The sequence below is a fragment of the Hippopotamus amphibius genome, chromosome 12, assembly GCF_030028045.1.
Source record: "Hippopotamus amphibius kiboko isolate mHipAmp2 chromosome 12, mHipAmp2.hap2, whole genome shotgun sequence".
NCBI lineage: Eukaryota > Metazoa > Chordata > Mammalia > Artiodactyla > Hippopotamidae > Hippopotamus > Hippopotamus amphibius.
Window position 1 is genome coordinate 77,930,796 of NC_080197.1, and position 72,089 is coordinate 78,002,884.

Consider the following 72,089-nt stretch of genomic DNA (forward strand, 5'->3'; position numbering starts at 1 on the left):
GTAAAAACGCAGTTTTGAACAATCTGTGAGGGTCTACCATTCCTTTCTGGACCCCAGAATATTTGGATTGGAAGAAACCTCTAGGGGCCAAATCTTTAATAGCCCTGTATCATCCAGGCAGGTCTTCCCCAAGATCCTACCCAGAGGTATCAATTTTTAGTCTAGTTTTCAGAGTGAGCATTAATCTGGAGGCCAGAGCTCCCGGAAAAAATGAAAATGAACAAATTGAATGAAAGAGATCATAGTGATTTTTCCTGTCTATTTCCTTTCCATTTCAATTTTTTTAGAACTCAGGGCAGGTTAGGACTTGATGCAAAGGCTCATGACCAGAGACTCGCAGAGACCCTCAGAAACTGCCCCGGAGAGTGGGATAGGATGAAAGAGGAAAATGCACAAATATCCTACAAAGTGATGTAAGAACTTAATTTTTTCAGGGCACTGATTTTTGAGACGTGGTTGCTGGGCAGATATTGTTCAAGTCTATGCCAATGATAGGACTCATCTTAAACCATTTCGTATTTAATCCGCAGGGCTTTGAAAAGAAGGAAATTACGTGCATCCCTGTTCTAGTTTCAGGATTATTCAGGATCGAGGCTAATGCTGAGGATATTCTATCAAACAAAAATATTACACGTGCGAGACAAGCATCCTCCCAAATGCCGAATGGAGATGGAAACGTTTGGGTTGGATGATGCTAAGATCCCTTTTCTGCTCTGAGAGTTTCTTATTCTGCAATTCGAGGCCTTCCACAAGATCAATAAGGTGTGCTTAGTGTCAGGGGCATCCAGCCCATGAGATCCATGAGTCAGCAGGGTAAGACCCTCCTTGTTGCTTTAGGTGCACAGATGAGTCAAAGAAAGTGATCTGGACCAGAGATCTGATCACTCCCGATTCTCAGCTACTTCCTGCCCCTTGCATTCTTTAAATGGTTTACCTTATATCTTTGTCAGGTCTTACATGTGGCTCTCCTTTTAGTCTGCTCCAGTAAATGAAAAGTTCCTCAAAGGCACAAAGTGTATCTTCTGCTTCCTGTATCTCTTGGCTGACATATCTGAGCCCAGCATCTCCTTACAGCATCAAATCATGGACTGTGAGAGCTGGCAGCCACCCTGGAGATGACCTGGTCCACTTACCTCATCAGATGAGAAACAGAGGCCCCCAAAGGGTTGTGACTTGCTTAATACCATTCAGCTCATCAGAACCAGAACTTCCATCAGCCCCTGAGTCTCTTGACTGTCCTAGACATTGACATAGCATGTCCCATAGTCGCAGGGAGGCAGGGCACCTCCCGCTGGGAACAGCTAGCCACGAGCAAGAAACTGCTTCAAACCTCTCTGTATGTGAATATTGCCTTCTACTCCGTAATATGTACATGTTTGTTTTAACATTAAAACGTCAGATTTTTTTTTCTCATAAGGAGAATTGGTACTGAAGTTATGAATGAGAAAGAGTCGTTTGTCTTCCTTGGCATAAAGCTGTAAGTCTCAGAGTCAAAACAAAGTTGTAACTTCTGTGCTTGGGGCTGAGGAACTGTGAATACTTTTCTGAGTGTGGTTCTGGGTCCCTGAGGACAGAGGTCAGAAGGAGGGTAAACCAGAGAGGGGAGAGCCAAGATCCTATCTTTTTAAAAAATTGATTGTTTTAACCACCTTATTGAGCTACAATTCACATACCATACAATTCCTTCATTTAAATTGCATAATTCAGTGGTTTTTGGTATAAAGGTGCTTTGTCTTGTGTGAACAGCTATAAACACACATCCCCACACAGGGCCTGCAGGAGTAGAAGGAAAGGCGATACGTAGTTTTTAAAGGCAGCCTATGCTCCGTCCTGCCTCCTCACAATCTGTAGGGCATTAGTAATCCGCGGAAGCACCCCTTCACTGCTCCCCAACTGAACGGAAGCTCTATCTGTAGACATTCACTTGATTTGCTGGGCAGAAGCAATGGACCCCAGTGATGAACTTGCAGGAGAGAGCAGTTCTAGAGTTGGTAGGGAAGGAAGCAAAGTGCCTGGCGGAGGGTGGTAGGTGATAAATCAGGAAGCAGCATTGCTTTTTAAAAAAGAACATAAATTTGTCCTAGGGGAGTACTTGAATTCTAATTGCAATTGGGTGATTGGGGCTGGCGGCAGAAACGGGAGGCTGGAAACCACACAGAGCCGTGATCAGGAGCACAGGTGCTGAAGCCAGGCACTAAGGTTTGGATCGTTGTCCTTGATCAGGTTAAATAATATCTCTGTGTCTTGGTTCCCGTTCATGTAAAAGGGGTTAAAGAGAATACCTACTTCATAGGGTTGCTGTGAGAATTCTATTTGTTAATTACACAAAGAGCTTATAAAAGTGTCAGGCCCTAATTTCATGTTATACCAGGCCTTGTTCCATCTGTACACCTTCTCTGCAAACACACACACACACACACACACACACACACACACACACACACTCCTTAGGAACTCTGACCAGCTGATTCCTTTGCATGGAATCCTCTTTGCCCAGATATCATTCAGTTTGTTACCTTCTCAAAAACATTACCTTCTCAATGAAGACCATCCTGAGGACGCTCAACATCACTTACCCTTATCTATGTTTTTTCTATAGCTCTTATCAGCTTACAACATACTGTACAATGTGCTTATTTATTACATTACCGTGTGTGTCCATCCCCCACCCCACAGCCCCAAGCCTGCGCCTGCCCTTCCCCAGAATGTAAATTCCACAGGGGTAGGGATTTTCCTCTATGTTGTTCACTGATATAGCCTAAGAAGCTAGAGACCGTGCCTGGAACATGGAGGGAGCTTTCTAACTATTTGTTGAATGAAGAACTGAAGAGCAACTCACATTAGATAACTTGCTGTGGTTTCCTGACCTTCCAGGATGTGATTCTTAGGAACAGGTGAAAGTCCCCAGGTCTGCAGTGACCCAAGTGCAGGCAGGACACCCTCCAGCTGCCCTTTCCACCACTCAAAGCTTGTACTTGCCTCCCTCTCTCCTAATTTTAAACATGATGTCTTATGGATGTGCTTTCCTGCTTTTCACCTCGAAGCTTCTCACATTCTTTTCTAAGGCATTTCTGTTATCTCTTTCCAGATCATTCCTATGAAGTCCTTTATGACAATGTGATGACCAAAACCCTGAAGTGGCATTCCTGGAAGGAAAGCCCCAGCCAGGAATGCCGCGGCCCCAGCGCCTTTTCCGAATCCTCCATCCTCTAATTAGGATGGCCACACATCTCAGCTGCTGCTTGTGACTGCCGCTGTGAGCTGCATGTTGATGTCCGTCACTGTGCCTACATCATTTCCCCCGAGCAGCAAAAACTAATCATCAGTGGTATTTGCAAGAGTCTTTCTGTTCAGTGTGAGTGAACTATTTGGCACTTCGTTTTTTTTTTCAGTTGATTTTAATTCCTAGTCCTGTTTCCTAATTAGGAAGATTCACAGGATTCATTCTGATCTTTTAAAAAATAAAATTCCTTCCCAGGGATGCTTATCTTGGTTTTGGCGAATGTTTCATCTGCTTATTTCACCTGTTAATTCCTGCTGGGGTTGTTAACTTTCAGACTCCAGCAGCAGGGCTGATCCTGGGGCTGCTTCACTTTGGCTCTTTTTCAGGCTGAGGCTGGGTCTTTATATTCAGGGCCGATGGGCACAAACGCAGCTTTTCCTCCCTCATTCCTGGACCTCTCGTGGCCCCTCGTCTCTCCCTGTGCCTCTTCCCGTCTCCTGCGTCCCCCTTTCTGGCAAATCCAGCCCGTCCCCCATATACATTCCTAGTTACCCCTTCTCCATTTCTGGACGTCCACTGGCCATTAAAAATAAAAACAATTATGAAGATAACATTCAAATAATAGATAATACTATATCCTGCATCTCACCAGTTACTTGGTTCTTTTTGCTCTTCCTGTTGCCTTAGGGGAGATTGATTTTCCCCCCCACAGGTTGACCCTGTCACTCCCTTCCTTCACCTGCCTGTTTTCCCCATCTGATTATTCCCTTGTTTTCCAGAGATAAGACAGGTCTCCTCTGCTCCTGCCCCCCCACCCCCCCACCCCTTTCCCCGTGGGTATTTCCTCCCTGCTCTCCTGGCATTCCAAGATGTAATCAACTCAACCAGGTGGCAGGGAGGCTGCCATCACTTGGGATCCCTGGGCTGGGTTTTGCGTAGTTTAAGACATCGCCACCCAGAATGCACATTGGATATATGAAAGATAAAGGAGAATGTCTTCTATTTGTCTGGCTTTCCTGAGAAAACTAGTGACCATGGTCAGGATGCATAGTTTTTACGGCTGTGGCACTTAGCTCAGAACCATGATGCACAGGGAAGCCTTCCCAGCCCCAGACCGTGTCCCAGAGAGTCATCTCTTGGAAGACCACGAGAGGCTGAGCCCCATGTCTGAACCCTCCCTGGAAAAAGTTATGGGAAAGTGCATGACGTTGTTTCCTATGAGAAAATTCTAGAAAGTCCCACATCCAGTCCACTTCCTCAGCAAAATAAGAGGCGGATTATCGTCCGTTGGAAACCCAAATACCTAAGCGGCCCAGGAAAGTAATTTAAATGAGGATAAGAGACACAGGTCTGGTAACTCAGGTAGAACTGAGAGCCCGTTCCCTGTCCAAAGGGGTCATTATGACAGTTACTGGCACAGGAGGATGGTGTGTGAGGGAAGCTGCACAGCTGTATTATTTAATGTGAAATTTCCCAGTTTTAAAATGATAGGCACTTATCAAAACTTTTCAAATACCTTATGTGTTAAAGCTCATTAGCTTTTTTTGTGACCCCAGGACTAAATGATCTAAGGTCCCTTCCCACATTTGCTCTCAAATAGTGGTCATAAATCCAGAATAATAAGAAAAAAGATTATTACTCAATTTTGCACAGCTCTTTTCTGTTTATGAAATGTGTTCTCTTCATATTAGGGATATGGCAGTATATTTTAAAAATGTACCCACCTGCGATATATCCAAGTCAGTTGTGTTTTCTCCACCCCACTCTCTGACCACCAGTTCAGGCAAACCCAAGCCTTCAAGGAAATGAAATATAGCTCCAACCCCACAAAAGGTCAAGAACTCCGTCCTAATCTTTCCAGTTAAATGTGCTTTGTAAAAGTCCACTCCACCTTCGAAGAGCTAGTTCCTAAATTATTTAAATTGCCACTGTTTACTTTGCAAAACTTATTAAAGACAACCACCAACAACAATGGATCAATTCCATGACATAAATAAATTTTATTCCTAAGTAAAAGATTAACAAATTGAACCCAGCAGTTTTTTCAAAGAATAATGAGTATATGACTAAGAGTTTTTTTCAAGAAGGTGAGGATGGGTTGAAGATTAGAAAACCTATTCATATAGTGCATTATATTAATGAGTCAGAATAAAAAAGGAACATCATGACAAAGCTCAAGAGAAAGCTGATAAATTTAACACCCTTTCACAATTAAAGGCTTATAGTAAACTAGGAATAGAAAGAAATTTCTTTAAAGATGATAGTGTATTTAAAGAATTCCAGGGACTCCCCTGGTGGTCCAGTGGTAAAGAATCGGCCTTTCAATGCAGGGGATATGGGTTTGATCCCTGGTCGGAGAACTAAGATCCCACGTGCCTTGGGGCAACTAAGCCCATGTGCCACAACTACTAAGCCCACATGCACACCACAAATAGAGAGCCTGTGTGCTGCAAACTACAGAGCCCATGCTCCCTGAAGCCTGCGTGCCACAATTAGAGAGGAGAAAACCCGCAGGCCACAATGAGAGAGAAGCCCACACACTGCAGTGAAGAGCCTGTACGCCACAACCAAAGATCCCGCATGCCACAACAAAGATCCTGCGTGCCCCAACGAAGACCCAATGCAGCCAAAAGTAAATTAAAAAAAAAAAAAAAAGAATATCTAGCATCAACTAGGGGCAAATGCTTGCCATACCTAAATAAAAACTGAATGCTGGTTATCCTGTCCTGTGTTCTTCAAAAATTTCTGAAATTTTGGCCAATGCAATGTGAAGAGTGAAAACTGCATTACTGATAGGTGATGTGATTATTAATATAGACATTTCAGAGAGATCAGCTGAGATCAGCTATTAAAACAAATAAGACATTTTCGGTGTGGTAGAATACAGGATAAATGCACATAGCGTTTCATGGCTTGTATGCATAATACACACATACACAATTGAAATAATCCATTGTGATAGATATTTAATAAGTAGTTTTCAAATTTTTACTATTCCAAAATATATAGCAATAAACATTCTTGTACAGACCTTTTATTTACCTTTGTCCATTTACCTCCTTCAAATTAGTTCCTAGAAATATAATTGTTCAATAAAAGATTATGGAAATTTCAAATTCTGATGCATATTGCCAAACCACACTCAAGAATAGTATGTAAATTTGCAATCTCTAATTTATTCTGGTAAATAGACTGGGATAGAGATCTTCGCTTCACCTTTTTTTTTTTTCACTTTAATTTTTGCCAAATGGTAAACCAGTTGCCCTAGTACCACTTACTGAATAATCCATTTTCTCCCTACTACTTTGAAATAGATTTACTATACATATTGAAATGAAGGATATCTACATCATAGTAACTGAAAAAATCAGACTCTAAATCTGCAGGTATTCTTTGATCAAGTAAAAAAATTTTAATGTGTGGAAGCATAGAAAAGCTCAGAAGGATCTTAAACTGTTCCTTTTTCATTTCCTATGGGTAGATGGTACTTCTTTGCCTAGAAGATTCTTCCCCTCTTGTAGCTCCCTTTACCCAGGCAACTTCAATAGGAGGGCATCCTTGAAGTCTTGGCTTAAACCTCTTGGTGGGGAGATTGACATAGGGAGGAGGCAGGCACCCTGTCCTAAGTATGCATCCTCTCAAAGAACCGTGTACTTGCCATACTACCTATAGACCATCCTGCACCTTTTAATTTTATCCAAATTACTTCTTACATTTTTCTCTAGACTCTAAGCTTCATGAGGGCTGCAAATGAGTCCCTCTTGTTCAATGCAGCACCGAGCACAGTGTCAGTGTCCGGCAAACAACCGCCACCCATTGAGCACTTACTGTATACCAAATACGGTGCCTTCAATGATCACACTACACTTTTAGATAGATACTATTATCACCTCCATCCTGAGTACGAGAAAACCCAGTCAGAAGCTTGTCCCACAGGCTATTAATGTCCAGGCCTGTCTACACTCCCTATACGGTGATCAATACATATCGGAGGTGATCAATAAATATCGAGGCTTAAGGATCACTTGGAGGGAACTTTGCAGAAGGGATGCAGCCCTGTAGTGTGGCTGGACTGGAATGCCTTTAACAAGCGAACTAACACCCGTACCCTCGCAGGCCCCGCCCACTCCGGGCCGAGGCCGGAAGGGAGCGGCAGGGGCGGGGCGAGCTTCCGGGGGGAGGGGCGGGGCCAGCGCTGGTTGGCCGGCCTCGGCCGGAAGTCGGGAGCTTCGAGGGAGTCCGAAGACGCCGGCTTGTGACAGGGAGGGGGAGCAGGAGGGCTGCGTGGAGGTTACCTCTGCGTCCCTTCGCTCCCCGGACCCTCGGAAAAAAACCAGCACCCCGGCCCCGCGGTCAGCCCCTTCCCTCAGGCTCTCTCCGCTCGATTTCACCACCGTTATGTGGGAAGCGAATCCGGTGAGTAGCCGGGCGGGACGGGGCGGACCGATGGGCGGGGTTGACGGGAGAGGGCGGGCGGGGTTCCCGGGAACTGCGCCCCCCCGAGCGTGCGGGCCGGCTGATGAGTTCCGGGGCCGCGAAGGCCCCGGCCCTGGCGGTTCAGGGAGCCGCCTTGCGAGCCGCGGAGACGGCCCGGTGGGTCCCCAGCGGCGTGCGGCTGTCCAGTCCCAGTGACTGATGTGGACTGACAGTGGTTTCTCCCCCCTTCTCCCTCCACCGTCTTTTTAAACTTAGCGTTTTGCTCTCTGGCTGGAGTTGCTGGCCTTCAAACCTGTGACTCTTCCTTAGGCTCAGGTGTCAGGTGTACCTCCTCCCCCCCCCCCCCCCCCCCCCAAAAAGCGAGAGGACTCGCCTCCCGGGTCCAGAATGGGCCTAAGGGGAACCGCCGGGGCTCCTTTTCCCTTCCTCGTGGACAGCCATTGAAAACTGGGGGGTCGAGCGTGTGTTCTAAGCCTCTAGGTGGTGAAGTTCTTAGATTTTGTTTTTTCCAGTGGACAGAACTGTTGACCTGGAGCTTTCCCACTGCAAGTCATGTGTCTCCCTCCTGTATTTGCATTGGGTCTGCATGTATTTTGGTTTACCTTGCTTTTGTACATTCATGTATTTAATATGCAGCCTTCAAAGAGTGGAATCCGTTTGCCGAGAGGATTCCATTGATCTCCTGTTTGAGGTGAAATCGCCTAGTAACACGGCAAATAGACACTATTTACGCCCTAGAGTTGACGTGGAAAATGGCAGAATCACGTATCAGAAAATTGTTGGCCTAAATATGTGCAACGACCCCGCGTGCTGAGATAACTTAGTAAATTTACTTTAATAGCCCTGTTTCCATATTGGCAGTAACTCCTTTGCTGTAATCAGTACTCCCCCCGGCCCCCATTCCTGGAATGTATTTCCAGCTAAGTTAGAGAGTTTGTCAGTAAATTCCCTTCTGTTTTTAAGTTTTTACCCAGTAGAAACTAGTCCGTTGGTCTGGATTTTTTGGGTGCGTATTGTGGTTTCATCCCAGGCTATTGTGTAATGAAGGTCATCCTCCAAGAGCCCCCCTTTTTTTTTTTGGTTCAAACATATAATTCTCTAATGTACGGCCACACCAGAGGAAAATAACTGCAGGTTTTGATTTTAGCAAAAATAATTTCAAATTGTGAGAAGGTGCTCTCTGCTTACATATTAAGTTTCACTGTCATCAATAAGTTTCATTTTCTGTTATTATACATGTGTATATGTGTGTTTGTGGTGTATTCAGTTTTTATTGGCAGTATTTCTCTTCCTGGTTTCTCCATAATAAACCCTTTAGTCACCCAAGTACACATCTTTCCCAAAGTCACATGTCTTAAATCCTTCATCATGTTATAAGCTCCACATGGGCAGAGATTTTTGTCTGTTTTGTTTACCACGATATCCACAGACTAGGGAACAGAGCCTGGCCTATAGTAGGCGCTCAGTAAATATCCTCTGAATTGACAGAAGTGATTGCAACAATACTAGAAAGAGTCCTTCGCTCCCACTGTTCATTCTCCCGCCATCCCATATACATGTGAATTGGCTGTTGGATCACTCGTGTACTTGTGGGGATTGTAAAGGCATGAATGAATATCTCATAGTCAACATTGTATCACTTCTTGGGAAGGAATGTTAGGTTTTCTCTGAAATGACCCTAATGATTTTTGCTTGATTTCATAGAGCAGGCTGACTTTTGTTGATAGGGGTGAACCTTCCACCTACAAGCACACATTCATCTTTTGACCCTTATCACATTGCTCTAATATGTCTTCATGCTCTGGTGCTTTTCTTACAGATGCTGTTTTTCTTCCTCTGAGCGTATAAATGCTGTTGATAAGGACAGTTTCATTTTGTAAAAATACAGTCAACATTCTGCATGTGCATTTCCTCTTGTAACTTGTTAGTTTCATTTAATAGAAGAGGCATCTGGATAGTCTGTCCAGCTGTGCTCATGGAATGAAAATTAATTTTAATGTTTCTCTAAGCCAAACACGACTGGGAAGGTTTAAAAAAAAATGCACAATGCATCCTAAAGATAAATACAGATGACTTTTGTATTACCCACCAATTTAAATTACTGTTTACCATTTCTTTCCATTGAATGATATAATAAATTCTACTTTGTGGAGGAAGGCCATAGTGAACTGCTTTAATTGAAGACTTCTGCTAGTTTCTCCCTGTATTTTTTTGGTAGCATTCATGACTTTGATATGCCACCAGTGATCTGCATATATACCTCCTCTTGCAAATATGCCTTCTGTGTGATACTGTATTCCACTCACAAGTGATTTGAGAAAATACTGCACTGACTCTGGCCATGGTAATGCTCAAAAGCAGCTGCCCCTTCCACGTGGAAAGTCTCCGTGACATGGTTTGAGTGTGGAAAATCATCTCTGAAATCGCGACATTTCCTTGGGTGAGGAAAACCCAAAATAAGATAACCAAGGAGCTATAATTAAACTCTATGTCAGTATACCATTTTATTTTCTTTTTCAAGATGGTTGTGAGGTCACTGATGATTCTATTCAAGGCTTTCACCAGCCAGGCTTCTTGAGGTCCCTGCTGAGGCTGAGCAGGTTGACAGAACAGCAGGCACTGAGTTCTGGTGTGAGCTCCTGGCACTTCTCCCCGCACCGGGCGGGAGGTACCCCTTGACTAATGTCCCCCAGTTTAGGAAAGTGGAAGAACCGTAGAAAGGAGTTGGAGGGGATGCCATCACCACCTGGACTCTGCATACCCTAACCTCACCCTGCCTTTTTCTGTCTCTTTGCCATCGTCTTATTCCTCTTTGCTGGAAATAGAGTAAGTATCAGCATTACATAGGAGGGAGTTTCAGCTTCTCTCTGATGACAGGAAGTGAAAAATGACAAACATTTGTTATAATAACAAATCACCTGCTGCAGTAATAGCACCTTACTTTGTAAAGAGTGATAAACCCTTCAGAATTCCTTTTCGCTTATTAATTCATATGGTTAGAACAATCTATTGAGTTAGCTAAAGGAGGAGGAAATGACTTTCCCAAGGTCACACAGGTGGGTGAGCCGCAGAGTTGTATTAACACCTGTGTCCCCTCTGCCTCCATCCTGCTGCTCGGTGGGAGCAGGGGTAACCTTTATAAATCGGTGCGGCTCTTTACCTGCTGAGCCTCCTTTTGCTCTATTTTATATTCGCCACTGCTTCCACACTCCCTTGGCACTGTGATTCTCTCCTTTCTCTGTCCAGCTTCTTGAGAGTACAGTCTTACCCTTTTTTGTCCTTCTTACTCAAACATCAGCTCCCCCCGCCCCGCCTCTGCCCCAACACCTGGCTGGCTAGGAGGACACTGAGAACTTTCAGATCACCACGCACAGCGGCCACCTGCACACCTCAGCCTCTTCTGTCTCCTTGCAACATTAATGCTACTGGAGGTGTTTCTCAAAACTCTCTATTTTTGGATTTCCTGGGACTGTATTCCTTTGGATTTCTTCTCCTTTCTATGATTTATCCTTGAATCATAATCTTGGCTTAGCTGTACTGCCTTCTACCCCTGAAATGTTCCACCTTCACCTTTTCCTTCTCTTGACACATCCTTTTTTGGTGAGCCCGAAGGCTTCAGATGTCACTCTAATGACTGTGCCTGCCCGATGTACAACTTTAGTTCTGACCCCCTTTCTGAACTGGGTGATGGACAGCTCTACTGGTTGTCCCTCTGAGAGTTCAAAGTCAGTGTGTCTAAACCCAACTGCCTGTCATTGAGTCATTATTTCACTCAGTCAGCAGATACTGAATAAGCAAAACACCATTCCAGGCACTAGGGAGGGACAGTGCAAACCTGGACCAAGCCAGAGTCTACCCTCATGGGCCTGGAGATACAGTTTCAGTGGAGACGGTGTTACCAGAGGGTGTCTGGGAGACCGGGAAGGTTTATTGAAGTAAGTTACCCTTAAGCTAGGTGTTGGAGTTACAGAAGTGGTCTTGTAGGAAGGACAAAGGAAGCAAAATGCCCAAAGCCCATGAAAGTGAGAGAGAAAATGTCCAGTACAGCTTGGGTGAAGGAGTGATGTGGAGAAAGTGCATGTCTGATGGTTGTCTCAGTGAGGACATCATGAGAGGATGAGGTTGGAGGGCTGTGGAGGGCAGCCACTGCCACTGACATCTGTGGGGTATCTCATCTTAGTAGGCAGTGCATTCTGTAGACATAGTTTCGGGCTGGAGGGGGACAGAGGTAGGATGTGTTCCTGGCGGTGAAGGTTCTAGAGGATGTAGTGTCTGTGAAGATGTGTTCCTAGGGTCAGCATACGCTCAGGGGTTCGTAACTGACAGCTTTGTTCTCTTGGCACTCTTTGTGGTTGTTCTAGCAGTGGGTTAGCTGAGCTTCCAGGGGAGTGTGATGTGCCAGTGTTTGGTGGTAGGGGCAGTGCTCAACAGACTATGGGGCCATCCGGTACCTTTGTGAGGTGGGCATTCAGGAATTATTGTCCTCTTGTTTAGTGATGGGACTAAGGCTCACAGTTGGGTGCACTTTCTGAATGAGGACAGCCAGGTTTTAAACCCCAGACTTTCTGGCTCCAGAACAGTCACTCTTCCCAGTCCAACTAAGCATATGGGATTTAAAGTGAGTAGAAAAGAACCTGTGGGGAGTGTCACGGGGAGTCAGAGGTAAAGGAAGGATTCCCGAGCTGCAGAAAACCTTGATGTTTTGTGACACGGACTCCCTTGTGTTTGGAACTTTTCTGGTGATGCAGCCCGTGAGCCAGAGCACAGAAATAACGCGGCCTTTCCTGGGTTGGCCTGGCAGGTGCCGCACGAGGCTGAGGGATGTATTGAATAGTTTTTGGTATCAGGGTCAGGGACACAGGCTGGAGCGCGTGTGTGTGGTTGAGGCCTGAAGGGTGGGGTGAGATGTTTGCCAGGTGTGACCTGCCCAGCCTGATGCTCAGTAGGATGCTGAGGCCTTTGGCTCATGCAGCTCCCTCTGTTAGAGAGTTAGACCTGCTTTGGAAATAATGTCTGAGGGCACTCATTTATTTACTTAGTACCTACTATGAGCCAGTCAGTTCTAAATCCCAGGGTTTACAGTGGTACGCAGAACAGAACAGGCTCAGCCCTCATGGGTTTGCAGTCTGTGCAAGGAGGCAGACATTAAGCCGATAATTATACAATAACATTGAACTCCTCTTGTAGTAGAAACTCTGAAAGAAAGAGTACAACAAAATGAGTAATAGGAGGAGCTAGTGCTGGACTCACAGATCAAGTCAGGCCACCCAGTGAAAGTTACTTCTACAGAATCTGAAGGATTGAGCAATGGTTAGCCAGGCACAGGCTGTGTGGGAGGTGAGGAGGGCTGTGCAAACAGCAGAAATAGCCTGAGCAAAGGCCCCGAGGCATAAAGGAGCTTGTGAGAGAAGCTATGCGTGGCTGGAGTGCGGTGAGCCAGCAGCGGGACCGGCAGGTAGGCAGGAACAGGCCATGAGTGGCTTTGTGGCACATGCTTAGGGTTTGGACTTTATCCTGGGAGGAGGGGGGGCCACCAAAGGGTTTTACACAGGAAGTGACATGAACGTATTTGTTTTTAAAAAGATCATTCTGGCTGCTATGTGGAAAATGAGTTATTTACTAGAGTGTGTGTGAGGCGGAATAATGGCCTGCCCAAGATATCCATGTCCTAGTCACTGGAAACTGTGGCTACGTCAGTTACAGAGCAAAGGGGAGCTAGGTTGCTGATCAGCCTACTACTGCTGTGGAGGTTATTTGGGTTATCCAGGTGGATCCAGTGGAATCACAAGGGTCCTTAAAAGTGGATGGAGACAGAAGTGAGTCAGAGGGGATGTGAGGATGGAAGGATAATCAAAGACAAACAGCATTGCTGGCTTTGGAGACGAAGTAAGGGAGCCATGAAGCAAGGAATGCAGTTAGCTTCTAGAAGCTGGAAAAGCAGGATATAGATTCCACCCCCTCCCCTCCCCCGACAGCCTCCAGACAGGAATCAGGCCCACCTAGGTTTTAGCCTGGGGAGTCTCACGTCAGACTTCAACAGAACTGTAAGATAAGAAATAGTGTTCTTTTAAGCCACTAGTTTGTTCCAGCAGCAATTGAAAACTTACACAGGGGGCATCAGAAGTGCTGTTGGAAGACACTGAGGAAGCTATAGTATAGTCCAGGCTGGGGGTGAGGGGGACATGGACTAAGTGAGGGGAGAGAGGAGTGGCTCAACCAGGCTGCACTTTGAGTGATGGAGGCTGGGTGTCTGGCACAGGCAGCCACGCAGAAGGGCCATTTTCACTGAGATGGGGAGATTGGGGAAGGGGAGGATGTGGAGGGAACCAGGAATTTGGTTTGGGGTCTGTGATAGGTTTGATGTGCCTGTGAGGCATTCAGGTAATAAAGAGGCAGGATAAGTGAGCTGAGCTCGGAGGAGAAGGCTGGGCTAGAAATTGCCATTTTTTGGCCTCAGCCTATGTAGAAAGATGGCTTTTAAAATCATGGGTGTAAGTGAGGTCCCTAGGACAGTGTTTCTCAAATTTTCAGCACCCATGTAGATCACCAATTTTAAATTATAAAACAATATTTTAAAAATGAATAGTGTTTTTGTTGTTAAAAAGATGATATTTTTGCAGCCTCTTACAAAGTATGTGACTTGATAGGTAGCTTGAGATGTAGGTTAGACCTAGACATTTGGATTTTTTTACCCTATATTTCTATTAAATTAGGAAATCCCATGCTGTAATTATAGATTGTCAAAATTTGCAATCAGTGTTTGCTGACCCTGTTAGATGTTTTAGAATACCAAGATAAAACACACACTGAGAAATTATGGGACTTCAGGGACTATTCGTAGTCCCTGAAGGCTGTTCCCAGTGCTCTGTGAGTTGCCAAATTGACACCCTTATAATATTAAATAACTGTAGAAGTGGATGTCCAACCAGCTGGAATGTTTAGAAGGTGAGAGCAGATGGATTCTGTGACTACTTCAGTCTCTGGAAAGTACCTGTTCATGTTTGCTTGTAACGTTGGCTGTGTTCTTTATATATCCACAGTAATAAAGTCAGTCTCACTCTCTGATGAGCAGAGAAAACCATCAGATTCCGGGAGGAAATCACAGCCTAGCAGTTGAGCCATTTGCAGCATAGTTTGGTGACTTCGAGAAATCTGGTATCTTATTCTCAGCATTAAAATTTGGGGTAGTTTGGCCTTGAAATAGTAGGTTTAGGTTATTTATGATGCTGACTGTATTTCAGCAGGCTATCCAATTCAGCCAGGTCTCTGGAAATCAAGAATGACCATTGGTATTATCAGCATCATGAAGAAGCGTTTTTTATCTCATCCCTCCTTTCAGAAACTCTTGTCTTCACTTTTGTCCTCGGACTCCAGTAAACCCGGGTGGGAAGAGTAATCTAGCAAACACTGCCATTTCGTTCCTCAGCATCTGAGAGTACGTGCTCTGAGTCATTGAGATTTGCTGGTACTCAGTTTTCACTGTTTCCTTTCACACTCAGTTACCATCAGGGCCGCACTGTTGCCTTCTGACTATCCCAGATGTTTCAGACATCTTTTAGGAACCCAGCTGCCCCATTCCTTGCTGTTCATATAGCTCGCTCTCTCAGTTTTGAATGGATTGTATCTTTTTCAGCCCATGTCAGAGCTCACAAAAGTATCATCGCCTGAATGAAAACTGACTTTCCTTGTACCATGAGCTTCCACCCATAAGCAGAACAAAAAGTTGTGGAGTACTTCTGCCCCGTTACATACCACATATACTGCAAGAACAGATTCGTATTTTTGCTCAAGTTGTTTGTTCAATTTTAAAACTAAATACATGTTGAAACACTCAAGTGATAATAATTGCTTTTCTAAATCATGTGCCATTGATAAGATGTGACTTCCAACAGAGTCATTTAATAAAGAAATTTTGTCAATAGCTTGTTTTTTGGGGGGTTTTTTTGTTTTACTTTTTTGGTCACAATAAATTGGGCATTAAGTTTGGATTGACAGCTTCTCAGCAATATCAAGACTTTTACCTGTTTTAAGTGGATAATACCTCTTTAGTCTTGGTCTCTTCTCTATCCTTATCAACAAAGCAAATTGATTTGGGGCTCTGTTTGAAAATTATGTGAAAATTTATTTGGTTTTACACCATTGTTTTTGCTGAACACTAGCTGATATGAACTGGTTAACACAGACTGAACATAATGAGATGTTATAGTGAGTTGGTAACTTTAAAGAAAACAAAAGGATTTTTGTGAAAATTGTTATTAATTTTATACTTCAACTTTGCAAATTGTATGTGATCAAATTTCTTTCATTACTTTCTTTCTCTGAAAAATGCCTTTGAACTACTTCCTAATTCTTGAGGACCGTGTTTTAAAGATGCTGAGAAAGACAAAAACGGGCTGAGACTAAGCTCCAGGAACCCTAGAAGTTATAGGCTGAACAGAAGTGAAGTTGCAAAGGATTGATAATTTGTGGCCAGAAATCTAAGATGATCTGGAGAGTGTGATTTAATGGAAACTGAGAAAAAAAGTAATTCAGGACAATGGGTAAACTGTGAAATGTTACTGAGAGGTCAAATAAGATAAGATTTGATATAAGTACATAGGATTTAGTAATATGAAGCTCATTGGAGATCCTAGCAAGTACTTCCGTGTGTGTGTGTGTGTGTGTGTGTGTGTGTGTGTGTGTGTCTGTGTATGTGAGAGAGAGAGAGGGAGGGAGGGAGAGAGAGATGATGGTGGGAGATCCTGGCCCAGAAGCTAGAAAAGCTAAATTAGAGTGGGTTTTAGTGTGCATGGAAGCTGAAGAAATAAACATAATGTGTGTAGACACACAAAGAGTTATAATTAATAAGCCACCAAGGGAGATAAAGTGGAATTCCAAAAGTACTCAACCCAAAAGAAGATAGAAAAAGATGGAAAAGGGAGCAAAGAACAGATGGGACAAAGCAAGATGATAAACTTAAACCTAACCGTTATCAATAATCATACCAAAATAAATGCTCTAAACACCCCAATTAGAAGACAGATTGTTAGATTGGATTAAAAAGCGAGACCCAACTTTAAGTTGTCTACAGGCAACACACGTTGAATATAAAGACACAAGTAGGATAAAACTAAATGGAAAGAGATATACAGTGCTAACACTAGTTGAGAGAAAGCTTGAGTGGTATATTAACAGTAAAGTTCATTTCAGAGATAATGATATTATTAGCAATAAAGAATGTCATTTCCTAATGAGAAAGAGGTCGGTTAATCAGTAACAATGCTAAACATTTATACACCTAATAATAGAGTGTCAAGATACATGAAGGAAAACTAATAGAACTGTAAGGAGAAATAGGCAAATCCCATTATAGTTGGAGATTTTAATATTCCTGTCTCAATAATTGATAGAATTAGTAGATAGAAAGGAGCAAGGATAAAGAAGACTTGCCCATTATCAGCCAACCAGACCTAATTGATAGTTGTAGACCATGACACCCCAACAACAGCTGAGTACACATTTTTTTCAACTACACAAAGAGAACACTTAACAAGATAGACCATATTCTGGGCCGTAAAAGGAGTCTCAATACATTTAAAAGAATTCAGGTAATACAAAGTACACTATCTGATTTAAAATGGAATTAAGTTAGAATTCAATAAAAGAAAGATCTGTAAAATTCTCAAGTATAGGTAAATAAATAGCACACCTTAAAATAACCCATTGATCAAAAAAATAAAAAGGGAAAATAGAATATGTGAGAACATATCAAATTTTCGGTATGCTGCTAAAACAGTACTTCGAGGGAAATTTATAGCTATACTGATGCTTATATCAAAAAAGAAGAAATGTAACAAATCAATGACCACAGCGTCCTCCTTAAGAAATGAGAAAAAGAAGAGCAAATTAAACTCAAACAGGAATGAAGAAAGAGAGTTTAGAGTGAAAAATCACTAAAATGAAAACCAATAGAGAAAATCAATGCAACTGAAAGAAAAAAGAAAAAGAGGGAATGCAAATTACCAATATTGAGAAAGAGAGAGAGAATATTACTACATAGTCTACAAAGATCAGAGGATAATAAGGGAATGTTGTGACAGCTGAGATGAAATGGACTTACCCTCTTTAGGACACAAACTACCAAAGCTTCCTCAAGACGAATTTAAATTTAAAGAAAAAGCCTACCCACAAAGAAAACTGTAGGTATCAGCAGTGTGATTTATGGTGAGTTCCTTCTCTTGGGAGATCTGGAACTTCAGCAGCTGAGGGCCTTCACGCAGGTGGTATATGCTTATGTGACCAACTCCAAATAAAAATCCTGGACACCTAGGCTCAGGTGAGCACCCCTGATTGGCAACACTTTGCACTTGTCACACATGATTGCTGGGAGAATTGTGTGTCCTATGTGACTCCAGTGGGAGGGGACACCTGGAAGCTTGTGCATGGTTTCCTCTGGATTTCATCCCATCCACTTTACCCCCTGTGTTTTTTTCACTCTGTATACTTTTACTGTAATAAATTGTAATCATGAATAGAACAGTTTCTGAGTCCTGTGAGTTCTTCTCTTGTGAACCAGAGGGTGATCTTGGGGACCCCTGATATAAGGGACATCTGCAAAATACCCATATCTAATATCAGACTTAGTAGTCAAAGACCAAATGCTTCCCCACTAAGATCAGGATCAAGGAAATGATGTCTGTTCTTTATTCAGCATAGTACTGGATGTTATAACCAGTGCAATAAGGCATGAAAAAGAATAACAGGCATCTGTATGCTAGAAGAAAGAAGTAAAGCTGTCTGTCTGTCTGTCTGTCTGTCTATCTAATTTTCTAATAGAAAATCTGATTAAATGTCCAGAAATCTCCTAGAACTAATAAGTGAGTTTAGTAAGGTTGCTGGATATAGGAACCATATGCAAAATTCATTGTATCACTATATACTAGCAACATTCAATCAGAAATTGAAATTGAAAATGCAATGCCATTTACAATAGTATCAAAAATGTGAAATACACAGTCATGAATCTTGCATAAATGATGTGCAGGACTGTACACTAAAAACTATAAAACATTATTGAAGACAGTTAAGACCTAAATAAGTCAAGAGATATACCTCATTCATAGGTTGGAATACTCAATATTATTGAGATGCCAGTTCTTCCAAATAGGTCACTATTCAATCCCAGTCAAAATTGAAAGGACCCAGACTAGCCAAAGAAGTTCTGAAAAAGAACAAATTTGGAGCACTAACACTGTCTAATTTAAAGATTCAGTGTAAAACTACAATACTCAAAACAGTGTAGCACTGGTATCAAGATAGAGAAAATGATTATTAGAACAGAATGGAGGGCCCAGAAGTAGGCCCAGAAACATATAGACAACTGATTTTTTTTTTTTTAATAAAAGTAAGACTTAGTGTAGAAAGGACAGTTCACTCAGTGTTTGATCAGAGCTTATGTTTAAGCCCCTGTGCCAGTGAGGCTCCCCTTGCCTCCATGTCGATGGGTCTCTGTGCAGCCTTGAAAGTGTCACACGACCTGCTCTGACCACTTGCTCCTGGGTGGATTCAGCCTAGAGCTCATGCAGAGCCTTCCCAACTCCCACTGTTGACTCCAGTCCCAGGAGGGCTCTTTTTGGCTGTCCCCGGTTGTCTATATTAAATTTCTGCCTACCCTACCATTCTGCTTGTATCAGAGCTTTGGGCTGCTTTTTAATTGTTTTTCATCAAAGGTTTCCACTTTTTTCCATAATGCTCTTAGGCGTGAGGTTCTCTACTCTCCATGTAGAGTCAGTCCCCTCAGGCAGACTCCTGGATCTCTTTGTCCTTAGGGTGTGCCTTTCCCCCTCACAGTAGAACTCCTGAACCCCGTGTCACTGCGCCTGGAGCTGGAGGTGGGAGCCCACACTTCCCAGAGTGACACTCTGCTCTGAGTGGGCACTTGGGCAGGAGGGGTGGTGGCAGCCCCTGGTCCCCTTGACTTACTCCTCCTGCCATGAAATCTCTATCCTAGGAACCACGCTCTACCTGGGTGGGAGAAATCAGGGCCCAGTATTCACTGCCAGCTGGGCCTGGACTGGAGCTTCCACCAAATAAGTGGGGACCAGGTAGGGAAAAGGAGATAGGTCCTCTGTGTTGCCTGTTCGGAGTAGACCTTCTGCACATGGGGGCAGCCTGCACCTTCTGGGGTGAAATAGCCCCAGACTGGGAGCTGGAGGAAAAGGGAGTCCCTGTCTTCTCTGCAACACAGAGCAGGTGGGGTGAGGGTGATGGAGCAGACCTTGGCTCAAATGCCAGACTCTTGCCTGTTCTGAGATTTAGTAGATTTTATTGAATCAATATTTCTCTTTTTGCTATATGCTCTTAAGACAGTTTCCAGAGATTTTAAATGTTGTTGTTCTTTTAAATATGTTCACCAGTTAAAATGCAGTTTTGGTGGAGAGAGGGTCCACTACACTCCTCACTGTCATTCCAAAAGTTCCACCCTAATTTTTAAGCTTTCAATATCCAGTTTTGAACCTTCTTCCTATAAGACAGAAGGAAGTTTTCATTACCAGCTATTATGGTGTTATGTCTGTACTAACAAAATAAATTATTTTGTTTATTTTAATAAGCTCATCAGAAAGGTTTTAAGCAATCTGGAAGGTGGCGTTATTTTTCTCCCATAGACTAAGATTTTGACGTTAAACTCATCTTCCACCCAGCCTTTCAATTTGATGATCCAGATTGATTGCTCCCAGACTCCATAAATATTCTGGTTGGAAGAGCTAGCATTGTAGACAGGTTCCACCAGCATACCCATCGCACTTGAAAATTTACAAAACGCTTTTCCACTTTATACTAGCTTTTTTTCCCCTTCTTAACCTGATGTGCAGAAAGTATCATTGTCTGCCAATTAAAAACCAGAAAAGCAAGGCAGAGTATGGTGTCATGGCTAATCTAATTCACTCCACCAATATTTCTTCACTGCCCTTTCTCTAGTGGGCAACTGACATACACTTGTTTTGTTGCCTGTAAATGTGTTCTAACTAGATCCATTACTGCTGTGGTTGCAGTATTTTAAAGTTACTCATGAAGCTCAACTTAACTCTTTGAGCCTAATTATACAAGGTAGCCATTCCTTTGAAGGATGAACTTGTAGAAAACCTAAGAGTTAGTCTTATGAACTGAGTCTTTGGAAAGAAAGCCATAGCATCTTTGAAGTGGAAGCAGTCACATTCAGTTTTGGCTCCAGAGGAGAGAAGGACCAACTGTCCGTGTAGGAAAAGGAGGCACGGGGCCAGCAGCTTAGGGAAGAGCTGACGCTCTGAAGGCCTCGGGTGTTTCTAGAATCTTCTTTGAACTGCCAGCTCCGTGATTCTAGACAACATAGTTGTGTCTTCTCTGCTTTGGTTTTTTCCCTAATGTTAATTGGAGAATAATAACTTCTGTGCCTTGGGATGTGGAGGAAAAAATTGATGTAAACTGACTAGGAATTTTATAAAATTTGAAGCGCTTTAGGTAGGGCAGTTGTACCTGTCTGTGGTGCTGCCCTCTCCGCCTGGGGATGAATATGAGATGAGTCTGTCCTGCCGCTGCCCCTCCCTGCCCCCACGAGCTGCTTATGACAGGACGCTCTGCAAGGACTTCTGTGAAGCACGTCAGACTTTTTCTGTGTTTGCACATATACAGATCTACACACATACGTATACAGACACATACACAAACATTCATGTGGGTAAATATAGATGTATTTTTTATTAAAATTGTAGCATACTCTTTCCATTTATCGTAACCTTTGTAGTCAACACTATATATTATAAACATCTTTCCATGCCACTAAATGAAATGTGAATATTTATTTGGCCACACCGAGCAGCTTGCAGGATCTTAGTTCCCCAACCAGGGATGGAACCCAGGCCCTGGCAGTGAGAGTGCCGAGTCCTAACCACTGGACCGCCAGGGAATTCCCCAAATATGAATATTTAAAACAAAAATCAGATGTATTTGGTCTTAGCTGGTTGTGATAGCGTGGCTCCTTTTGACCAAACACATGAACATATGCTAAGACAGAAATTTGTTGGCAGTAAACTGAGACTCTGGAGTGCTCATAGGTGCTGATACAGTTACTGAAGTGGTTGTATGGGCATCGATGTATCCATCTGAGTGTCTGATTATCTTATTTGTTAAGCATGATATTCAACATTTTTAAAAATAAAGAGCAAAATTTTTAATCAGATCATGGACAGTGTAAACAAAAAATTAAATTTGTGGTTTATTTCATAATCCCAAACTGAATCTTTCATTTTTCGTTCTAAACAGTCCGCTATGGAATTTTTCTTATAAGTGATTAACCCCAAACCCCCCAATCGTTCCTTTAGCAGTTGCTGCTAAAAAACTGGAACTTTATGTCCAAGAAAGATGTGCAAATGTGATGTTTAACATTTTACAATGTTTATCTTCAGAGCCAATATGGGAGGTAGAGTACTGTTCGTCAGCATCATTGTGGGAATGTAGCTCTTTGTGAGAAGAAAGACAATGTGTAAAGAGAACATTGGTTATTAAGAAGGCGATTTCTTCCTCTCCCTCTTTCCGGCATTTCAGGAGATGTTTCACAAAGCGGAAGAATTCTTATCCAAGACGACAGACAGCGAGGTGGATGAGATGGACACGTCAGACACTCAGTGGGGCTGGTTTTACCTGGCAGAATGCGGCAAGTGGCACATGTTTCAGGTAGCGCACCCCGGGTGGGGCAGGCGGGCTTTAGACTCACGGAGCATCATCGTGCCGGTGTGAAAACTGAGTACAAGCAGCACCTGAAAGAAATGAAACCTCAGGGAAATCAGAGCAGAACTAAAAGAAAAATCAGAAAGTCTTCCGGTCCTTTTCCTTTCCTCAGGTTTTCACGATGTTTATTTAGCAGAAACTGTGTTTTCTGTGTGTCCGGAGGGTGAGCGTGACTGAGGGGTGCATGGTCTCCGCGTGTGTGAGCAAGGCCAGGCCTGGCTTGGTGGACAAAGGGACAGGGGAGCGACCAAGCCCGTCTTAAACGCCTCTGTGCTCCCAGTGTTAGGTTAGGGGGTGTGGAGGTGTGTTCTGCTCCAGCCTCACAGCAGCCCAAAAGCAGATGCTAACACTGTCTTACAGCCAAAGACAGGGAAACCTAGAACTCAGTTAATGTAACTGGTCCCAAGGCACACAGCTAGTTAAGTGTTGAGCTGAGACCTGAACCCATACTCAAAAGCTTGTGGTTTTTTTTGGTTTGTTTGGTTTTGTTTTGTTTTTTTTCTTACATGGCTACTTAAAGAAGATTTGATTTGAGCCACTTAGGATGTATGATTTTGGCAATAATTTGGAAACATTGTAATACTTTGGGAAAAGGCCTTATAACCAGTTGTTGAAGTTTCTTTGCTGGAAATCCTTAAGCCATTTTCCACATGCTGTCTTAGCTGTGATTCTCCCCGTGTATTGGGAACTAGAACAGGTGATTAGTAAGTTTCCTCTGTCCCTCCATTCTCTGTCTCTGTCCCCCAGTACCACCCCTGTGGCCAAGCCATTCCTGTGAACAGCTGGTAAATGAACTTTCTGGTTTGTCTTAAAGCCGGATACCAACATTCAGTGTTCAGTTAGCAGTGAAGATATCGAAAAAAGCTTCAAAGCAAACCCTTGTGGCTCCATTTCTTTTACTACTTCCAAATTCAGCTACAAGATAGACTTTTCAGGTATGTTTTTTTCCCTAATAGTTGTGTGTTCTTAGTATGTTGATATGGTGAAACCTACAGTTCTGAAAATCAGGATTAGTTGATATATTTGCAAACAGCAAAGTAAATCCTTTTCGTAACACATACAAATACCTCTACAAAAATTCAAGATTTAAAATCTTTTTGAGCAACATTGCCTTTTATAAAGGTTCTTTATATGCTTATAGATACTAATGTGTATGGAGATGGTCATGTATTTTGAGTTCATGTAATGCTTCTCTTCTAAGGAACACAAAACCCCTCTAAGCCATTGTTTTACTGATTATCCGTTCAGTCTTTTGAAATAGGGTCATTCAGATATTTTAAGAATCAGAGAGGTTACGTGCAAAGTCATAGGTAGCTGGTTTTATTTTTAAGACCAAAGTTCAGCTGAATGACCCATCTCTTGGTGTGTTTCCTAGAAAACTACTCTTCAGTGGACATTGCCTTCTGCCACTTTCTGAGTTCGTTGACTCTTTCACAGATTAGCCAGCTAATCTGGAAATCAGCCCCACTTTGGATTTCATCCATGATACATGGGCGTGTTTTTAGGAATCCCATGAAAAACCTGTTGGACTCACCCTGCAGTTTCAAGCTGCCCACCTCAGCTGCTTACTGCTTAGAGGCAAACAAGACCTAGAGGGGGAGGCTTTCTTAACAAAAGTGCTTCTGGGCTGCCACACAGCTCGGTCCTCTAGATGTTCTTTCCCATGTTGTGTGAGTAGAGTCCTTATGAGAGAATTAGTGCTGTGCTGTGGTGAGGCAGGGTGTTGAAACCCTAAGAGATTCCCTTGGAGGAGCCAAGGCCCAGACACGCTGAAGGAGATCTGTCCACTAAGATGTTGACACAACTCAATCTCTAATGACTGTTGTGCCCCCAGAGTTGGGTTTTTTTTTTTAAATCAAGAGTTAAAGGCATTAGATCCTTAATCCTGACTAAGCATAACATTTTTTATGCCATTAGGGAAATAGGCTGCCTTTAAGGGGGCCTTACATTTGTCTTAGAGGCTGTCGGTAGACACTTAGTCTTGTGTACACCTGTCAGTTTTGAAGCCACACGGAGACATCACCACGTGCAGACATCAAGCTTCACATAGAGGATGGAGTTTGTCAAAGCTTTTGGTAGGTGGTCCAGCAAGCCACATTTTCTGAAAGAATATTTCCTAGTAAACTATATTTTTTGGAAGCTTTATCTCAGACCGTGCAGTTTGTTTTAAAAAGTCTTTATAAAAAAATAGGAGTCATATACAATAATGCAAGCTCCCACCCTCTATGTAATGATGCTGTTCTAGAGGTATAGGTATTAGCATTTACTGTGTACCATTAGCAGAATTAGCCCCAACTGTTCTGCCACAAGCCAGCTCAGTTTCTCTATAAAAATGGTGAGAAGTAAACTCACAACGAGGTAGTGTAAAAAGAACGCATCACAGGCTTCACTCCATGTGCTGGGACCTTTCTTTCTCCTTCACACAGTGGTCAGGCCAGTGTGTGCAGAGTCTAGGAGAATATGGAACACACTTCACACAGCATGGCCTGGATGGGTGAAGCCCTTCATTTTGGAGTGGGATGATGCCAGTTAGACAAGGTCAACTGAGGAGAATCTCACATTAAGACTTAGCACCTAACTTTGTGGGAATGAAGAGGTGGACCTAGTAACTATTGCCACAGCTGAGGAACAGAGGAAAGAAGAAAATGATACTTTAGTTAGTGCATTAGTCTTATATCACTAGACTCTCTCGTATAAGTCTATGTTGAGTCTAGCTAGGTTTTCTATTTTTTTTTTTTTTTTGGTTTAGATGTATAATTTAAAGAGAAGGCAAGACATGTACACATTTTTGAAACTCTGAATTGTACAAGTTTTATCATGGTAATGTATCTTTTTTATCATTTCCGAAATTTTTGGAGAAATCAAAGTAACAATTTTTCACTTATGAAGCCAACCAGAAGATTCAGTACTGTAGTTTCTTTCTCTTTCTAGAACTCTTAATTTTCCTAAGTTGAGAACTCTCCTGTGTTCAGGTCAGTTTAACGCAGGTACAATGCAGAAAGGTACCGAGCCATGGATGAGGTTAGCTTCCTCCTGTGTGAGCTTAGATCAAGCAATGGCGCTGCTTTGACGCCATGGTAAACAGACGTATAGTCACGTATCCCTCGTGTGCTGTGCTCGGCAGCTACTCCCAAAGCTCCATGAGTCCTGACCGTCTTGTAGTGTGGCTACAAGTCTTTGTGACAGTTTACAGCACCATGGGTTTCTATGACTTATCTAACATCTTTGTCTTTTTGCACAGCAATGAAGCAGATGAATCTCACCACTGGAAAACAGCGCTTAATAAAAAGAGCCCCCTTTTCTATCAGTGCTTTCAGGTATTGTGGAGAGAATGGGGTGGAAAGAAAGAGTGGGCTTTTTCTTTCTCTCTTCTTCCTTAGTATTTGACAGAAGAACAGATAGACTGAAAATGTTTTGGTAGGTTTTTTAATAATCTTAACATTGATCTTTTCTCTACTGAATTTCACATTCATTGGTGCAAGAGCAGTATTGGTGTTTTCTGCTGGCATTTCCTTTCCTGTCCTCCCTTCCATTTCCCCTTATATATTTGTCGTTTTCAATTCTTTAAAGCACTTTGCAGAGTAGTTACAAAATGGTTTATGCTCTCTGCTGTGAAGCTTTAAAATAACCTACTGAGAGGTAAGTTTGTATTAGCTTGGAAAGACTCTCACGGGACCAGACCATCCAGTTATTTGGGCCATAAATCCTAGGCCATTACCCACTTTGTCCTCACCTCCACTGAACCCCACTGGGCAACTCCTAGAAGTAATTTCAAATCTGTAGTCATTAAAGGGGACCTGAGAAGATGGGAGTGCTTGGGACAAGGGCACAGCTGCCTGCTGTCTGTCTCCTGCTGTCTGTAGCTGGGAAAGAGAGGTATAAATGCCAGAAGAGAATAAATATTTGTTATTCACAAGAATGGAGTTGAAGGGAAAAATACTAGAGCATGTCTCCTGTTTTCCAGAATGATTCCTCAATCAATTATTGAGATTCCTGTTGTTCAAAGAATTTAAAATGAAACAAAAAAATGCTAACGTGAATTGTAGGAGATGCCCATTTGCCCCTTCCAAGGAGGTATTTTGAAAGGATTAAAGATAAAGTTTCTATCAGTTTGCTTCTTGAGACTTTTGGCTTACATTTTAGGATCATGATATAAAAGTTATTCAAATACTTATATAAAGAATGCTCTAGTGCTTCTCTGGAAGGGAGAGAATCTTACTTCCTTACCAGCTACAGCATATCCTCATTCTTAAGCACAAGGAATTTAATAAAGGAATTCCTTATCTTCAAAGCGTATGTAATCTGGGAGAAAAAGAGACATAATAATGGCAAGTGTTATTGTAATTGTATGTTATTATATCTGGTATCCTTTGGTGGGGAGAAGCACATAATGGGGTCAAGCACTTTGTTCTCTCACAGACTATACAAGCCATAGAACAAAGATAGGAGAGGGAGAGAATTAACCAGAATGGAGGACAAAAAGCAAGATAATAAAAGAGGAAGAACAGTTAGGTAGGATACAGAAGAGTGATGAAGATGAGGCGGTATTGATAAAGAAATGTTTATTTATTGCAGGAATTTATCAAGCATTTATGACATACAAAGCAAATAGTACATTTCCTATTGGCAAGGAAATTACAATTAATTAAGGCTACAAACATTAAACAAATAAACAAAAACTTTTCCATATCTGAAAGATACTTCAGGCAAAGTAAAAAAAACAACAAAAAAAACAAAAACAAAGAAAACCTGGGAAAGGTATTGTTACTCAGTATCACAGTCAAAGAGTTCATCTCTGTAGTACACGAAGTACTTTTAGAAATCTCTAAATAGAAGACCAACAGCCCCTTAGAAGAATGAGCAAAGAATTTGAACAGTTCATGGAACCTCACTCATAATAAGAAATACAAATTATACTAGATTACTTCTTACTATCAGATTGACAGAAATTCTGAAGTTTGATAGCACACGTCTTTGGAGAGGCTGTTGTCAAGTAGGCGTTCTCTACATTTCTGGTGGGAGTGTCAGTGAGTATAGCCTTCGAGGAGAGCACTTCGGCAGTAGCTGTCAAAATCCGGAATAAATATATTCTTTGACCCAGAAATGCCACTTCAAAGATGTTATCCTAAAAATTGACAAGTGGCTATGTACAATGACAAAGGGGCATACTTGTTCTTTACAGCATCCTTAACAGTAGCAAAGAGGTGAAAAAGGCTAAATGTCACCAGTAGGGGACGTGTGTCCATGCCACGGGATGCTGTGCATTTGTGCAGTAGAGCACGCGCCTTCACCCTCCAGTTTCCACTGAGTGGCTGCCCTGTGCCGGGCTCAGTGCTAGCACGCTCTCTATATACTGATATGGACGGATCTCTAAGAACATAGTGAAAAAAAAAAATAGAGCAACTGCAAAAGACACATGAGCGTGCCACCACTTGTGTGTGTGTGTTAACTTAAAGAGTTCTGGAAGAATACCCAAGAGGCTAACAACAGTGATTACTTGGAGTGGAGGTGAGAGGTGAGAACTCAGACCAAGGACTGGAGTGGGAGGGAAACCAACCACTGTTCACCTTTTTGTACCTATGTGTCTTTAAATCACATGATCATGTGATCTTCCCAAAGTTAAAATGAGTTAAAAAAATAAGCTGAAGATAGGCCTGAAGTGTATGAATTTCTTCCGTCACCTCTCGTCACCAGAAAGGATTCACGTATCAGTTACAGCCTTTTGCCATCAGGCTCCCCAAGGTGATTGTCGTTTTCTGTGTTTACATCCAATGGCTTGAACACGGTGCAGAGGTGTCCAGAGCTTTACTGGCTGCTGCGTTGAGTGAGGGAATAGTGGGCGCTAAAGAGAGAGGGTTTAGGCTTGAGTTAGATCTTGAAGGACGGTGAACATATGGCCGAGGGTGTTGGATGGCATTTAAGAGGCAGTATAAATTTGTTGAAGAGGTTTTTTTTTTAAATCAAGAATTTGATTTTCTTCTTAGAAATTCTTTTTCTTCGCCTAAAATCTTCCTACGTTTAAAGGAAATTATGGAAAAGTCAGAAAAACAAGACCGAATTAAACAACTGTTTTTGAAATTTTAATGTTATATAGACGTTTCCCATCAGGTTTCTAAAACCAATTCAGCCCCTAAAAAGTTGTACACAGGCAGATATTCAATGAACTGTTTTAAAATAAAGAAACCAAGGACTACACTTAATTGCACTTGTCACAGTACCTCAGCATGAAAGTTTAGTTTGGGAGAAAACATCTAAATCATAGACAGTGGTTCTAATCAGCTTCTAACATTTGGTTTTGTCTTTTCTACGCGCAGTTACATCTGTGAGAATGAGGCCATCCCCATGCCGCCCCACTGGGAGAACGTGAATACCGAGCTGCCCTATCAGGTGAGAGCAGCACTGAGGACTGCAGGCGGGCGAGGCTGGAAAGGACCCCAGTAAAACTGTGCAAACTTCTCTTTGCAGCTCATTCCTTTGCACAATCAGACACATGAATACAATGAAGTTGCTAGTCTCTTTGGGAAAACAATGGATCGCAACAGAATTAAAAGAATTCAGAGAATTCAAAACCTAGACTTGTGGGAGTTCTTTTGCAGGTGAGACAGTTTCTCCTCTGAACCCCCTCCTTGGCCTCAGAGACAGCGAAACACAAACATTTCATCGTGTTTGTTGTCAGTGGCGCCATGTGAGCTGTGTAGACGCCCTGTGCTTTTCTCTCGTCCTGCGTGTTTTGACCTGGTTTCTCAGCCCTCTTCCTCATCCTCAGGGAGAGCTGCTGTGTAAGCCAGTGCCAGCATCCCCTGCAACACTGTTTGACAGTCTCTCCCGCACGCCTTCCAAGGTTTCCAGCTGGGCATCGTGGCTGGATCAGCATTATTTGGGGTCCGGGGAGCTGTTTCGTTTTGTTGGCTCAGACTTCCTTGCCTGTTAGTTGCTTGTTTTTAGTTTTGAAGGACATTGTAAAACGTACCTTCAAATTCCCTGCTGAGCCCAGAGTTTATGTTGTAGATTTAAAGTCTCCATTCATTACTCAGTTGAGGTTAGAAATGACCCATTGGATTGCTCAGTGTGCACTTAACCTACAAATAAGCCCATTACAGGAAACTTACAGGTATTGTCCACATTAGCCTGTTGTGCTATATTTTCTTTAATAACCAGCACTACTGAAAATAAGTGGTTTTCAGAAAGGTTTTTATTAAATTTGTGTTCGAGGTTTGATTTCTAATTTTTTTAATACAGGCAGACATTTAACATTTAGTCAGGAAAATTTCAAATAATAGAGTCTGATGTTATGACCCCATGTATCTATCATCCTGATTTAACATTTATCTATTTACCACCATAATCTGTCCCCTTTTCTGCAATGTTATTGTTGTTGTGAAGTATTTTAAAGCAATTTCCAGGCCTTAACTCATTTTGTTTTCATATACTTGGAAATCGGGCTGACTTTTGTTTGGTGATAATATGTAGAATTCTTTCATGCTTCTGGTAGGTCAGTTCCTAAGGCCTGAGTAAACTCCAGGGTTTATTCTCATAATAGTTTATATTATAAAATAAGGATTTTCAGCTTATATTCTTTGTAATTTTGAGTCTTCGGGCCCAGCCCACTTTTATTTCTGACATTACTCAGTTTAACTGAGTTTAGGTTTTATTCAGTTCTTGCTTAGATGATTCGTTTGTAGAGGAAGATGGAGACCTCTGTATTCTCTGATATTCTTCTCTCAGTGAATAAAGTAAGTTTTCCTAAAATATTCTGATGAAAACTTAGTTCCTTATTCTTAATCAGGCCTCTGAAGTGGAATTCCTATCAGTCCTCCTCATAATTTGAGACCTCAATTAAGTCCTAGTGGTAGAAATGTTCCAGTGAATTCCCGACACATCATGTAATACTGAGAACCTCACTGGAGATGTTTTCACTCTGTCGATGCCACTCATGATGTTATGTGAGGTCTGCCTGTAGAAATCTGTGATGGGAAGTGAACCTGCCACCTGCTGTGACAGCAGAAAATACTGAGTCTCATTTTTTAAGGACAGCCTCATTCTGACTTCTGCCTGAAGGACAAAAGTAACCATGTCCACCCCATTTTCACGTAACCTGTGACTCACTATACAGGCAGGAGGCCCATGCGAATTCAGCAGATGTCAGTGTGCATGTCGTCCAGGCCTTCCTTCCTGCTTCTTCCAGCAATATGTTCCAGCACCAACTTTGTGCTGGGCACTGTTCTAGGCACTTGGCATGTAAGAGTGCAGAGGACCAGAGCTTGGACAAGGGGCCAGGTGTTGTACCGCTGAACACAGGGGTGGGCACAGAGTGAGGGTCTCTCTTACCCTTGGTGAAAGAAGTGGAGTGTATGAGGGGTGAGGAGTGTCACAGAGCATTTCTTAAGCCAGTGTCATCTGAGCTGGAGAGGGGAGGCCCCCAGGTCTGGGAGCAGCATGGGCCAGAGACTGACAAGAGGGAATGCAGAACCTTGAGAGGAGTTCACACAGGACAGAAGATAGGATGAATGATAAGAGAAGATGCTAGAAAAGTACTCAAGAGGTAGAGAATGCAGGAGTTTGTGGGAGACCCACTGGGTGGTCATGTGATTTTCTCCATCAGCCTTACTTGAGTTGGACTGACCCGAAGTTGGGGTCAGAGAGTTGGCGCAGGCCATGCCACATGGGGTCTTGTAAGCAAACTAAGAGGTTTGGATTTTTTCCCTGGGACAGTGGAAAGCCATTGCAGGACTTTAAGCAAGAGAGTAATGGAGATGATTTGCATTTTAGAAAAATAATGTATCAGGCTGTACTGTGGAGAAGGGGTTTAAAACAGTGTTTCTCAGGAGTGAATTTGCCCATCAGGGGATGTTTGGCAGTGACTGGAGCCATTTTTGATTGTCCTGGGATAGGATGGGGAGATAGCACTGCACCTGCAGGGTGGAGAGCAGGGCCGCTAAGCATCCTGTGATGCACAAGACAGCCCCCCAACAGAAAGGACCCCCCCTGACCAAAACGTCAACAGTGCCAAGGGTGAGAAACTGGTTTAAAAGGATCACAGAAGCAGGGTGACCAATTTAGGAAATTGTTTCAGTAATTAAAAGCGTGACACATTGGATGACCTGAACCAAAGTGCTCTCTGTAGCACTGCAGTGAAGAGGACCGTTTTGAGATATTAAAGGTGTAGGATGACGTTACCTGGTACTCGATTTAATGCACATGTTGGGGTGGGGAGGAGAGATGGGAAAGCTAACTCTGAACGTTCAGGCTTATTTGTTGAGATCAACTGAGGGAAGTGGGTGGGAACAGGGCTTGGTCTGGGGACGATGGGGAGCGGGTAGCAGCTGACACATGGGTCAGGAACTCAAGACAGCAGTGTGGACAAAGATAAAGGTTTTGGAATTACTAGAAAATGTAGGATCATAGAAGCCACAGGAATTGATAAGATGACCAGGGGGTTTATGTCAATTAAGAAAAGAAGAGGGTAAGTACCAAACTCTGGAAGGGATAGACAGAGGAAGAGAAAGCCCAGGGAGGAAGCTGAGAAGTAACCACAGAAAGTGGAAGAAAACCCATAGAATGTGGAGTCACAGATGCCAAAGGAAGAACGTGGTTGACACAAGTATGTGTCATCCTCAGGGTCACATACGGCAGAGATGCCATGAAAGATAATATTGAACACGTCCTTTGGATTTTGCAGCAAAAGGTCATTGGTACCCTAGGCGAGAGTAATGTTGGTAGACACTGTACTGTGTGTACAGCAAACGCCGACCACTCTTTCAAGACGCTCGGCAGTGAAGAGAGTGAGAGATGTGAGAAGATGGTGATGTGGAGGTGGAGAGGGTGCTTTGTTTTGTTATGTTTTTTGAATTTGAAGATGGAATTGACCTGAGGATGTTTACATTATTATAGGAAAGAACCTATGGAGAGGGAGAGTTTAAAAGACAGCAGAGAGAGGGAGGAGTAATGGGGTGGGATTCAGATAATCCCAGGTCAGAAGGAGAGAGGGTGGTCCAGATAGGCTTACAGATGAGGAGAAGGGAATTTGGAAACGAGGTAGGTCAGGGAGTTCCTTCCTGATGCTTTGTTTCCTTGGGGAAGGAAGAAGTGAGGTCACCTGCAGAGAATGGGGTGCTAGGGAGGGGGATGTGAGAGGGAGAGAGGAAAAGGGGAGACTGGAGACGGCCACTGTGGAACACAGGGGAACCACAGGGTCTCCGTCAGTGTTGAGGGCTTAGCTGACGTTGGAACATGTGGATTTGGGGTGGGAACCATGGTGATATTGTTGGATTGATTCCAGCAGCCCCAGTTCTACAACAATGAGGGAGATGGTCGGATGGGTCCAGGATCTGGAAGGATAAGGCAGCAGGAAATAAGAGCAGGGAAGGCTGCTCTTTGTTAAGAATGCTGACTTAGGTGGGAGGTTCTCCACCCCAGCTGCCTGTCAGAATCACCTGGGAAAGCTCTTTAACCTGTGCGGACATCTGTTACCCACCACTGAATCAGAGCCTCTGCGTTCTGATAGTTTTATCTTTAAAATGTTCTACAAGTGATTCCAGTGTTCAGCCAGGAAGGAGAACCCCTGGTCTAAACTGGACGAACCTATTTCAGTCCAGAGCACGAAGCCCCTCCTGCTGCGGTTGGAGTGTGAGGCACACCCAGCCTAGCCCGGCTGGCCCCCTAGTTCCTGGGCAGGGGTTAGGGTTAGGGTGGAGAGCCTAATTTAGTTTCAATCCTGTGGCTTTCCATGAAGGTTTAACTGGAGCCCAAGAGGCCCTGGGACCCAATGTTAGCCTTTCCTGAACAAGGTCGTAGTGTGTGAGTCTCTGCATGTCCTGGGTGCCTTAGCGATGGGCTCTAGAATAAACCATGCACACCATGGGGGGATGCAGAGCTGTGACCACTTCATCCCATGTGCCTCCAGCTGGTACAGATGCTGCGTCCTATCCAATGACCGAGCAGAGATTCGATGCCCACACTCCCAGCTCTTTAACAAACCAACACTTCATTTACAACATGTAAGAGAGATTTGAGTGAATTTTCAAACCAAAGTTCTTTCTAATCTGCGCCTGAAGAGTAGTGATGAGTGTATATCCTGATTCTAGGGTGGATTCTAGAATGTCATTACAGATTGAGACGCTCGACATTTGAAGGACGTATGTTGAACAAATGTTTACTTAGAAAAAAATAGAATGGCTTCACTGATGCTCAGCTAAGAGGACTGCCATAGCGGTAGGTGGATGAGCCCCTGAGACAGTGTAACTTGATTTCTACGAGTGGCTGAGAAAGGTCCTTGCCATGGAGGCGAGATGGAGAGATGGCTGCCAGTGACTGTACGAAGGGAAAAGTAATAGCTGGTTAGAAGTCTTATCAAAGGGCAGCGTGAATGGCATGCGTGCTTTCTTCTTGAGCCCCTTCCACACTTCATCAGGAATTTGGATGAGAATGTAGGAGCCTTGCTTATCACGCTTGCGGAAGATTTGAAGTTAGAACAGGGAGCTTACTTGTAGTGTGAAGGTATCAGGAGTCAGAAAGACCTTGGGAGATTGAAACAGTGAGTCAAAACAAATATGATTATCTTCTCTTAAAAAGATTTTTTTCTTAGTTAGAAAAGCAACAAATGTGCATTGTGAAAAAAACAAGTCCGTACACGAAGGTCTAAACAGAAAGTTGGCATAATTTGTGAAACCGTGAAGTAAATGGTTGTTAGAGGCACATCCTCCTAACGTCATGCTTGATGGTCTGAAAAGACTGTCTCCAGTAGATGAAAGCGTATGCATTTGAATTCTGATACATGCTGTCTGAGAAAGACCGTATACATTTTCATTCTCTCATCATTTAAGTGCAAGTGTCCTTTCCTAAGCAGCATGCCCTTTATAAATTCTCTCCTTTTAAAATTACTATATCAAGACAAAGCTTAACTGAAATGAACCTACTGCATTAGGTTTATGAATTGGTTGCACAAATCTAGCAAGCCTAGAGAAGCCTGCTTTGAGAAAGCTCCAGGAGTTTTAATTAACTGCAAGCTTCCATCAGCAAGCAGCGTGATGCCTGGTGCAGAGGGAGCCCCGCCAGGCGCTGTCCCACGACACGTGGGCTCTTACTGTTTCTTCCCCGCATTTATGGACTAGAAGGTGTCCAGCAGATTCCCATCCAATGAAGTCTGTCTAGGATGGAGAAAGGTCTGGAACTGTGCCGTCGGAGGGGTAGTTGAGGGAATGGTGTCTGTTCACCTGGAGAAGAAAGCCTATCTGTGTTCCTAGTTATTCCTGCATGTTTGGAGTTGTTTTGTGCAAGAGTGTTTGGTTTTTCTGTGTTCAGAAGGGAGTAACTAAGACCGATAGTGGAAAGACCAGGAAGGCAGATGGATAAAGACCAGGAAGGCAGATTCTGGTTCACTGTCTGGGGTGGGGGCGGGGGACTTTCTCACAATTACAGCCGATGGCAAATAGATTGGCTGCTGTGCAGAGCGGGGAGCGCCTGACACAGGGTGAGCGGAGCAGGCGCCGGCTAGCCGTCACTGAGGAGATAATGGGGGTGGGTTGTTTTTAAACTTTGAGACATCTTTTAAATGAAATGTCAATGTTTTTAAATGAAAATACAGCCAATAGTTTACAGACCTCCTTATACCTACCAATCAGATTTAACATTTTACTATTTGTGACATTTTCTTCATCTCTGTATCTGGGTTTTTTTATTTTTTAAGATACACAGCATTAGAGATCGAGGTGGACTGTTTCCCCATCTCCATCCTGTCCTTCTTTCCCCCTCAGGTTGCTGTGATACCTCCTTATCCACATTATTATATTTTACTGCCTGTGTTTGTAAACCTGTACACTACACATTATTATTTTGAGTTATAGGTCTCTTTTTGCATCACTCTTTTTACATTAAATCTTATTTTTCAAGAGTTATCTATGTTAATACATGTAGATCTAGTTCATAATTTTAATTTTCATACATAATTATTCATCTTGCTATGAAAGAATTTTAGGCTGTTTTCAGTTTGTTTTTGACTATTACAGTAGGTCCTGCATTGAATATCTTTTTATGTTTTGGAAGAGGTTTGTCCATTGGAAAGAGGTTTGAACTGGATGGCTTCAGTCCCTTCTAGCCCAAAGATTCAAAATTCAGTTCAGTTTAACCAACATGTCCTACTCTGGGGATGTTGATTAAGGCATGGTCCCTGCTCAAGGAATTCACTGTTTAAAGATTCTGTGAACTATGTATTATTTATTGTTTGTAGTGTCCTTTTTAGGCATCTGTAAGGCTTGGCTGGTTTAGGCAGTCAGTCACCTTACTATGATGGGGCATCGTCTGGGAGATCTGTAGTTTTTGGTATAATTTTCAACCTTAAGTGTCAGTATGAACTAATAATTTTTGATGAGGTGATTTATGTGTCCAAGAGCATTTGAGATGATTTTTTTTTCCAGAGCTATTTGTCCACTTATGTATGTTAAAAGAACTGTGTTCTGTTTCACCCTTTCTATTGAGCTTTGCTCCTTGAAAAATTAATAATGCCACTTATAGTAGATATCTGTGTGTCTTGTGTCTGTGTATTGTGTTTTTAGGAAAAAGGCTCAGCTCAAGAAAAAAAGAGGTGTGCCTCAGATAAATGAGCAGATGCTATTCCATGGTACCAGCAGTGAATTTGTGGAAGCAATTTGCATTCATAACTTTGATTGGAGAATCAACGGTATACACGGTGCTCTCTTTGGAAAAGGTAACTATCAGAATCCAGTTGGAGTGCTGGGAGAGAATCTCCGCTCTTGAAAGAGGAGTGATTGTTTGTAAGTCAGGGGCTTGAGAGTCATTAAGTTAAAAGGTACTGTACCTGGTTCCTGGCACACCTTCAGAGATTCTGAGACACGGAAAAGTCACTTCCTGCTTCTGCAAGATGGAAGAAGACTTTTTACAGCTCTACCGGATTAGGTAATCCCCCATGTCCCAGTCATTCAGATGGAGCATTATATACAGATTAGCTGCTTTTTGCATTACGACATTTAATTTCCATGTATGAGTCCTTTCTGTGGATAAGCCTGTACACTGAACTGTTTTATATCAAGTACCTAGAGCATTATAAAATAAATCAATTGATGTGTACATTGTACGTAGTTCTATTTTTTTGTTTTGTTTTTTAGAAAATGATAGGAATATTAATGAGCATTAGGAAATAATGGGGGAAAATCCTCACCTTTTTTCTAATGTTGTGAAAGTCCAGGTTCTCCAGTTTGTGCTCACAACTCAAGCAAATTAAGGGCAGGGGGTGGGGGGGCAGGTAGAGGTGGACATTTCTTTGCCTGGTCCTTATTTTGTACCTTATCTCCAGCAAGAGAGAACTGGCTACCACTCAGGATTAAGAGGTGCTGCATTTTTAACAGTAAATTAATTTTAAGAATAGCGACTGAAAAGCCCATCCCATTTATTTAACTGTAAGAGGATCAGAAAGGTGTTACATAAATCCCTTTCAGATTTGGGTAATAGGAGACTTTGCAGTTCATTTCCAGTATGTTTTAAGGTAAGTCTTCCCTTAATGATATCAGCCTCCTAGGCCTGCCATTTTGGAAGAGTCAGATACTTCACAGAGGTTTCATCTTTAGACAGCGGACCAGTGAGCTTGTTCTTTTGGAACATTCAGGTGTAAATAGCATCTCCCTCGCTCCGGAAATCTTTTCCTGGACTCGGAGTTCTATCATCTCTAGAAATATCATTGAACGGTTACCCAGTATCATGGCAACGTGGTTTCTTGGGGTTTGAAATCGTCCCTGCAGACCTGTGGTTCACTGTGCTCTCCAGTGGATGCTTAGATGGCGGGTGGTGGGTCGGGAGACGGTAGAAGGAGATAGACGTGGGAGGGAGGTCCGAGCACTTACAAGGCAGGTCCTGCCGCTTGTGATCACAGAAACCGTTTCTCTCTCTCTTACATACTGTATTTCTTTATACGATTCTTTTTGAAAACACAAGTCTGGTAGCTACATTTTGGTGGGGATGGTGTTCGTGGCGGGGACTGGTCTGTACTAACATCCCTATCCCAATGGCAGCCTGCATCATAGCTGTGCATAATAGACGGATTTCCATTCTTTTCTTTAAAGCCTACAGGCCAGGAAATTCCACGTCTGTTTTTGTTATACTATTCCATGTGTCTGTCCCCCTAACAATCACAGTGTTTTTGCTTGTGTTTCACACATTCCTTGGAGTAACCTTGGCTCTTTGGGCTCTTTTTCGTTTAAGGAACCTATTTTGCTCGCGATGCTGCTTACTCCAGCCGCTTCTGCAAAGATGACATAAAGCATGGAAACACCTTCCAGATTCATGGTGTAAGCCTGCAACAGCGACATCTGTTTAGAACACATAAATCTATGTTTCTCGCCCGAGTGCTGATTGGAGATTACATAAACGGAGACTCCAAATACATGCGCCCTCCTTCCAAAGATGGGAGCTACGTGAATCTGTATGACAGCTGCGTGGATGACACCTGGAATCCCAGGGTCTTCGTGGTGTTCGACGCCAACCAGATCTACCCTGAGTACTTGATAGACTTTCATTGATTTCACTTCCGAGTTTCCACAATCAAGAAAGTTTTATTCTTTTTCGCAGGGAGTTCTGCTTGCCGGTCATCTAGCTGCTCAGTGTTAATTATCTGACCCTTTGGAAGCAGATATGAAAGAAAGTGGCCTCCCTATAAAAAGACATACTGACTCCAGGGTTGGTTTGTTGTTGTTTTGTTTTTGTCCGTTCCTCATGTCTGTCACTGATGTTTGTTAAAGATTGATACCATTGCTGTTTTAACACCTGGGGTGAAAGACAGCGCTCAAAATGGAAATCAGCCAAGTCACTCCATCTTTCAAGTTTACATGTGTGTCTTCAGGGTAAATGTTTCTGGCTCAAATAGACTTATTCATATATATGTTCAAAAAATAAAAATATAGACCTAAACGTGTCCCTTCAGAGGAACTGAGCCTTTGTAAACGAATTCTGAAATGATTGTCCACTGATCAATGTGTTGTTTTCTCAGTCTTCTGAAAGGGGGGATTTAAAAGCTTGAGGCATCCTGAGCACCTTGAGAGAAATCAGAAACAAGGGAATCATTGGCAGTGCTGCTAAACAAGCCAGAAGGAGGGGATCAGGACAGGGTGCCCTGTTCCCGATGCCTTCGGACGGCAGGCTGCACACGCAGCCTCACTCCTCTCCTTCTCTTCTGCCTCCTGCGGCTGAGCTGCCCTTAATCAGCCTGCACTTCATTTCCCAGCGCTCCCAAATTCTTGTACCAAGACTTACTGCACCTTCAAAATGAAACTTTTATTTATTATTTAAAACACATACTTTCCCTTTGTTTCAGGGTCCCTGCCATGAATACTTCTAAGAGGCTTTTTTATCTGCTTCCCCCACAGACACAGCCATTCAGCAATGATTTATAAAATTCACACTGCTAAATTATATCTCCCCATTTTGAATCATTTGCAGAAAGCCTGGGATGCTTGGAACAAATCTGGTTTATTCTTTTGAGTAGCAATTGACAATCTGCTAACCCTCTTGAAAAGTTAGGCACAATTCATAATCGTGTTCAGTGGAAGCTTGTTTATGTGCTCCATCTGTTTGGCTCTTCTATTTTAAGGAGGAATAAGTAACGTGGGAACAGTTTCCTGCCCCTAAAGCTATTTTAGCAGAGGGTGGACAACAGTTCGGCGGAGATTTATACAGGAGTTCAGATGTCAGGTGGGGAATTGGCCATATGATTGTTGAGTTCTTCCAACCTTGATTTTCTATTATTCTACCTGAGAAAAAAGAATGCTGGTCTCTTTTCTGGGAAACCTTTTTCAAACTCAGTTTAATACTCAATTCCATCTCCATGATCTTCACCCAGTTTGGGCTGAAAGATAGTGAACATAATTTAACTTCTCAAGAAGAATCCAGTAAATGTCCATGCTTGGGACACTCCGTTCCATCGCTTGAACTGGGAAGGCATCTAGAAATAACACAAGTAAGGAGGAGGGAGCAAGATCAGGTATGTAGTTCTTCAGCTGCCATGTACCGCCAGATCTAGCCCAGAATGCACGTGATTATGCCGCTGAAAGGGAGCGGTACTCATTGAGTACCTAGTACTCAGGAAATTGCACGTCCAAGACTTAGAAGCCAAGTGACAAAAAAGATTTCCTGACTCTGATGTTCAGACTAACGGCTGGTTTAGAAGTACTGGTAGTGCTTAGAAAGGACATATTTTATTTAGAAGCGTGCAGAGGTCATCAGGGAAAGAGAGGAGGGAAAGGCACCAGGCTGCCTCGTGGGAGGTACACACCGCTACTCTAGACTCGCTCACAAAACACAACCTTAGAGGCATCAAGTCAGATTTTGAAAATCTTTTTCTTCTACTCATTTCTTATTTATGTACAAAATAATGTTAAAATTGTCCCCACTTCAACGTGATTATCTTTTTTTTTTTCCAATTTAATGTGATTGCCTCTGGCAGCAGTTCAGTGGGGTTACTGTTGCAGCTCTAGGCACTGGATCTAATCTTCAGGAGACTAAGAGCCGTTGAAACATGCAAGGCAAGCTGTGTGAACTTTGCTAGCTGGTGCATCTGTAGGAGGCAGAGAGCCCTGCAATAGACATTGTAAGTCACAACTGTGCTGTTATTCATGTCTGAGACCATACTCCAACTCCCCTTTTATAAGAAAGAGCTGATTTCGATGACCTTTTTAAACGTGATAGTGTGGAGTTCATTGATGTTAGCATTCTGTTTTGATCCGTAGGTTGCGTTGAGAATCATATCAGCGTGTAATAAGACCAGATACCACCGTTTGCCATCTTTTCCTCTTGTCATCACATAGTGTGTGTGGGGGGAGTGAGGAGGGGGGCAGTGAGGGTGGGAAGAGAAACCATTCGAGAGTCATGAATAAATGATTTTTAAAATTCTACAGTGAATACACTTCCACCAATAGTGACTTTTCTTTTCCACTTTGGTAATATCAGCCTCAGGTTTAAAAAAAAATGTTTTTATAAGACACAGTCTCCTAAATCTTGTGGTGACAAACAAGAAGGTTTTGTATTAGTGCCGCTTTTGATTTCTAGACTGTTCCAGGGGAGGGTCAAGACCTGGGGGCTGTTTGGGATGTATGAATATATTGTTTTTACATGGAGTGATTAAAGCTTTCCATGACAGGTCCTGTACATTATGTGTTTCTGTGATGTCTGTGTCTCATCTCCACCTTGCCTTATTTAAACCTAAGTTTTCAGCGCAAACTTAATGGACTCTCAAGGTGTTTCTTGCCTGTAAGTCTTCTGTAACTGACTTGCAGGTGGGGGGAGTCTCTTGTTTTCAGTTTGAATCATCATGAGCAAGAGTGAATCACATAACCCGTGGGGAAAGGCATTTACTGTGTGCAATTGAAAATTCCGAAACAGACCAAGGCCTGGCACCTTTACTCCTGGAGGCCCCTGGCCCAGAGGAGACTTCTGGAGGGTGTCTGCCGTCACCCGAAAAGCGTGCTTCCCGAGTCCACCAACCTCCAGCCACTCCCGGTATGTCCTTTTGAAGCGAGTTAGACATTTCACTTAATCTTTTAAGCTTCTGTTGGCCAAAAAGGAAGGTATCAAAAGATGCTTTAATTGTAGAGCCGGGAGAAATGCAAAACAGAATGACTAAGACTTACCTACCCGCAACACAAGTCAAGTTTTCTGTTGGCTAAAACCAGGCTGTCTACCTGCTGGACTAGTATCGAGGCTCGTTATGATGAAAATTCAACTGAGCTTTGATTGATGATGTAGAAAGGTGACATCTTTACAGAACTGTGCCTAAGCCATCCAGGTATTTGAGGTCACCTCCGGGGTTGCCAGAAACAGCACTAGAAACAATCTTACAGTGAGCAGTCCTGGTCCCGCTTCCATCCCAGACTGCCCTCTGGCCCCAGGGAAGGAAGTTTTATTTATTTTTAAATAAAGATTATATTTTGCATAAAATAGTCCATTTCTGGATGAAAGTATACATTCTGTACTAGTAAAGAGAAAAAGGACAGGTAATGAAAAGATAAGGAAAAGAAAAAAGCCTTGTCAAACATTATTTTTTATCAGAAACTTTAGCAAAGTGATTTTACTTCACTTTACCCTTTTGCACTAAATGCAGGAAGAGGTTTGGTGAAGCAAGCTGCCCGGCCTCATTCCCTGTGAACAGTTGGATTGTGATGCTTCGGTACCGCTGATGGAAGAAAGGAGCATTTCAAAGGAATATCAGGTACATGGTTCTCAGGGGCTGCCTGGTCAGCGGGAGTGATGTGTATGGGAGAGGTGAGCCCCAGACGTCTCGGAAAGATATTCACAGCTCATCGCTAACCTTCACGTTTCTGCAGGGGTAGTTTTCTTCTCGTGCTTTCCCAGACCCCGGGCTGGGAGCTGGCTGGGGAGCTGAAGTGGTCTCTTTCTCCCCCGCCCCCTCCTCTGTTGCCCTGCGCTCCTTCCATCCGCGGTCGGAAGGCGTCGGACTCATTCCTAACACCAGACGACACCTTCTTTGCTGTGACTCAGCTCAGTCTCCTGCTGTAAGATTATGCAATGCGTTTTCTCAACTCGAATTGCCTGGCTTCCATTCCTCAGCCCTGCAGGCTAAGAACTTGGCTTTTATTTGAACCTGCTCCCTGTGTGGGTGTGGATCTAAGAAATTAGCACTGGTCTTATTTATTTTTAAGTGGCTTCTTGTGAGAACAGAACATAGGGTTATGCCAAAGACATTTGTGTTCTCTGCAGTTTTTTAGCTTTGCTGCACCCTCTACCAAGAGGCTACACAGCAAGCTGATTCCAACTCTCATCTCACGATTTAAGCCAGCTCAGGAGAGTCACAATCCAGAATTGAATTCAGATCATCTCTGCACTATTTTTTTTTCTAATTTTATTTATTTATTTATTTGGCTGCGTTGGGTCTCTGTTGCTAGCTGTGGTGAATGGGAGCTACTCTTCGTTGTGGTGCGAGGGCTTCTCAGTGTGGTGGCTTCTCTTGTTGTGGAGCACGGGCTCTAGGCATGCAGGCTTCAGTAGTTGTGGCACGCAGGCTCAGTAGTTGTGCACGGGCTTAGTTACCCTGCAGCATATGGGATCTTCCTGGACCGGGGATTGAACACGTGTCCCCTGCACCACCAGGGAAGTCCCAGGTCATCTCTGCAATATTAACCATAAATCCAGATGGTGCGTCTTGTTTTTTCCTGTTCCTTTTTAAGAAATACCTTGTGCTGTAGGGCTCATTACACTTAATATCTCCTTGGGTCACATGCGGAAGCTGCAGGCATTCTAAGTACACATTTGATGACCATTCTTAGAGAATCAGTGTTCCAGCCTAGTTCCTCCTCTTTGTTTAAGAAAAAGAACAAGCCCCATCTTGGGTGCGCTGATCTGAGTTTTCTTTCTGGCTTTGCTGTTTGGCTCTGTGTGATCCTGGATAACTCAGCAGATTGGGGAGGTGATTTCTCAGAAGGTGAAGTTTGTGAAGGACTGACCAGGCTCTTGTTAGAAAAGCTTGTGGCTGGATTTCTCTAGGCAACACCTGACCCTACTGAGGACCAAGAGGCAAGTGTTTGGGACGGGAAGAGGAAGGGATTGACCCAGTTCTCCCTGAATCTCCCGCCACTCAGTCCATTCCCCCTTGAGTTCACGATTCTGAGTTCCCGTGGGACGCCACACAGTGACCAAATCCAACACGGCCCCACCCTTGTGGGACTTACTATCCAGCAGGAGGACACATCCTGAACTGTCGCCTGAGCGATAGGCTTCACCAAAGGGGAAGTTGAGGCCACTTGGGAGCCTGTGACAAAGGAATCTAACCTATCCTGGGGGATCAGAGGAGGCTTCTCTAAGAAGTGACATCTAGATGTGGAGACCTGAATGAGGGGCAGGCATTAGTTAGGTGGATTCTGGATTCTGGCCAGACCCAGCTACCCCACCAGGCTCTTGGAGATGAGGGATGAGGTGTGGGTGGAGGCCCATGGATCACTTTTTATCATTAAAGCGAAAGAACCAGAATGTGTCACCCTAACTCCTGTACCTGGTCCTGGCCCTGGGGGCCAGCCTTCAGGGAGCTGAGCCAGTGCTGGGGGTGCCTGGTTGCAGAGATTTTTATACAACTTAACTAAGAATCTAGGTGCTCATTAGGCAGAGTTGTTCATTCCTGCCCCCAGGCCTTTGCTCATGCCTTGCTGCCACCCGACCTCTGACCCCTGACCCCCCACCCCCACCCCCAGAACACAAACCCGCATACCTCCTTCTACCTTCAGAGTCCTGTTTATCTGAAGTTTGGGCTGTGGAGTCAGATGACCCAGCTGAACCCTGGGGCCACCACTTGCCAGCTGTCTGACCTTGGGGAGGTTACTTAACCTCTCTGTACTTCTCCTCATCTGTCAATAGCGATAGTGATAAGTGCTACATCGCGTGATGAAATGACGTCTGTGAAGTGCTTAGGATAATGCTTCAGGAGGTGTTAGCAGGTGTTCATATCTAAGACCCCTCCTCTCTCAGGAAGTGTTCTGTAAGGAACACAACTCTCACAGCCCTGGGATCCTTAGAGGATCCAGGCTGCACTCGGAATCTGTTTTTTCCTTCTTAGTGTTTACTTGGTCAATGCCCTTCAGCCAAACAACCCCAGAAGCAGCCCTGGAGCTAAACAAGCAGGATTGTAGCAAGGGAGAGTCCAGACCAGGAGCAGTGGGGTGTCCTGGAAAGAGGGGCCTAGAAAGAGCTTATTGAGGACTTGGGGGAGCATCTGAGGAAGTGGACTTTGCCCTAGATTGAGGCTGCCAGGAAGCAGGCGAGTCTGCTATTGGGCATGTCGGTGGGTCTTATCTGTAGGAAGGGAAGACGAGCTGAGGATAAGCTGTAATTTGTAAAGAAGCAGCAGACCTCGTTGTGGCGGAGGGAAGGGTGTTTGGCACTCCGTGGATGGCACACTGACCTTGTTTTCGTCTGTGCTTAGACAAAATTATGAAGTGGCCTTGCTCTGTCTCATTTGGTCACAGTCTCCTCGTAACCTTGCCCAAGGTTGGCATCCCGTGAGCTCATGACCAATGGGAGAATAACATGGCAGTGCGGGGGCCAGGCCAGTTTCTAAATATCAGGGGCTGTTCTCTCTTTTTCTCTCTCAACCTATCAATTAACTATTTATTTGGACTAGTTTTCTTCCCCCAGGGAAGCTGTAGGTAATATAGTCAATTCAATCAACCAAACGCTAGCTGAGTATCTACATGGGCTACGTACCAGGCACTGTGCCAGGCAGGACACAGTGGTGAAAACCCTGCTTTCCTTCAAGGGAGTCAAAATCAGGCATAAGAGGAGATTTAAAGACTGTCTGTGTGTCAGTCCGTTTTGCTGGTTGAAATGCCTTCTTCAGCTTGCCTACCAGGAAGTTCTCCATCCTGTCTGGCACTCCCACACAACCAATCCCTGCGCCCATGAGGCAGGGCTAGTATCTCAGCCTGAAAGTTAGAGCTGCCAGCGCTCAGACTGTGTCTGCCCAGTAGAGTCACCCAGACCAGGTGTTCCTCACGTTCCCCGCTGCACCCCTGTGGGGTCCACACCCGGGAGGTGTAAGGGAACTTGGCATCCTCACATCTCAGTGCTGAACTGACTCCTCTCATAGTTTTCTCAAAAGGATATTTTAATTCAACAAACGGCTTAATGTTGATTCTGTTTTGTGAATGGATTTGTTATCCAGGGCGATTTTGTCTGGCTGGAGAACAGACAGCACGATGCTGGGGGTTCCTAATTACACTGGCATCTGGGCGGTGAGACGCTGTTGAGAGTGAGAGCAGCAGGGCAGCAGGCACTAGAGGGCAGCCTCTCACCCCAGAACCCGCAAGTCCACAAGGTCAGGAGCTGAGCTCCTGCTGCTAAACTTTAGAGGACTGGGTGGAAGCCCCCTCCAGAAGGCACCTTGTCTCTTCCTCTGCCTTGAGGCGGGACAGCCCCTGGTCAAGTCCACCTGGGTCTGTATTCAGCCCTTTTGTAATAATTGCTGGGAAAAGCAGGCCCCTTTCCAACAGGAACCTCTTCAAATGCTTTAGTATCTGGGCTGTCTGAAAGCGCTTCCCAGATAACCTTTTCCCATACTATCATTTCATCCTATTTTCTTTCCTTTTCTCTCATGAAATTTTATAAGCAAATAATTCGGGGGTACTTTTTGAGTCCTTAAACACAAAGGTAGTTGCTCGTCAAACCTTCCCTCTTCAGGCATCAAATGAAGTAAAATCACAATCTCTAATCCTCTAACTTCCTTCTTGACATACTCTCCAGCTCTTTATCTCCCCCTGAGGCTCCCTCCAGGGATGCTCTAGATCATTCTTAAGTTACGGAGCCCCAAAGTTTCACCATCATCCTTGACACAGGTAAGAGACTCACCTTCCTACAATTGTAAAGTCAGCACCTCGGAACACTCTGCATATGCTATGCTCTTTACCAAATGTGTGTCCAAAAGTTGGGCCATAAACTTCGCTTAAAATGGGAATCTACAACACATCAACACACATTTCTGAAATGCTTCTCTCAACGTCCGAGGAATTGAACTTGGTGCACTGCATATTTTTTAAAAGGTAGAATTTCATACTGTTCCTGTGAAGCTGAGGTGGGGTCAGGTAGTAATCTGCCACCGCGAGGACAGGAAGAGCTGCCTCTGAGGTCATGTGTCAGTGTCAGAGCTGGCAGAGACCCCAGCCACAGGCTCTGTGATCACCGGGCCAGTGATCTGTCTTTAGTATAACTTTGTTGTCATGTGACTATAGGTATCTGGTCTGGGCACGGATATCCTCCTTTTAAAAAATATATGTATTATAAGATCAACATTTAAAAAATATGTCATGGTTTAGCATTTGCTGTTTGCAAAGCAACGTGCTGTCATGAAGAACATAAGTTTCAGAGTCAGACCACCTGTGTTACAGACCCGGCTCAGCCACTTTCTAGCCATGTGGCCCAGGAGAAGTCACCCAGCTTCTCTGAGCTGCTGTTTCCTTGTATTTTAACGCTGCTGTGAGAATTACCCGAGACTGGGGGTATGAAAGGACTTGGCAGTGTCTGGCATATAGTGGCTGCTCCACACTTAAATATAATTGTGTCACTGGCTGAGCTCTTCCCAGAGGAGGGCACCTATCAGGCCAAGGTAGTGGCCCAGAAGGTCTGGGAGAAGAGAAACTGGAGAGTGAGTGTCAGATCTCAACACAGGCCTTCGCCTCTCAAGGAGCATAAGAACACGAGATGCAGGAGAGGAAAACCAAGACAGAGACAGGCCAAGCAGCATGAGTAAGAATCGATCTATGATCTAGATTCCATCCCCTGGCTTCCAGATGGCCCTGGTGGGCTGGGGGCAGAGCAGGTTGTGGATAAGGGTGGCAGGATTTTGGATATTCCTTCCAGCCTGAGGACTCTGTTGAGAAGCCTTCTACATTTTCATCATCAATAATAACAACAATAGCCCCTAATTCTTTGGCTCTTCCTAGATTACCATAGCCTGTGGTCAAGAACCTGCCATCACCGACTGTCAGGTCCCCAGGGCCACGTTGTAATTTTTCTTCTCTTTTTTTCTGGCTCATTGCCTTAAATATGTGCATGGGTGTTTGTTGGTTTTACAGTTACTTCATTAACCCGAATCTCGAATCTCATCCTGGCTCTTCCCCCACTTTGTCAAGTCATTTCCTCCCCCTGGGCCTCAGCTCCACATCTGTAAAATGAGGGGTGGTCTAAGGCCCCTTCTGGCTCTCGTCTTCTGTAATACACAGCTCTCACTCTCTCAAAGCTGCCAAAAGGAAAAACAAGGTCACTTCTGCAATGCAATTTATGTTCACAGTTCTCCAGCTTCGCATCAGACTTAGACCATGAAAAGGAGGGTAGACAATGCTAAATAATAAGCAAAATATACTAAAGTAAAGGATGAAGTAGCAGAGATTGAGGGTATTTTCAGTGTAGTTTTTTTTTTTTTGATATTTGCTATATTGCCAGTGCTGTACAATACATCCCTATAGCTAGTGTATTTTATTTTATTTTATTTTATTTTATTTTATTTTTTATTTTATTTTATTTTATTTGGCTGTGCTGGGTCTTAGTTGCAGCACACATGATCTTCATTGCGGCATGCAGGATCTTTAGTTGCAGCATGGCAAACCCTTAGCTGCAGCATGCATATGGGATCTAGTTCCCTGACCAGGGATTGAACCTGGGCCCCCTGCATTGGGAGCATGGAGTCTTATCCCCTGGACCGCCAGGAAAGTCCCTAGCCAGAGGTGTTTGAGAGAAAGTGGACCCTCTTGCCAGATGATCTTTGAGAGTCTGGTCCATTGTAATAAGAGGAATGATAACATAGGAGGTGTTCCCTGCTGTCACCCAGGTTGTATGACATCCACAGGCAGGGGACATCCTTATAGGAGATTTAGATTTTGAGGAGTTCCCCCAGATATCTGGGGCCATGCAGCATAAAGTAATTGGCACAACTCTGCATGGTAAATCCCCACCTAAAGCAGAGAGAATACAATGGCCTCACAGGAGTGGCTGGCTGACTTCATGCCTTAGTCTTCTGTGTGAGAAAGCAAATTGCAGGGGGATGACATGGGGGGGTCATCTTGAGTAAACTCGAATGCACATGCAAAGTTAGAGGACTCAAAAATAAATGCTCTTAATTGTAATAACAATTCACGCATCACAACCCTTTGGAATGTTTGCCGCTGAAATCTGCTAATCTAGGACTGAAAAATGGTATTTGCGTTGTTTAGCATGTGGCCAGCTCCACAGATGTATTGTTCATTTACCTGCCAGTGGCGCAGTGTGCACTTTGGAACCCAGGGAGGATAAAATCTGTTTACCATTTGCACTAACATGACAATAAGAAAGCTTCAAAAGAATATGGCAACACGGCGCGGGGGTTATTGCGATAGCATTTGGCAAACTTGAATAAAATATTTTGGCTGGAAATAATGAAACCAAAGTAACCACTCATTAACCTTTAATTCACTCTCATTTCCTAAAGAAAAAGAAAAGTAGGAACTAGGAGTTTTGGTAATGTGAGGTTTCAGTTATGAAAACTATCAAATGAATTCTTGAAATTGGAAAATATTAATTGTTGCTTTAGTCGGTAAACATCACAACAAGCTCCTACTATAGAGCACAGACAACTATATTCAATATCCTATGGTAAACCATAATGGAAAAGAATATATAAACAAAGAAGATATATATGTATAGCTGAATCACTTTGCTGTACGGTGGTAATTAACACAACATTGTAAATCAACTATACTTCAATAAAAAATAATTTTAAAAAGAACCCACAAAACATTGATTGACTATCCACTGTGTGCCAGGAATAGCCATTCACATACCAGACCTGGTGATAGGACCGACTTCAAAGATGAACAACGTATGGTCCTCGCCTTCTAGGAGCTCTTGGCCTAGGGAAGAAACACACAGGTCAACAAATAAATGGTAATTCCCTGTGATAAGTGTTGATCAGAGAGATGAAATCGCGTGTCCTGGGAAATACAAAGGGGTCAGATGTTCCTGGAGAGCAGGACAGGTTTAACCTAAGGTTAAGGCCACTTTCCACGTCAGTCTTGAAGGAAGATACAGGTGACAAAGTGAGAAAGGACAGTCTGATCCAGGCAGAAATGAGTGTGGGCTAATGTGTGGGGCTGGAAGCGGGGGTGCGGGGGTGGGGAGGTGCGTTTGGTGGTCTGTGTCCGAGGAATAGTGAGCAGGAGTGACAGCCACATGTGCTTGTTCGGGAAGTAGAGAGTGGAGCAACCGCATCTGGGGAGGTACTGCTGGAGGGATGGCTCCAGCCTGGTTGGGAGGGGCTTTGTGTTCTAAGCAAAGGAGTTGGATTTTATCTGGGGAACTGAGCAAAGTTCTTAGGAAGCTGAGGCACAGTCTTCGAGACTGCGTAAGTAGAGATGTCATGGGTGGAGGTTAAGAATACAGAACACAGAGCATCACTGCAGAGTGCAGTCGACATTCACCTTTTATTTACCTGGTGCTGCTCCCATCTCCTGGGAACAGCAGACACACCTGGACGCACTTGTTCTCACCTGGCCCAACTTGAATATGTGTGAGCCTGACGAGAGTTACCTTTTTAATGTTTTAATTTAATTTTAAAAATAATAAAAAATTTAATAAAAAGGCATCTTCTGAGCTATAATGATTGTTCTAAGGGTGGATACCAGATACAAGCTATCAATAGTTTAATCATATCATTTTATTTTCTCCACCCTGTCCAGAGTGTTTGACCAACATATGGGAATTTGACCCAATCTGAGACCTTCCCTGATAATTCTGAATTTTGAATTGTCACTAGGGGAAAGGGCTTTTTTTTTCTGATGGTGAAACTCTCGAGTTGCAAATCTAGAGATGCTAATGGTTATGATTCTATTATTTGGAAAAAGCTCATCTTCAGTAGAAAAAAAAATTAAAACTAACATATGGAGAGAAGCAAATGTGAGTGACAGAAGAAAGGAAGTTCTGGTGGCCTTTCAGCCCCTGGTTCCAGGCACCCCTGAAGCTACTTTCATCCCTGCTCGTCCTACAGTTATGTCAACATGAAGTGATAAATTACCCTCTTTGCCTTAGGTTGTTACTGTTGGGTTTCTGACACTTGTAACCGAGAGTCCTGACTAATGAAGACAGGAAGATAATTAAGTCTGCTCTTGATCCATGGCAGTTTAAAAGACTCTTCTATAGGTGGTAATGGACCTCAAGGGGAAGATCAGGACCAGAGATAGAGATTTGAAGGTCATATTTGGATTAGTGGTTGTCTGAGCCATGGAAGCGAATGAGCTCACCTAAGCTGAGTGTAGGAAGTGACTCGAGGCCGAGGAGGCACCTTGAATGCCAGCATCCAAGGGCACAGGGGAGGAGGAGGAGGACCAGCTGTCTCACACTCAGGCCTTTTCTGATTTTACCCAGCTCTTCTGCTGTCGTGGCCCTCTGTGGGAAGAGGAGGGGATCACCTGCTTTCTCTCTCTCTCTTTTAACTGCCCTAGGCCACATCTTTTGAAATCTGCCCCCTATAGCTTGTAGGCATCAGAGTAATTCTAATTCTTCTCCCCCAAAATGCTCTTCCTTATGTTTGAAATCTGTGATCTCATTACTTAGGTATTCTTCTTCAGGGTTAAATCTCTCACTTCTTTTGGCCACTACTCATCTGGTAATGATCAGATTTTACTGAACCCTTCTCGTCTTTTTCATCAATGTTCGTTCTGCAGATACCTTTGATTTTGATGTGCTCATGAGAGGAGGTGAGCTTGGAGTCCTTCTACTCCAGGTCTTAGCTGCTCTCTCTCTGAACTCTTCTAAATGTTTGTCCATGTTGCTTGTGAAGGGTGGTGTCTGAAACAGATAATATTTCCAATGTAATGTGCCCAGCACAGAATACAGTGTAACAGATGCCTCCCTGATCTGAATACCGTGCTGGTTGCACTGTTGGCAAATACTGCACTTGTGAACAACCAAAAGATCCTAGGGCTTTCTTTCTTTCTAGAAATTGCTGGGAAACTAGGCAATTAGAATCTATAGTTGTGACTGTGTTTGAGCCTAAATAAAGGCCTTTACATTTTTCTCTGTTAAATTATTTTTAATGTACAAGGATGATCATTGTAACATTATTTTTTTTTTAAGGTTAAATTGTTTATTTGGGATTTTTCTTGTTTCTTTAGGTAGGATTGTATTGCTATAAACTTCCCTCTTAGAACTGCCTTTGCTGCATCCCATAGGATTTGGATCATTGTGTTTTCATTGTCATTTGTCTCTAGGTATTTTTTGATTTCCTCTTTGATTACTTCAGTGATCTGTTGCTTATTTAGTAGCACAGTGTTTAGCCTCCATGTGTTTGTGTTTTTTACAGTTTTTTTCCTGTAATTGATTTCTAATGTCATAGCGTTGTGGGCAGAAAACATGCTTGACACGATTTCAATTTCCTTGAATTTACCAAGGCTTGATTTATGACCCAAAATGTGATCTATCCTGGAGAATGTTCCATGTGCCCTGGAGAGGAATGTGTAATCTGCTCTTTTGGGATGTAATGTCCTATAGCTATCTATTAAATCAAGCTGATTTATTGTGTCATTTAAAGCTTCTGTTTCCTTATTAATTTTCTGTGTGGATGATCTGTCCATTGGTGTAAGCGGGGTGTTAAAGTCCCCCACTATGATTGTGTTCCTGTCGATTTCCTCTTTCATGGTTGTTAGCATTTGCCTTATGTATTGAGGTGTTCCTATATTGGGTGCATATATATTTATAATTGTTATCTCCTCTTCTTGGATGGATCCCTTGATCTTTATGTAGTGTCCTTTCTTGTCTCTTGTAACATTTTTTATTTTAAAGTCTATTTTATCTGATATGAGTATTGCTACTCCATCTTTCTTTTGATTTCCATTTGCATGGAATATCTTTTTCCATCCCCTCACTTTCAGTCTGTATGTGTGCCTAGGTCTGAAGTGGGTCTCTTCAAGACAGCATATATATGGGTCTTGTTTTTGTATCCATTCAGCCAGTCTGGGTCTTTTGGTTGGTGCATTTAGTCCATTTACATTCAAGGTAATTATCTATATGTATGTTCCTATTACCATGTTCTTAATTGTTTTGTTTTTGTTTCTGTAGGTCCTTTTCTTCTCTTATGTTTCCTGCTTAGAGAAGTTCCTTTAGCATTTGTTGTAGGGCTGGTTTGGTGGTGCTGAATTCTCTTTGCCGTTGCTTGTCTTTAAAGCTTTTGATTTCTCCATCGAATCTGAATGAGGTCCTTGCTGGGTAGAGTATTCTTGGTTGCAGGTTCTTTCCTTTCATCACTTTAAATATATCATGCCACTCCCTTCTGGCTTGCAGAGTTTCTGCTGAGAAATCAGCTGTTAACCTGATGGGAGTTCCCTTGTATATTATTTGTCGTTTTTCCCTTGTTGCTTTTAACAAATTTTCTCTGTCTTCAATTTTTGTCAATTTGACTACTATATATCTTGGTGTGTTTCTCCTTGGGTTTATCCTGCCTGGGACTCTCTGCACTTCCTGGACTTGGGTAGCTATTTCCTTTCCCATGATAGGGAAGTTTTCAACTATAATCTCTTCCAGTATTTTCTCGTGTCCCTTCTCTCTCTCTTCTCCTTCTGGGACCCGTATAATGCGAATGTTGGTGCGTTTAACATTGTCCCAGAGGTCTCTTAGGCTGTCTTCAGTTCTTTTCATTCTTTTTTCTTTATTCTTTTCTGCATCAGTGATTATCACCATTCTGTCTTCCAGCTCACTTATTCACCCTTCTGCCTCAGTTAATCTGCTATTGGTTCCTTCTAGTGTATTTTTCATTTCAGTTATTGTGTTGCATATCTCTGTTTGTTTGTCCTTTAATTCTTCTAGGTCTTTGGTAAACTTTTCCATCTTTGCATCCAGTCTTTTTTCAAAGTCCTGGATCATCTTCCCCATCATTATTCTGAATTCTTTTTCTGGAAGAGTGCCCATCTTCTCTTCCTTTAGTTGTCTTTCTGGTGTTTTATCTTGTCCCTTCATCTGGTACAAAGTCTTTTGCCTTTTCATTTTCTCTGTCTTTCTGTGGTTGGTTTTCAGTTCCACAAGATAAAATACTGCTGATACTGCTTGATTCTGCTGTCTGCCCTCTTGTGGAGGAAGCTGTCTAGGAGGCTCATGGGTGCTTCCTGATGGGAGGAACGTCTCATTGTGGCTTCTCCTTTGTCTCTGGATGTGGGATGGTTTTCTTTGGTGAGTTCCAGTGTCTTTCTGTCGATGATTGTTCAGCAGTTAGTTGTAATTCCGGTGCTCTTACAAGAGGGAGTGAGCGCATGTTCTCCTACTCCGCCATCTTGATTCTTCCTCCCACAGTGCTATATTTTAAATAGATAACTAACATTATAGCACAGGGAACCCTGCTCAGTATTCTGTAACAAGCTGGAAACCGGTAGAACTGGAATCAGGTGTGTCAGATTCTAAATCGCAAGCACTTTCTGCTCAGTGTGCTGCCTCCTGGGGCTGATGATGCTGTGTCTCTCCTGGACCAGTGTTCAAGTGACATCATCATTTCTTAGGGTTAGGACGTTATCCCGTTATCCAGTCCCTGCTGGTGTTGGAGGGTTGCCTGCAGAGGTGGGGGGCAGCTGTGGCTCACCAAGGAGGCAGGGGCACTGGCAGCAGGGGTTCTGTAACATTATTTTTAAGATCAAATACAAGCACACCTTGTTTTACCACATTTCACAGATTATGTTTTTGTTTTGTTTTGTTTTACAAATTGAAGCTTTGTGGCCATCCTGGTCAAGCAGGTCTATCAGTGCCAGGCCATTTTTCCAACAGCATTTGATCATTTCTTGTCTCTGTGTCACATTTTGGTAATTCTCACAATATTTCAGACTTTTTCATTGTGGTCTTTTTTTTTGCTTGTTTGTTTTTTGGCTGCGTTAGGTCTTTGTTACTGTGGGCAGGCTTTCTCTAGTTGTGGTGAGGAGGGGCTATTCTTGGTTGCGGTGCACAGGCTCTAGGCATGCGGGCTTCAGTAGTTGTGGCACGTGGGCTCAGTAGTTGTGATGCACGGGCTTAGTTGCTCTGCGGCATGTGGGATCTTCCCGGACCAGGGCTCAAACCCATGTCCCCAGCCTTGGCAGGTGGATTCTTACCCACTGCGCCCGCAGGGAAGCCTCGACTTTTTCATTGTTATTGTGTACCTTATGGTGATCTTTGATGTTACTATTGCAAAAAGGCTACAGTTCACAAAAAATTCACATGATGTGCTTTATTGCGATATTTGCTTTATTGCTGTGGTCTGGAACCAGACCCGAAATATCCCCGAGGTCTGCCTGTAATTAGAAACAACATGCCTGGTCAAAACAGGAGAATGATAAATATATTACAGAACATACGAAAGATGGAATATCATGTGTCTGTCAAATGGTCTTTCTGAAGGAGGTAATAAATGGATTAAAAAAAAAAACTGCTAGTACCACCTCAAATTAGTTAGGATCAAATTAAAATATGATAATGATTTATCTCCTTATTCTTCATTTTACCACCTGCCTCTCCCTAAGGATGTGACTGTCTGGATGGAAAGCAGACATCCTTCGTCCCCTAAAACTGCAATTTTAGATTGCACTTCTGTGGGTTTTAATAGTGATGTCATGGCCTCCAGGGTGCACCATAGTCTATTTATTGTCTTTGGGAGAAAATTGCTAACTACCCTGCCGCTGCCTGCCTCCAACAGCTTGCCCGTGGCCAAAGGCAATTGCACTGTCCTCCATGTCACTAAATTCCTGCAGAAACTCGTTTGCCATGAAAATGAAGGACCATGTCTGCATCCTGTTTTCTCAGTCATTCCAAATGGGCAATTGTGTCTCAAGAGGAACTTCCTAACTGTCTCCAGTCCCCCTAAAGGGTTATGATGCAGAAGATGGTGCCCAGATGCTCTCCATCCTCTCTGAGGACAGACCAGAGGGGCCAGATTGAAACTATAGAATGAGATGTTTCCGGAGACATCAAGAAGAATTGCCTTTGTAGATTTATTTTATTTTTAAAATTAATTTTTATTGGAGTATAGTTGATTTACAGTGCTGTGTTAGTTTCTGCTGTATAGCAAAGTGAATCAGTTATACATATATCCATATATCCACTCTGTTTTAGATTCTGTCCCACGTAGGTCATTACAGATTATTCAGTTGAGTTCCCTGTGCTATCCAGTAGGTCCTTATTCCTGTCGTGGTTTTAAAACACAGAATTGGTGACCGAGGGCAGCAGTGGAATTCCTTGCCTTGAGGAAGTTTAACAACAGGAAAGACAGGCAGCTGGACTGGGCAGCCTGCCAGGGAAGGTGACGTAGAGAAGTCCTGCCTCGTGGATGGCCCTCCAGGCAGACACGTGCTTGTCCTTAGAGCTGCTCTCATGGCTGATCACAAGGTGGGCTCATGCCTCCTCCCCTCCCCCCGCCCCAGGCTCTAACAACGTGTTGGGCAAGGAGACTGTCTGGCGAGGCCCCTTGGACATAGTAGACACTCACGAAAGGTTTGGGAAGGAATGAATCGGTGCAGATGAAACGTGTCTTCGGAATTCCCCAATTCCTCACCTTCTCTTTCACCTCTTTCTCCTTTCAGCATCCTTCCCAGCTCAGGTGAGCTCCCAGACCTCCTCCCAGCTCAGGTGAGCTTCCCAAAGCTCGGAAATTTTACTAGTCTGAGTTTGCTTGGGTTATCACGACACGCTTTCACCTTTCTTGGCAAACACAGATCTTATAAGTCACACCGGAATGTGAATTCCCTAACAGAATAATAGCTGCAGAATAACATACATTATTTCAATGAGACCTCGCAATGCTACAGACTGGCATCATCATCATCATCCCAATTTTACGAATAAGCAAACAAAACTCAGAGAGGTTGTGACATGTCCCAGGTCCAGTAACGAACAGGGATGTAAACGCACATCTGTCTGACTCCAAAGCCCAGCACTTAAACATAAGGCCAGGTGAGTTCTCTCACCCAAGAATAGACAACATTACGTAAGCGTATTACCTAAGTATATGTATACGTATGCCTATATCAGTATATCTATCAAGGAGGAAAAGCCCAGAGACATTAATCTCTTTGATGAGTCTCCTATGACAGGTAGCAAGTCCTGTTCACCCAGGTGAGGGATACATAAATTGAATCATATGAGGAACTAAATCCCCACCTATATTGGAGATGAGTCCTGGTATCTGGCTGCCCAAGCCTAGCGAGCCCCAACCTGCTCCTGCTCAGCCTGTAAAGAGCAGGCAGGTCCCCAGCTGTCTACCAGGATGGGGGTCGCCGGATGCCCGCAGCTCTAGGGCTGCTTGGGGCCCTGATACTTGAGTATGTGCTACTGCCTGGCCAGCGTGGGCTTCAGCATTGCGTCCACCCACAGCATCCGTTTCCATCACCTCCAATCTGGCATCTGAACCACGGGAAGCAGGATCTCTGTCAACAGCCCAATTTGATGGTTTTTATGTTTCTCTTCTTCAGTTGATTTGTTCTCATTTGGGGTCACTAATCCGCTGAGGGGAACTGAGGATCAGACGCAGGTCACAGAGGACCAAAGCTGTGATGGGTTTAGCTGCTACATCAGAAATAGCAAATACTGAAATTCGGTGCATGTTACCCGCAGGCCTTTGCCTTGCGTTCTCCCAGTGAATTTCTTACTTTTTGATCAATTATGTTGGTCTTCTGAGACTCCTTTTTTAGAAAGTTATAAATTTCCTCCTTGCCATTATAGTGTAATTCACCAGGAAAGTATGATTTAATTTGCACACAATTTTCTTGGATTGAATAAATCAGCCTAAAGCAATGGTCTACGAAGGTTTGTTATCCCATCACCAGAGAAGATGGGCCAATTATCTAAAGGTGGTCCAATTATATAAAGGGCAGGGACTGGCCCTTTCTAAGGTGGGGGCTGAAGGGGAAGCAGGGGTTTATTTTCAGTGGCACTTGTCTTGGTTTCCAAAAACTGTCATCCTCTGTGCTGAAGCGGCGACAGGGCAGGGGGAGCTGGGATTTGGGGTCCCCACTTTGAAATGGTAATGAGCTCTGGGAATACGCCCACTAGACTGTGCACGTCTCTGTGGGTGAAGCCTATGCAATACATTTGTATCCAGAGCAGCACAGCACAGTGATTAGCAGTATAGCCTCTGAAGCCAGGCAGCCTGGGTTCAAATCCAGCCAGGAGCACTCGCAGGCTGGGTGGCCCCTCTGTGCTTCAGCTGCCCCATCTAAAGCAGCACCTGTCTCCCAGGGCCACTGCGATGGCTGGATGGGTCAGTACACCTCAGTGTTAGGACACAGCCTGGACTGGAGTAGGTACCTTACATCTAATGCTCCTGGTGCCTCCGGGGCTGAAACAAGCCTGGAACGAACAGCAGCAACGTTCCACGGCTCATCTGGCTTAATCGCTGCAGGTATCCTTACCCCTGGATTAGAAAGGTAGGAACACATCTCTGGAAAGAAAAAACTGGAGTGACTGACTAGGAGGGGAGTGAAATATCTTTCTTTGGAGTTCTCGTAACAATCCTGACTCTCCTGGGTCGGGGGGCCTGGGGTGTAGTCCTGAGCATTTACCAGGAACCAGGGTTGGGGAGAAAGCAGCTTGGGAACTCTTCAAAAAAGAAAGGGTGAAATTGAGTTATTTCTGGTGAGGTAGATGGACCTAGAGTCTGTCATACAGAGTGAAGTAAGTCAGAAGGAAAAACAAATGCCGTATGCTAATGCATATATATGGAATTTTAAAAAATGGTACTGATGAACTCAGTGGCAGGGCAAGAAGAGTAAAGCAGATGTAGAGAACAGACTTGAGGACACGGGGAGTGGGGGAAGGAGAAGCTGGGACAAAGTGAGAGTGTAGCATTGACATATATAACTACCAAATGTAAAATAGATAGCTAGTGGGAAGCTGCTGCATAACACAGGGAGATCAACTCGATGATTGGTGATGACTTAGACGGGTGGGATAGGGAGTGTGGGAGGGAGCCTCAAGAGGGAGGGGATATGGGGATATATGTATAAATACAGCTGATTCTCTTTGTTGTACAATGGAAACTAGCGCAACAGTGTAAAGCAATTATACTCCAATAAAGATCTGGAAAAAAAAAAAAAAGAGGAAGAATGGTCCTTTTGCTCTGACCATACACAGGTCCACGCTGGTAACAGCTTGTGAGTTCCACCAGAGGGCGCCCTGGGGTTGCCGTTCCTTAGCCAGTAACCGCTCACATCCTTCCAGGGGGTTTCAGCGGGAACCTCAAGGACTGTTCTTGGTCTCTATTGAATTTTTACCTCCTGGACCCTTGACACTATCAGCTCCCCCTCCCTCCCTTCATTCTCTTTGCTGTGCCCCCGAGCCTCTGGCTAAGAACTAAGTCCTGTATCAATTCACAGTGTTTAGCGATCATGGTGAATGTGATTCTGGGATCCCAAGGGGAGGGGGATTGTCTCGTGGTCTTCTAACCATCATCGCTGTGGCAGATTCACTCAGTGTCAGCCTGTCTTTAACGTGTGTGTTTGTATGCGTGTACACACATGCATATGTACACACTTGTATGTAATTTATGTGATTATATGTACATGCAATTTAAACATATGATGTTTGTACTCCTAGTGCCTGAAACTGCAAAACGCACTTGCTTCTCCTCCTGCCTGAGGCTTCTGGCTTTCTGTGTTCCTTCTACCTTCCCAAGATCTCCAGAACACTCACCTTCTTATCGAACCAAACTTGGGTCCCCTCACCGGCACGTGGTAAAGCCCATCTACTGACCCTGGGTTGTGGTGAAGGAAAGGGCAGCATTTATTGCAGGTGTCAAGTAAGGAGTCCAGGACAGCGCGTGCTCAAAACACCTGGACTTCCCAAAGGGTTTCAGCAAAGCATTTTTAGAGGGCAGGTAAGGGAAGGGCATCCCAGGGTCTGTGATCAGCTCGTGTACTGTTCTCTGATTGGTTGATGGTGGTACCAGAGTGGTGTCACAGAGGTTCACATGATCAGTCCTTAAGCTCCCAGAGGCCTGAGGTCTATGTTTTCACGGTCATCAAGTAGTTAACATCTTCCATTTGGTGGGGGGTTCCATATCTGTCAAACAACTCAGGAAATGTGCTTCATTTACTATTATCTAGATCCTTCAAAGAGGAGCTACAGCAGAGAATATGGGGGAGGGGTCTGCCCTGGAAGGCCCTGTAGGGTCCTGATGGGTTACAACCTTGTGCCAAATGTGAGGTGTAATTCAATGCCTGGAAGCAAAAGGAAAGAAAAAGGAAAAATTTGCCCCGTCTCATATTCTACTAGCATGAGAATGCTTTATATTTTTCAGAAAACATTAACTTTACAGGACATCAACTTGTAATTCCTACTAAATGTGCTAGCTGACCATACCTTACACACACCTCAGTCTGGGCATGTACTGAGTAGTATACTGTCTCCACACATGTTCTCCCCAAATCCTCCATCCTCCAGATGCTAGAGTCCTCAAGGAAGGAGACGGCGATTCTCAGCTTTTATCCCCAGCCTCCCTAACAGCGCCTGAAAGACAGTCATTTGTAACGTGAAGTTAGGATTTCATTTCCTTGACTGGTTGTCTGCGGGGGTTTGGGGGGCAACTGTGCGTGTTGTTTGCAAGGAGCAGACATTTCTGCCATCTCAAGGGAAAAAGGGGGTTCGTTGCAAGATGACATGAAAGCTGGAACTGGAAATAGTACCAGGATTTCAGCAGTTTTAAGATACCTGCCCTCCTCTCTGCCTCAGTCTCTCTCTCAGGACACATTATCTCATCTTTGTGCATCCGTTCTTCCCTTTGATCCTGGCTGGTCCATTCCCTCCGCACTCTCCAGCCCAAATCCTGATGGGCTTCACTCACTGCTACTGCTCTATTGGACAGCACACTTCTTGCAGACTGCCTCGTGATCAGGGACCAGTGTGTGATTAAACTTTCTCGGGTCTGATGCATATTCATCTCACCAGCGGCCACTCCCACCAAAAAGACTGCCTGGCTGCGCAGCTTTGAAGGGTGGGGGGCAATGTGGCTAAAGAGAACAACGAACACAGCAGTAACTCTGCAACTCACAGTGGAGCATCCCTGGAAAAGGGCGCTGCTGCCCTGTAACAAACAAACAAAAGAGTGACAACTCCCGGGTGATGGTTTGGGCCAAGTTTGTTTCAAGTCCTTCATATGTAGTCACTCATCTGACCATTTATGATGTAGCATTAAGCTGGCCAGATTTAGCAAGTACAAAAACAGGATGGATGCCAGTGCGATATTTGGGACATGCTTATATTAAGGAATTGTTTGTTGTTTATCTGAAATTCACATTTAACTGGGCACATTGCATTTTATCTGGCAAGCCTATTTATCCCCATTTTACAGATGAGGACACTGAGGCACAAGGAGACAATTTGCCCAAAGACACACAGCTAGGAAGTGGCAAAGCCAATTTGGCTTCATTTCCTGTGCTCTTAGCCAGGGTGCTAGGTTGCCACTTTAAACCTATGTTAATGGCAAAGACATGCAAACACACACACACTCTCTAATAAAAGAGAGTCCTTGTGCAAAACAAAAAGAGTGCTTTATACAAAAATAAAAATCAAACACCAAAGTGTACTTAGATGGTTGTCAGTCAGAGTCCAGGCAAGAGACAGAAATCACGGCAGAAGTTTGAATAGGGAAAATTAATAGAAAGACCTGTTAACTATAGAAGGAGTTGGCAGCTGTGAAAAGGAGTCCAAGAGAATTTTAAGGGGTAGAGGTCTAAGGGAAAAGTGAACAGGGAAGAAGCTTAGAAACTCAGAGTAAAGAGCCCACATGCACGCTGGCTTCAGACCCAGAGGAGAGTTTCCTGTGTCACGGGAACAGGCTGCCTGCAGCATGGTAATGGTGACGGTGACCAGGATGAAGACGCCCACTGCTGAACGCCAAGGGAAGCCTGCTGCCCCTGTGAAAAGCCACTAAGATGCTTTGTGCTGATCTGTTTGCCGCTGCACTGAGAAACAGACAATGGGAAGGGGACGAAAAGGAGCTTCTTTCTCCCCCAGCCCTGCACTGTTCCTCCCACATTCCTATTGTCCAAACCGCACATCCAGCCAGCTGGCAACAAGACACCTAACCGGTAGGGTCCAGCTCCAGTGCTACAAAGCAGGAGAAAGATGGGGGGTTTGGAGCTGAAAGACATTAAATTAATAACTGGCACAGATGGAAAGTACATTTTTCATCCTGGGGATGGAAAGAAGCCCAAAACACCATCATGCAAAGGGAGATAGATTGACTCAGAGAGGCATTTACACCTAAAAAACCAAAGGTTTGCATGAAAACATCTCTTGGAGTAGAGCTATAAAATGCAGTCTGCTGGCTGCCAAGGTGTTGGGTAAGCAAGACAGGGTGTTGTAAAGCTTATTGTGGAAAAATACGGAGAATGCTGAGAGCTTTTCAACCGAGCAAATGCCCAATACAGAGTTAAGGTAGCTAAGAAATTCATTCTAGAAGAAGTTGAGTAAAAAAGTCAATCACTAGCTTCAACCAAAGACCCCGCACACCGCAACTAAAACCTGGTGCAGCCAAGTAAATACATAAATATTAAAAAAAAAAAAAAAAAAAAAAAGATCACTCTTTAGGGTGCCTCTTTAGTTATTACTTTCAAAAATGGTGATAAACTTTTATTGTGCAAAAGAGCAGTTATCCTCTGAACTCTTGACATTTCTGAAGCATCTATGACAGACATTTGTAGGGTCCGAGGCACAGACTTGGTGAGCAGTGAAGACCCCACTCACTGCCAGAGGGTAATGAGTGGAGACAGTTCTTTCCATGGGAAAGAGAGGGAGTCCGGCATCCGTCCGGTCTGTTGCCTCTGCTTGGGGTGGCGCCCGAGCTGTGCAGTCAGCAGTTCCTTCCTCCTCTCTCCACACAACCCTGACTTTCCTGCCTCCATAGCAGCTTCTCTAATTGCAAAGTGTCCTCCCTGATTTGCTCTCCAGACAATCATGTCTGTCCCGCAAAGTGCTGACTCTTAGCCTTACTGGGCAAATTGAACACATCACTCTTTGAAATGCCAATGCTGCCAAGGTCAGTCCGCGGGCCCTCTTCTCTATTGGAAGCATGCTTTACCCTCCTGCCCATCCCAGCAGTGGTGTCTCAGTATTTATGGGACGTCTACCCCCAGCTGTACCAGGTCCACCCGGATTGAATCAAGCCCCAAGCTGCTCTGCAGGCAGGGAAATACCTCCTAGATATAGCCCATGCTTTAAATTCACCCTATTTAAACTTGAGACCAGGGCTACAGCCTACTCCTTATAGTACAGCACTTAAAACCATGAGTTAGACTTCCTGGGTTAAATCCCACTTCTAATGTTTACCAGATTCATGAATTTGGGTGAGATTTTTCATTCTTCTAGGTCTAGTTTCCTCATCTATAAGATGAGCCTAACAATAATTGCATCTATTTCAGAGGATTGTGATGAGAATTAATGTACATAAACAGAACTTAGAGTAGAAGCAACTGCTTTGTGAACTTCCCTCCTGCCCTAAAGAAATAGAAGGCATTGGACAACAGGGAGTGTAGGACAAGGATCCCTGAAAGAAGAGAAACAAACTAGGGGAGCCCCAGAATGCTCCAGCTGAGAATCTGGAGGCAGTTTACAGGCTGCAATGCAGGGCAAGAGAGTGCAAAGGAAGTCCTGCAGTCCCATTAAGTCAATTGGAGCTCAGAGATTGGGGAGGCCATGGCAGCTAGAATTTGTGGTGCAGAGAAGCTCCAGACAGCTGCAGAGGGGTCCCCTCGAGTCTGTGGCTTATGATCTGCACTTGTGTGGAACAATATGCCACAAGGCTGAAGAAAATATCACCAGAAAGAAGTAGGTTGAGCAATTCCCAGAGCTCGCACAAGGCCGAGGATAGCTCCTGTTCCACTGATGAGGAGGGAGAAAAATTACAATACACAGGACATTGGGCAGAGTTCTTAGAAGCATCATCCTTTATAGCAGAGCTTTGCTCTGGACCCACTTTATCAAGCTTAAATACAAGCCTCTCTAAAAGAATAAACATATCTGCTGGTAACTTATATTCCAGGACAAAATCCAGCATTCTTTAAAGGAAGACAACAAAACTCCAGCACTCAACATCATAAAATTCACAATGTTTGTCATACCATATGAAATTACCAGGGCTCCAAAGAGGCAGGAAAATATGACCCACAGCCAGGAAAAAAATAAATCAATAGAAATAGATCAAAAAATGAGATGACGGAATTAGCAGATAAGGACCTTGAACAATTGTATACATGCTAAGAGATGTAAAGAAAAACATTAACATAATGAAGAAGAAAATGGGATATATAATAAAAACCCAAATAGAACTTCTAGAGATGCAAAATATAAGGTCTGAAATGAAAAATATACTATCAACCAGTATGAACTAATTGATATAGACAGAACATTCTACCCAGCAAAAGCACATTTTCTTGACATCCACATGAAACTTTCACCAAAATAGACCATATACTAGTCCCTAAAATTAGTCTCAATAAATTTAAAATATTTGGAATCATGTCGAGTATGTGCTTTGGCCACAACAAAAATAATAACATAAATATATCAGGAAAATCCCCATAGAGTTGCAAATTAACACACTTCTAAATAACCCAAGGGCAAAGAAGAAATGAAAGTGAAAATTAGAATACACTTTGAACTGAATGAAAATAGACACATATATTAAACTCTGTGAGATGCAGCTAAAACAGTGCTTGGGGGAGATTTATCCCATTGAATGATCACATTAGAAAACTTAAAAGGCCTGAAATTTATAATCTTATCTTCCATCTTCAAAACTACAAAAAGATGAGCAAGTTAAGCCTGAAGTAAGCAGAAGGAGGGAAATACTAAAAATAAAGGGATAACCTAATGATACAATAAAGAAATAGAGAAAATCAGTGAAACCAAGACCAGGTTCATTTGAAGAAATCAAGAAAATTGATAAACCTCTAGCCAACCTGTTCAGCAAAAGGAGAGAACACACAAATTACCAACATCAGCAATGAAAAAAAGGATGTCACTATAGATTCTACAGATATTAAAGGGATAAGCAGGGGATAGTATAAACATCTTTAATGCCAGTGTATTAAACAACTTAAATGAAATGAAAAATTCCTTGAAAAACACAAACTAACAAAGCCCACTGAAGAAGAAATAAACTCGAAAGTCATATATCTATTTAATATTTTAAATCTGTAACTTAAAACTTGTCCACAAACTCCAGGCCCATATGGTTTCACTGGTGAATTCTATCAAACATTTAAGGAAGAAATAATACCAACCCTACAAAAATGCTTTTGTAAAGCAAAAGAGAAGGGATGTTTCCTAACTCATTTTATGACTTCAGAATTATTCCCATACCAAACCCAGTCATTGCAGCTATCCTCTGTTTTTCGAAAGTTCACTTCATGCTACTTCACTTTTGTGAAAGACCTATATTAGGACCTGTTTCTGCTAACTGAAAGTCTAAAAAGGCAAAAAGCATTCAACGTTTGTTTTGTAGCAAGTCATCACAGAAGCCATGTGCACCCTGGAGCAGCAGCAGGAGGGGCCGTGCCAAACTCCTTCCCCAGGAACCACACTCAGCATCTCAGCATCTCAGGATCAAGCCTCCACAGCTTTGAACTGTGTCTGTGAGCATCTGTGCTTTCTCTTGATTTATTTTGTGCATCCATTATCAAGATGTGTCCTAAGGTCATTGTTTCTTTGCTTTATACCGCCTCATCTTACAAAAGTTTTCATAGAATGCTCTACTTTTGGATAGAGGAGAAAACCTGTACTAGAAAGCTACAGGCCAGTGCTCGTCAAGAACATAAATGCAAATACCCTTAACAAAATATTTGCAAATGAAATCCAGCACCATATAAAAAGAATAAACATCATGGCAAAGCAGAGTTTGTCCCAGGAATGAAATATTAGTTTAACCTTTGAAAATCAAGCAATGTATCAATAATTTGTCACATCAGCAGACAAAAAGAAAAACCACATGATCGACTCAATAGATGCAGGAAAAGTATTTGAGAACCTTCAAAACTCATGCATGATAAAAACGTTCAGCAAACTGGAAATAGACTGGAACTTTCTCAGACTAATGAATGGAATCTAGGAGAAGTCAACAGCTAACGTCATATTTACCAGCAAACAACTATTGGCTCCTTCTCTAAAATTAGAAAAGAGACAACGATGTCTGCTTTCCTCACTTTGACTCAATGTTATACCAAAAGCTCTCTGGAAATGCAGTCAAGTAGAAAAAGAATAAAAGGAAGGGAAAGAAGGAAGTGAATTGGAAAGGAAGAGATAAAAAAATCCTTTTTTACAGTTGACATGCTTTTGTAGGTACAAAAAAAGTAAATCTACAAAAAAGTGAATAGAACTACAAAAATGAATCTACAAAAAAGTGGATAGAACTATCTAGCGTTTAGCAAGATTGCACATACAAGGACAATACACAACGTATCAATTGTATCTCTATACACTAGCAATGAATAATTGGAAATTGGGATAAAGATAATACTACTTTTACAATAGTGTCAAACAACATGAAATACTTAAAGTTTACCAAGATATATGCAAGAATTTTACACTAAAAACTATATGTTTATGGATGAAAAGACTCAATATTGTTAAGATGTCAGTTGTCCTCAAGTTGTTCTATAGATTCAACACGTTACTAAGCTGATTCTTAAATTTGTATGGAAACTCAAAGATCTCAGAGTAGTCAAGACAATTTTGAAAAAGGAGAAAATTTGCACCGGCTTGCATTACCAGATTTCAAGACATATTAAAAGCTACAGTAATCAAGGCAGTATCATATTGGAATAAACACAGACAAGAAAGTCCAAAAATAGACCCACACATATAATTGATTGATTTTTGTCAAAGCTGCCAATTCAATGGGAGAAATGGTAGTCTTTTTAAAAAATAAATATCCATGCTCCATACCGATATACATAATTTTTAAAATATTTATTATTTTATTTATTTATTTTGGCTGCACCGGGTCTTAGTTGTGGCACACGGGATCTTTGTTGTGGCATGTGGGATTTTTTTTTTTTTTTCAGTTGCAGCATACAGGAATTCCTAGTTATGGCTTGAGAACTTTAGTTGTGGCATGCGTGTGAGACCTAGTTCCCTGACTAGGGATCCAATCCAGGCCCCCTGCATTGGGAGCGCAGAGTCTTACCCACTGAACCACCAAGAAAGTCCCAAAGGTAGTCTTTTTTAACAAATAGCAGTGATATAATTGGATAGCTGTATGCGAAAAAATAAACTTTGACTCATGTCACATCATACATTAAAAAACAACCCACAATATTATAAATCTAAACATACAGCTAAAACTTTTTAAGCTTTAGAAGAAACTATAGGAGAAAACTTTTGTTACATTGGGTGGGCATAGGTAGGAAGCAAAATGTACAAACCAAAATTACTGATGTAAACTTCATCAAAACATCAAAATTTAAAACTTTTGTTCCTGAAAGACAATTTCAAGAAAATAAAAAGGCAAGTCACAGACTAGGTAAAAATATTTGCAAAACATGTATCTGACAAAGGACTTGCATCCAAAATAAGAACACTTACAATTAAGTTGTAAGAAAAAAATAAATGACTCAATTTTTTTAAGTGTAAAAGATTTAAATGCACACTTCACCAAAGAAAATACAGGGTTGGCAAATAAGCACATGAATAGATGCTCAACATTATTTAGTCATTGGGGAAATGCAAATTTAAAGCCACAGTGAGATACCATTTCACAGCCACCGGAATGGCCAACATTAAAGAGACTGGCAATACTGAAGTGTTGACAAGGTCTTCGAGCAATGAAGCCTTTCGTACCTTGCTGATGGGAGAGCACAAATGATACCGCCAATTTGGAAAAAATTTGGCGGTTTCTTATACAGTTACGAAACAACCCAGCAACCCCACTTTTACACATTTATCCAACAGAAATGAAAACATATGTCTACACAAAGACTTGTACATGAATTTTCTTAGCAGCTTTATTAATAATAGCCCGAAACTAGAAATATCCATAGTGTCTGTCAATTAGTTAATGGATAAACAAATCGTGATGCATTCATTCATTGGAAGACCACTGATAACATGCAACAGTGTGGATAAATTCAGAAACAGCATCTTAAGTAAAAGCAGGCATCAAAGCCTACACAGTGTTTGAGCCCATTTATATGAAATTCTAGAAAAGGCAAAACTATAGTGATAAAAAGCAGAACAGTGGTGCCTGGGGTCATGCTGTGAGAAAGGTTTGGTGGTAAAAGGGGCACGAGGGAGCTTTTGGAGGTAATGGAAATGTTCTATCTTGCTTGTCATGATAGTTACAGAGTATATACATCTGTCAAAACTCATCCAACTGCACTCTTAAAATGGAAAATGAATAAATAATGGAATATTATTCAATAATAAATTGCTACAAACTACTGATATGTAACAATGTGGATAAATCTCACAGACGTTATGCTGGGGGAAAAAGCCAGACACACAAGAGTACATATTGTATTATTCTATTTATCTGAAGTTCTAGAATAGACAAAAAAATTGTCTACATTGAAAAAACCAGAGCTGTGTTTGGATCTGAAGCAGGGGCTGGGGAGTATTGATTGGCCAGAGGTAACCTTTTGGAGTGGTGGTGATGTCTGCATTTTGATTGAAGTGTGGCTTAGGCAGGTGTGTACATTTGTAAAAAAAAAAAAAAAAAACTCACTGAACCGTATACTTAAACTCTGTGAATTTCACTGCGTATCAATTATTCCTCAATAAAATTTTCTTAAAAATAAAAAAAATGCTTTCATACACATTATTTTGATTGTCCTCCACAACAGCCTGAGAGAGGAAGGAAGCAAAAATTCTCCCCATTTCACATTTCAGAAATCCAATGTTCAGGTAAAAAATTCCATGAGTTGCCTGCAATCACACAACTGGGATAAGATTCAGTCTTTTACTCCTGGTCCATTCTTCTTTCTATTACATGTGCTATTTAGTGGTTTCAGCTGAACCATAAAACAGGGTGTAAGTTCGGTCTTTTATAAATAATTGAATGGGATATAATATTCCAGAGCCAAATCAAACCTGCATGTTTCCTGAAACAATTGACTCAGAAGAACTGGGACAAAAAATTACCCTCTGCAGTGATATTTCACATGGGTTCGCACCGTGTTTATTTTAAAAGTTTAAAAATTGCAATATAGTTGAGGTACAATATTCTGTTATTTTCAGGTGTATTAGGTAGTGATTTAATATTTGCATACATTGTGAGATGATCACCACAATAAGCCTAGAAACCACCTGTCCCCGCACAAAATTATTACAATATTTTATTTATATTCTTTATGCTGCATATTATATCCCTGTGGCTTATTTTATAACTGGAGGTTTGTACCTCTTAATTCCCTTCACCTAATTCACCTGTCCCCACCCCCCTCCTCTCTGGCAACCACTCATTTGTTCTCTGTATCTACGAGTGTGTTTCTGTTTTGTTTTGTTTGTTTTGTTTTTTAGAATCCACACAAAGTGAGATCATACAGTGTTTATCTTTCTCTGTCTGACTTATTTCACTTAGCATGATATCCTCTAGACCCATCCATGTTGTCACGAATAGCAAGATTTCATTTTTTTAATGGCTGAGTAATACTTCATTCAGTAATATACATTGCTCTGACAGGTGTGAGATGACATCTCATTCTGGTTTTAATTTGCACTTCCCTGATGATTAGTGATGTTGAACATCTTTGCATGTGCCTGTTGGCTATCTGCATATCTTCTTTGAAAAAATGTCTGTTCAGGTAGTGTTCCCATTTTTAATCGAGTTGTTTGCTTCTTGGTGTTGAGTTGTATGAGTTCTTTGTATATTTTGGATATTAACCCCTTATCAGGTATATCATTTGCAAATACCTCGCCCATTCAGTAAGCTGCCTTACGTTTTGCTGATAGTTTCCTTCACTGTGCAAAAGCTTTTTAGTTTGACATAGTCTTATTTATTTTTGCTTTTGTGTTCCTTGCTGAGGAGACATATCCAAAAAATATTGCCAAGACCAATATCAAAAAGTGTACTGCCTATGTTTTCTTCTGGAAGTTTTATGGTTTCAATTCTTACATTTAACTCTTTAATACATTTGAGCTTATTTTTGTATACAGTGTGAGAAAGTAGTCCAGTTTGATACTTTTGCATGTAGCTGTCCAGTTTTCCCAGCACCATTTATTGAAGATACTGTCTTTTCCCCATTGTATATTCTTGCCTTCTTTGTCTTAGATTAATTGACCATGAGTGTGTGGGTTTATTTCTGGGCTCTCTATCTTGTTCCATTGATCTATATGTCTGTTTTTGTGCTAGTAACATGCTGTTTTGATTACAGTAGCTTTGTAGTATAATCTGAAGTCAGGGCTCATGATACCTCCAGCTCTATCCTTCTTTCTCAAGATTGTTTTGGCTACTGGGGGTCCTTTTGTTTCCATGCAAACTTTAGAATTATTTGTTCTAGCTCTGTGAAAAATGCCAGTGGTATTTTAATAGGGATTGCGTTGAATCTATAGATTGTATTGGGTAGTATGGTCACCTTACAATATTAATTCTTCCAATCCAAGAACACAATACATCTTTCCATCTGTTTGTGTCATCTTCAATTTCTTTCATCAGTGTATTATAGCTTTCCAAATACAGGTCTTTTACCTCCTTAATTAAATTTATTCATAGGTATTTTATTCTTGTTGGTGCAATTGTAAACAGGATTGTTTTCTTTTTTTTTAAATTTTATTTATTTATTTATTATTTTTTGGGGGGTACACCAAGTTCAATCATCTGTTTTTATACACATATCCCTGTATTCCCTCCCTCCCTCGACTCCCCCCCCCCCACAGGATTGTTTTCTTAATTTCTTTCTGATAGTTTGTTATTAGCATATAGAAATGCCACACATTTCTGTATATTAATTTTCTTTCCTGCAACTTTACTGAATTCATTTACTAGTTCTAATAGTTAAGATCTTCTATATATAGTATCATATCATCTGCAAACATCACTACTAATAATTTGCTTCTTAAAAAGGATACTTTCGTGTAAATTCCAGCTTTGCCTACTCAGTGATTTATATTTCTGGGAAAACTTCAGAAAGGGTGCATTCCTGCATCTCTCTACCTCTAGATGGCACTCTTCTCATCCCAACCCAGATTTCAAGGTTTCCAAAAATGCCAGAGAAGAAGATGGCACAGACGTTGTCATGTATTCTTCTTGTGTGAAGGTTCTCACAAAGAAGAACCAACCTTCCTTCCTTCCATCCTTCCTTCCTCCCTTCCTTCCTTCCTTCCTTGTGAAGGATGGATTAGGACTGAGAAGATCAGAACCTCCTTTGCTGGCTGTGGCCCCTCCTTTTCCTGACCCCCAGATACTGGAGGGTCTCAAGGCTCCATCCTGGGCATTCTCATACCTGCCTTTCTTGCCTCTTTTCTCTAGCTGCACCCCCTCCACTGCTGCAAGGTTGCAAGGTGATCTCACCTAGCCCCTGATTTTAATAGGATCTATCTGAGTTCTGTATATCTCCAGCCTCTCTCCTGACCCACAGCATCCTGTATCTAGAAGCCTTCTTGGCCTCCACTTGACTGTCTAAAATCTGCTTTCCCCCTTGTTTTTCTCAACATAGTAAATACCACCACCATGCACCAGTGAGTTACCCCAGCCACACACCATCAGACAACCTCTTTCTCCTTCATACCCCCACACCAAACCATCAGGTCTGATCTGTCCCCAGTACCTTCTGGATCCACCCCCTTCTCCCCACCTCCTCTACCATCAGGCTCCGCTGAGCCACTGTGACCTCTCCGTAGCTTCCCAACTGCCCCCTCTTCTTTCATTTCACCCCCTCCAATCGGCTAGCCAAACACTAATTGAGAGATTTCCAAAAAACACGAGTCAGATTGCATCACAGCCCCACCCCACCCCCCACCCCTTACCCCCTGATTAAAACCTATCATCAGTATCCACTGCACTTAGAAAAATATCCCGGCTCCAATCTGAGGACAGCAAGGCTTTCCATCATTTGGTCTGTGAGACTCACCCTGCACCAGCCTCTCCTGCTCACTGCCTCCAGCCTTCTGTCTTTCAGCCACTCCAATGCTCTGCACGTCCTCCTCCTGGGAAGCTCTGGGCGAGGCCGGCCTCCCCTCCTCCAGACCTCAGCTCTTCCGTGTCCTCCTAGAGTGATGCTCCCTGTGTAGCCCCTCTGCCCTCGGCTATCTGTCCCTCTGCTTTCTTCCTGGAACTTACCCTAATGACAATGATCTTATTTAGAGGTTTTATTGTCCGACTCTCCCAGGAGCGTGTGAATGAGACTGGGGACCTCCCTCTTCCTCATCACAGTGTCCCGGGGCTAAGAGAGCTTGATACAGGATGCACACCCTGAATTAAGAGACATGGCTAATTTCCAGAGCTGTGGCAATAGTTCAGGTGAGCAATAATGAGGGCTTGACCTTGGGCAGTCAGTGTCAGGATGGGAGGCAGAGGAGCTGTTAATCAATACACATGCAGAAGACTGAATCTGCAGGACTTGCTGACTGAGGGTTTCAGGGGTGAGGAAAAAGAGTGAAAGGCATTTCTTGCCTGGATATGATGCCATCGACGTGATGGAAAATCCAGAACGAGGAGCAGGAATGAACACGGAGAAGCTCGAGGCTGGAGAGGAATGAGGAGAAACAATGACCTGATTTGTAGAACTGGCTTAGGTTCTAGGAAAATTTTACAAGTGGAATTAGACTTGTAGATATTTTCATTTAAAATCCAGGTTTTTGCAAATTAGGCATGTATTAAAACATTACATCTGAGTCCACTTTCTTTCTCTGCTTCTAATTCTTTGTCCTCTCTTCTACCTTTAGAAGTGGTGTTTTTTTGTGTGTGATACACTTAAAGAAAATGCCAGAAAGTGAGTATCCTGATTTAACAGTCTGATCAAGAGTCTGTTTTTTTTAAATATAAAGTTTTTTGGCTTCAAAACATTTAAAACCTCTGGAACCGCATGACTTTTTCAGATCCTTCCTGTACTTTGAGCCCAGGTAGTGAAATTGAGGTAAAGGAAAGAAGAGTTTTAGAGGTGGGTGGGACTTCAGAGGTCATTCCATTCAGCAGAGGAAAAATTGCCCACATTTAACAGAGCTTGCCAAGTGGCTGAAAAGAGACAAGAACCCAGCGGATGTCCAGCTAATTAAACCCACCGAG

At 42.9% G+C, this 72,089-nt stretch overlaps 1 protein-coding gene across 2 annotated transcripts; it reads left to right on the plus strand.

Annotated features, from left to right (window-relative positions):
* The first annotated feature begins 7,443 nt into the window (after positions 1-7,443).
* Positions 7,444-40,542, plus strand: PARP11 (poly(ADP-ribose) polymerase family member 11). 2 transcript variants are annotated; one of them, XM_057703607.1, is made up of 8 exons: positions 7,444-7,639; positions 22,220-22,348; positions 23,217-23,337; positions 25,644-25,719; positions 28,717-28,789; positions 28,868-28,998; positions 35,953-36,104; positions 37,613-40,542. In XM_057703607.1, exons 1-8 carry the CDS (start codon positions 7,622-7,624, stop codon positions 37,927-37,929), a joined length of 1,017 nt encoding a protein of 338 aa, XP_057559590.1. In that variant the 5' UTR covers positions 7,444-7,621; the 3' UTR covers positions 37,930-40,542. The 2 variants fall into 2 exon arrangements, with proteins under 2 accessions (XP_057559590.1, XP_057559591.1); XM_057703608.1 differs by lacking the exon at positions 23,217-23,337.
* The last annotated feature ends 31,547 nt before the right edge of the window (positions 40,543-72,089 follow it).

What these genes read in the sequence shown, in the direction of transcription:
- PARP11 (XM_057703607.1), top strand. An exon ending in CTACAAGATAGACTTTTCAG is followed by an intron (nt 23,338 to 25,643) that starts GTATGTTTTTTT and finishes CTTTTTGCACAG; the next exon opens with CAATGAAGCAGATGAATCTC. An exon ending in TTTTCTATCAGTGCTTTCAG is followed by an intron (nt 25,720 to 28,716) that starts GTATTGTGGAGA and finishes TTCTACGCGCAG; the next exon opens with TTACATCTGTGAGAATGAGG.